The 69,694-nt window shown below is 40.5% G+C and overlaps 7 protein-coding genes across 13 annotated transcripts in view; 3 read left to right on the top strand and 4 right to left on the bottom strand.

The window, feature by feature from the left end:
• The window catches only part of LOC123507897 (galactoside alpha-(1,2)-fucosyltransferase 1-like), a 6,851-nt gene extending 1,347 nt beyond the window's left edge, over window positions 1–5,504 (top strand). The window contains exons 2-7 of one of the 2 annotated variants that reach the window (XM_045261187.1): window positions 136–286; window positions 458–957; window positions 1,046–1,149; window positions 1,296–1,780; window positions 3,576–3,661; window positions 4,301–5,504. In XM_045261187.1, coding sequence (XP_045117122.1) covers window positions 621–957; window positions 1,046–1,149; window positions 1,296–1,780; window positions 3,576–3,661; window positions 4,301–4,755 — 1,467 coding nt within the window. In that variant the 5' untranslated portion in view covers window positions 136–286; window positions 458–620 and the 3' untranslated portion in view covers window positions 4,756–5,504. Of the gene's footprint in view, window positions 1–135; window positions 958–1,045; window positions 1,150–1,295; window positions 1,781–3,575; window positions 3,662–4,300 lie in introns of both variants that reach the window. The other variant, XM_045261185.1, reaches the window with a different exon arrangement.
• A 1,050-nt stretch (window positions 5,505–6,554) lies between these two features.
• Window positions 6,555–31,358, bottom strand: LOC123507700 (sorting nexin-25-like). Of its 2 annotated transcripts, XM_045260838.1 has the most exons (18): window positions 31,104–31,358; window positions 30,524–30,693; window positions 29,964–30,098; window positions 29,378–29,553; window positions 28,695–28,881; window positions 25,693–25,755; window positions 23,592–23,712; window positions 23,279–23,443; window positions 16,558–16,767; window positions 15,901–16,090; window positions 12,639–12,775; window positions 12,180–12,353; window positions 11,461–11,837; window positions 10,830–11,087; window positions 10,428–10,634; window positions 10,102–10,248; window positions 9,431–9,569; window positions 6,555–8,581 (listed from the first exon to the last, which is right to left on the bottom strand). In XM_045260838.1, exons 1-18 carry the CDS (start codon window positions 31,341–31,343, stop codon window positions 8,513–8,515), a joined length of 3,165 nt encoding a protein of 1,054 aa, XP_045116773.1. In that variant the 5' UTR covers window positions 31,344–31,358; the 3' UTR covers window positions 6,555–8,512. The 2 variants fall into 2 exon arrangements, with proteins under 2 accessions (XP_045116773.1, XP_045116774.1); XM_045260839.1 differs by lacking the exon at window positions 25,693–25,755.
• A 1,776-nt stretch (window positions 31,359–33,134) lies between these two features.
• On the top strand, window positions 33,135–36,936 carry LOC123507701 (ferrochelatase, mitochondrial-like). 2 transcript variants are annotated; one of them, XM_045260840.1, is made up of 9 exons: window positions 33,135–33,287; window positions 34,273–34,483; window positions 34,650–34,752; window positions 34,974–35,092; window positions 35,229–35,330; window positions 35,497–35,662; window positions 35,918–36,074; window positions 36,205–36,320; window positions 36,533–36,936. In XM_045260840.1, exons 1-9 carry the CDS (start codon window positions 33,245–33,247, stop codon window positions 36,731–36,733), a joined length of 1,218 nt encoding a protein of 405 aa, XP_045116775.1. In that variant the 5' UTR covers window positions 33,135–33,244; the 3' UTR covers window positions 36,734–36,936. The 2 variants fall into 2 exon arrangements, with proteins under 2 accessions (XP_045116775.1, XP_045116776.1); XM_045260841.1 differs by having other exon boundaries at window positions 33,139–33,287; window positions 34,276–34,483.
• Window positions 36,937–39,864: 2,928 nt separating this feature from the next.
• Window positions 39,865–42,996, bottom strand: LOC123507702 (protein SYS1 homolog). The gene is made up of 5 exons (XM_045260843.1): window positions 42,875–42,996; window positions 41,247–41,321; window positions 41,055–41,147; window positions 40,690–40,757; window positions 39,865–40,466 (listed from the first exon to the last, which is right to left on the bottom strand). The coding sequence occupies exons 2-5, from the start codon at window positions 41,313–41,315 to the stop codon at window positions 40,226–40,228; spliced, it is 471 nt and encodes a 156-aa protein (XP_045116778.1). The 5' UTR covers window positions 41,316–41,321; window positions 42,875–42,996; the 3' UTR covers window positions 39,865–40,225.
• A 2,083-nt stretch (window positions 42,997–45,079) lies between these two features.
• LOC123507746 (dynein axonemal assembly factor 5-like) lies at window positions 45,080–50,685 on the top strand. 2 transcript variants are annotated; one of them, XR_006675748.1, is made up of 10 exons: window positions 45,080–45,748; window positions 46,679–46,859; window positions 47,324–47,466; window positions 47,638–47,870; window positions 48,092–48,608; window positions 48,800–48,982; window positions 49,139–49,261; window positions 49,481–49,627; window positions 49,888–49,954; window positions 50,108–50,150. XR_006675748.1 is itself a non-coding variant. In XM_045260915.1 (10 exons), the coding sequence occupies exons 1-10, from the start codon at window positions 45,097–45,099 to the stop codon at window positions 50,239–50,241; spliced, it is 2,505 nt and encodes an 834-aa protein (XP_045116850.1). In that variant the 5' UTR covers window positions 45,087–45,096; the 3' UTR covers window positions 50,242–50,685. The 2 variants fall into 2 exon arrangements, 1 of the variants encoding a protein (XP_045116850.1); XM_045260915.1 differs by having other exon boundaries at window positions 45,087–45,748; window positions 49,763–49,954; window positions 50,108–50,685.
• Window positions 50,686–50,932: 247 nt separating this feature from the next.
• LOC123507747 lies at window positions 50,933–55,249 on the bottom strand. Of its 3 annotated transcripts, XM_045260916.1 has the most exons (7): window positions 55,194–55,249; window positions 54,591–54,788; window positions 52,283–52,478; window positions 51,936–52,049; window positions 51,722–51,797; window positions 51,373–51,469; window positions 50,933–51,132 (listed from the first exon to the last, which is right to left on the bottom strand). In XM_045260916.1, the coding sequence occupies exons 2-7, from the start codon at window positions 54,665–54,667 to the stop codon at window positions 51,033–51,035; spliced, it is 660 nt and encodes a 219-aa protein (XP_045116851.1). In that variant the 5' UTR covers window positions 54,668–54,788; window positions 55,194–55,249; the 3' UTR covers window positions 50,933–51,032. The 3 variants fall into 3 exon arrangements, with proteins under 3 accessions (XP_045116851.1, XP_045116852.1, XP_045116853.1); XM_045260917.1 differs by lacking the exons at window positions 54,591–54,788; window positions 55,194–55,249 and adding an exon at window positions 54,290–54,469; XM_045260918.1 differs by lacking the exons at window positions 54,591–54,788; window positions 55,194–55,249 and adding an exon at window positions 52,668–54,259.
• A 3,429-nt stretch (window positions 55,250–58,678) lies between these two features.
• On the bottom strand, window positions 58,679–68,861 carry LOC123507745 (S1 RNA-binding domain-containing protein 1-like). The gene is made up of 17 exons (XM_045260914.1): window positions 68,824–68,861; window positions 67,914–68,044; window positions 67,185–67,613; window positions 66,600–66,814; window positions 66,202–66,313; window positions 65,965–66,072; window positions 65,514–65,656; window positions 65,066–65,234; window positions 64,459–64,633; window positions 64,001–64,144; window positions 63,438–63,597; window positions 62,627–62,826; window positions 61,630–61,819; window positions 61,266–61,445; window positions 60,996–61,174; window positions 60,558–60,728; window positions 58,679–59,801 (listed from the first exon to the last, which is right to left on the bottom strand). The coding sequence occupies exons 1-17, from the start codon at window positions 68,837–68,839 to the stop codon at window positions 59,614–59,616; spliced, it is 2,910 nt and encodes a 969-aa protein (XP_045116849.1). The 5' UTR covers window positions 68,840–68,861; the 3' UTR covers window positions 58,679–59,613.
• Window positions 68,862–69,694: the final 833 nt, after the last annotated feature.

Raw genomic sequence — 69,694 nt, 5'->3', positions numbered from 1 at the left:
TATTATTATTATTATTATTATTATTATTATTATTTTTATTACTGTTGTTGTTGTTATTATTATTATCATTGTTATTATTATCATAATTTATTCTATTTATTTTTTCGGTTGATTCTAATAGGGTATTGCTTACAGGGAGACCAAAGACTACATAGGCGAGGCACACGACGAGCCGCGGCCGGCCAGAGCCAAGGGATGCAAGGTCACGTGGGAAGCTTGACCTCTCTAATGAATTAGATTACCATAAAGCTAGGCAAGTGGTTGCCTATCCTTCAACTATCATCTGGTAAAATTGCAGTTGTGCACTGGGGTAGAGCACGGCTTGATTGGCCTTCAGTAGGGAACATACAACATACAAACTTGAGGTCGTACAATTGAGACAGATGAAATTGATCATTTTGACCAGAAGACGACTCCCTCCAATCAATTCCCAACAACCTTTCCTGGTACTCGATAGATTCCCTGAGCTGTACTGATTATTGAAGAAGCCCTCAACACACCACTGAGGGAAGTCCCACCCAGCAACCCCTTGTATACAAAAAGGAAGCCCAACACACCAACAGAGGGAAACAGTCACCAAGGAGTCCAGCAGTAATTAGCTTCTCTGTCTTTATTGCACCATGTTAACACCCCGACACAAGAAAGCACTGGTACTAATTTTAAGTTTACTTTTTATATCGTTGGTGTTTTACGTGTATTACCAGAACAACTATAATCAACTTTTTGATCAACGAACCTATGAGACCAAGAAGACAGTAATTCAGGTACACACTACAACAGCAATATCTTTCTTGGATGAGAGAGGAAATCCAACACCAAGTGGTAATGAAAGTTCCTATCAAACAAATAAGGCCAGGTCGGCTTATCTGACATCACAGCAATCCAGGGCGCCGGTGATCAAGGAAGGATGTATCCCTTACTTAAAGGACCTGTTTGTGGTGCCAGTCCCTCAACACGGTAAGGAACACACAGCCACTTGTCTCCTGTGCCATAACCTAGACACGAGTGAAAAAATAAGTTTGATCATGCAGGATGTGTTTCGCAGAATGTGATCAGCCTCACGTCGTTATGCATGACGGAGGTCGCTTGGGAAACAATCTGTGTCAGTATGCCAGCCTCTACCTCCTGCGTCACCTGTACGGAGTCAGGGTGAGTCAAACCATATGAATACAATGCTGTCATTCTCTTTCTGGTTGATGTGTATATGAACCTAATCTTTAATAATCTCTCTCTCTCTCTCTCTCTCTCTCTCTCTCTCTCTCTCTCTCTCTCTCTTAAACATTACATTCCTGCAGGTGTCCATAACAAGGAAAATGAACGCCACTCTCAGCAAAATAGTCAAAAACATAGCCATACCAGTGCAAGACTTCGACTGCTTCACCAGAAAAACAAAACACATATCATATGAAAACTTGAACAAGAAGCTTTACGCTGCTGCTTTACAAGTCAGGACCAACACAAGCAAGACGATGATCACAGAGCCGCTAATCCAAACGTCTTACTACGTGTACAACAACCCCGCCCCCCGAGACCTGTTGTTTGCATACCGACCCTTGGTGCGGTCCCTCTTCAAGTTTCGAGACGGCGTGATGAAGGCAGCCATAAGGAACATTGATGCAGCTCTAAAGCCATTCAATGCTACGTATCATAAAAGGGACTTCTCCATTATCACTGTGCATGTCAGACGGACGGACTATACTAGCTTCATCAGCATCAGGTACAACTTGACCCAGCTTGATGAACTGTATTTCACCAGAGCCTTTCAGTTCTACAAGGAGAGGTAGGAATGATGGGATGTGTACGTATGTCAATAGTAACCGTTGATATTAATGCTTCATGTATTATAATCGTGATTTTTATATGTTTATACATATTTCTTTTGATTCATTCATATTTTGTTCTGGTTGCATAGGTAATGTTCTCACCCGCTTTCCCAACAGGTTATTCTTATCTTCCTTCTCATATTGCTTTAGCATTTCAGTTTCACCAAAAGCGCCTTGTGGAGTATTTTGTCCACGCCCGCTCTCTTGCTGGTGAAGCTGGTTATCCCTTCCTTGAGTTTATTTCTATTTTCAACTGTAGATTAATTATGCATGCTTACTCAGGTGTTTGAGCGTCGATTAATGTGTACCTGTTTAGAATTTACGACTCCACACCTGCAACAAACATGATAACCACCTAACTTACACACACACACACACACACACACACACACACACACACACACACACACACACACCGCGTAGTGTAGTGGTTAGCACGCTCGACTCACAATCGAGAGGGTCCGGGTTCGAGTCCCGGAAAGCGGCGAGGCAAATGGGCAAACCTCTTAATGTGTGGTCCCTGTTCACCTAGCAGTAAATAGGTACGGGATGTAACTCGAGGGGTTGTGGCCTCGCTTTCCCGGTGTGTGGAGTGTGTTGTGGTCTCAGTCCTACCCGAAGATCGGTCTATGAGCTCTGAGCTCGCTCCGCAATGGGAAAAACTGGCTGGGTGACCAGCAGACGACCGTGGTGAATTACACACACACACACACACACACACACACACACACACACACACACACACACCGCGTAATGTTGACATAATGCATAGTAGCACATTCGGCTCACAACCGAGAGGGCTTGAGTCCCGGCCGCGGCGAGGCAAATGGGCGAGCCTCTTAATGTGTAATCCTTGTTCACCTAGCAGCAAGTAGGTATGGGATGTAATTCGAGAGGTTGTGGCCTTACTGTTCCGGTGTATGGAGTGCTGTGGTCTCAGTCCTACCCGAATATCTGTCTATGAACTCTAGGTTCGCTTCTGGGAAAGACTGGTTGGATGAACGACCGTGGTGAATTACACACACACACACACACACACACACACACACACACACACACACACACACACACACACTTGAGTAACATTTGCATAGAATTAATAAAATGAATATTCATACAATTATAAACACATTTGAACACACACACACACACACACACACACACACACACACACACATGAAGAAAGGCTGAAGGAAATGGGACTGCCAATCTTACAAGATAGAAGAGAAAGAGGAAACCTTAATAACAATGTATAAAATAGTTAATGTCATTGAAAAGATAGACCTGGTGCTGGTGGCAGATGAAGCTGGAAGAACAAGAGGACATGTAAAGATCAGGAAGAGGCAGTGTGGGAAGGATATTGGAAAATAGTTTTCCACATAGAACGGTGGAAAAATGGAGTGCATTGAGTGGTGAAGTTGCTACAACACATAATGTGCATAGCTTTAAAGAAAAAAAAAAAAAGATAAATGGAGATATAGAGACAGGACACTATGACCCCTGCTCGAACCCTGTACAATACAACTAGGTAAACACACACACACACACACACACACAAAATTGCATAAATTGAATATGCAGCTATAGTACACATTTAACCCCCCCACACACACTTGAGTAGCATTTGCATAAAATTAATAAAATGAATATGCATGCAGCTATAAACACATTTGAACACACACACACACACACACACACACACACACACACACTGAATGAGGGACCATTCTAGAATCCTTGGACCATACTCAGGCTGAGGCGGCCGGTGTTCCTGGTGCTAAGTGACGATCCGAAGTGGTGCAAGCAAAAGTTGAAAGCCGAGGACGTACGGGTCATTGGTATGTTACTTAAATTCCTTCTCTTTCTTATCATTTTAGCCTCTTCCTCTTAACATTTAATTGGCTGATTGGTGTAGGAAATTACTAAGTTTTGTACTCTAAAGTAAGATCCACATTTTCTTACCTTATTATACCTGCTATTCTATAACATGGCTCTGTAAGTCCCAACCCACCAAGACGGTCATCTATATATTGGTGTCGGACAATGCAGGCTAGATACATCAGCATAGAAATAGATGAATTATAGAGTTGGCAACAGATCAATGATGAGTCACCGCATTAAGAAGAGACGCAGCTACCATCAACCAACAAGATAATAGGAAAGGAAATGGAGTAGATTATTTGTACCACATTGTATAGAGAACGGTTTTGTCAAGTCTGCACATTCAGTCAACTGCCTTTCGTGGAATTCAAACCGTCAGCCGGGCGCTAAGGGATACAATATCAAGGTTAAGTTAATAGGTTCCTGCTTGAAAGTCTTCCTTCCCATTCAGGACAAATGTAGGAAGTTAAAGGTACAAATGTACTTAATATATCTGATAGTTAATAATATGATTCATTGGAAAATCACTCTATCTAAGGAATAGATTGAATATAGGTAAACAACAACAGAGTATAAAGTATTTTGTTTTCTTTCAGCCAGTAGTTCCCCTTCCGTAGACCTGGTAGCAGTAAGTCTCGGTGACCACCACATCACTAGCTACGGCACCTTCAGTTTCATCAGCGCCTTGATGGGCCAGGGGCACATCACACACCCCATCAACAACAACAACAAGTACAGGCACACCATATGCGTGAACTCGTCATTTTGGCACACCATTTCCAGGACAAGTCTTACAAAGTGGACACCTCCAATGTGGTGCTTTGATACTATGGTCGCGCGCCATGTAGCTCCACTAACAACTCTTCAACTTAATTTCTATTACTTCCTCTCCCTCTCCTTTACTCTCTCCTCCTGTGGACTATCTTCACACGTTACCAACAAAGTTCCTGTCTGCTTCACTGCAATGCAACACGTTATTTCCTCCTGCTCCTTTCCTGTGTTGTCAGACTTCTCTCCCCGTCATTTGTCCTCTCCTTATCTGTCAGGATAAAAAGGAGTGCTATACCTCGCTCCATCACTAGCCATAATATTCACTCTCCATCCTTCCTTACTCCTTAACTCTCTTATATAATTAATTCATTTTAGTATCGTTCTTCCTCACTCGCCTCTCCGACATTTCATTTTTCGCTACTTTTCACACTCCCGTCTATGTTTTCTCACCACTTAATTTATAATTTATTTTCGTGGTAGGTATATATCATCTCTCTCTCTCTCTCTCTCTCTCTCTCTCTCTCTCTCATGTTGTCACTCACGCTTATTATCACTTGGTCTTTCTTTCCTACAGCCCTTCTCACTTTTAATTTCTTAACCCACTCACGCTTACTATGCTTCCCCTTTGACGCATTCATGATCATCTTCACTCACACAAAACATTGCCTGCCTCACGTTATCGACTCCCAAACACACTCGTTGCTACACTGGGAAAAGAAACGATGCCGTCTGTGTATCTACAGCGAGTAACTTCAATAGATTAGAACACTACCCGAGGGAGTGTGTAGTGTAGGAGTGCGCCATAATAGTGTTGGAGCAATATAGAATACGCGTTACTTGCAAACTTCATTACTGTCACTTTATTTAACATACTGCTGCTCAGCGCCCATTCTAAAAGTTGTGATGTTGCCTCATGACCACTGTGAATTAATATGTACCTCTGTAGATCGCGGCCAGAATCAGTGAATAAGTCTGAATCTCAGTCTCGCTTACATTTCCAGTGTCTCTCTCTCTCTCTCTCTCTCTCTCTCTCTCTCTCTCTTTATATATATATATATATATATATATATATATATATATATATATATATATATATATATATATATATATATATATATATATATATATATATATATATATATATATATATATATATATATATATATATATATATATATATATATATATATATATATATATATATATATATATATATATATATATATATATATATATCAGTGTTTTGATTTCCCTCTTTTTATAATATGCAGTTTGAAATTGATTTTGCTATTCCACGATATGGTAATAACATTGGTTAATTATATGCACATGTACATATAGCCTACATGTATATATATTTTCTTGTTATGAGTAGACTTCAGTATTACATGAGCAACATTTAACAAATCACCACATGACTGATTCACATGTACTGTACATACATAGATGGCAGAGCCACCTGATAGTGGTTTGTTAGCTTGTATATGCATATTGTACACTGGTACATTAACTTTGGCATGAATTCATACATAAATCAAGACATCACAGGCCCACAATAATAACTAATGGCACATATTGTTATTGCTAAATACTACCCCATCTAACATTCAAGATGTAAGAAATAAATAAAAAATAAACAAATAAATAAATATATAGAGAAAATCATAAATCTAAAAAACATACAAAAACTATTGCTTAAATAAGACACTTTTACTGTGGAACAACTACACTACAGTCACCTGCACCTGCAACACCTGACAAGGAATGCCACTATTGCTGGCAGCTAAATGTAATACTGAGGAATGTGTAAGAATTCAACCCGAAACAACATTGTGTCCTGTCTTCAAACACCCTCCAAGTCAGAGAGAGAGAGAGAGAGAGAGAGAGAGAGAGAGAGAGAGAGAGAGAGAGAGAGAGAGAGAGAGAGAGAGAGAGAGAGAGAGAGAGAGAGAGAGAGAGAGAGAGAGAGAGAGAGAGAGAGAGAGAGAGAGAGAGAGAGAGAGAGAGAGAGAGAGAGAGAGAGAGAGAGAGAGAGAGAGAGAGAGAGAGAGAGAGAGAGAGAGAGAGAGAGAGAGAGAGAGAGAGAGAGAGAGAGAGAGAGAGAGAGAGAGAGAGAGAGAGAGAGAGAGAGAGAGAGAGAGAGAGAGAGAGAGAGAGACTGCACATTGTTCATTACCACATTTGAATAATGCATAACAAATTACATCATTCACCAATGCAATAACATCATTTCCTGATTCAGCTGAGCCATTCCCTAACACATCCACATCATTCACAGGCAGCCAAGTCCCTCATTACCTCAATTACACCAATCTTGAAAGCCAGTGATTCTTTAACTCCTTCAATACTGGGACACCTTTCTACCATGAGTTTTGGGTATGATTAGACAATATTATTTACATTAGGGTCTATGGAGGACAGAAGATCTTTGGTACTTCAATCCCCACATAAGTTTCTGAAGCTGTATAAAATTACCTAGTAGTAAGCAGTATCATTATGAAAATGTGTCATGGTACTGAAGGGTTTAATAAAGCCACATCACTCATTAGGGGAATTAAGCCATTCATCCCAAGGACACGGAAACAAACATCAACATTCACAACATCAAATCTTACATGCATGGCTCACCGCCCACTGAAATGGTGAAAGACAGGAATAAATACCTTTCCATACCTCTGGTCATGCATTCATCATGGCAACACACTCAAGACATAAATAACTGACATCACAAAATATTACATAAATGCATCACAATATCAGGAAAATCTTTGGCATGTCTAAAGCTTCCATGTAATAGGAATGTTACTTACCAACACAATATTTCAACAAAACACAAAATAAAGCAACTTTCACAAACAATGGAAGATTCGTCATTGTCATTAGTTTTGAGAGGCAAGTTTCACCATTGTGTGTTCTTCTCAATCCTTGCAGTCTTGCCTCACTTCCTCATCCTATCTTCATTAATCTCTAAACAATCACTCTGCATTTCACTTTAACCCCTTGACTGCTATTTGGTACACCTTTCTTGAGTTGTTTATCACTGTGAGGTATTTTCACTTGTTCTACAGCTACAATGAATCTATCAATTCGGTAGAAATTGTAAAATATATTCTCTCCCCTTCTTCCTTATGCATGCTTAAAAGATTTCACGCATTACTTTTGGTCCTGTTAATTGTTATATATTGCAGTGAAAGAGTTAAAGTACAAATTAACACCTTCCTAGTCATTCTCATTCTTTCTCTGCCCATGGATGAAGCAACGCAATCTATCTTTTATCACTGACACTCCAACTTCAAATATTTGTGGGTTTTTTTTTCTTTCCATCATCACCACTGCTTGATTCTCACTACATACAATAAATATAATAGGTTTATCACTCCACTCCAGCTATAATATCATTGCATCATTTGTGAAATATTACAAACCACACCTACCTTGAACACAGCTCAACAGAACTCCACTACAGCAGGGAATGTTATAATCTGATAATCATTGTTTTCTTCCCTATTTAAATATTTGCTCTGTACTCCTGGATTCTTTCTCCATAACCTGACCTTTACAAGCTATAAGTACTAGCAGGAAGATCTTAACACTGATCCTTCATGTACAGTGACATCTGCATCACATTCATCACTTACAACACATATCACTAAGCTTTAAAATTGCATCAGCTTTCCCAGTTACTTACAAATTATGCTTGTAAAAATAATGGAAATAAATCAATATAAAACATAGCAAAAAAAAAAAAAAAAAAAAAGAGTGCTGATATAAAATAGCATATTACCTAAGGAGTGCTTGGCTGGAGAACCTTAATAATGGAGAAACTGTTCAGTGTAGTCATCGATGCCTAATTTATACTTTTTAGATATAAAATTCTTTCCTTCTCTTAAATTTAAGTAAGAAAATAACTTCAGTTGAGTGAGCAATTGTATGATCCTGATTGGGAATGTTGTATGTGTCTAAGACTGCTGTAATGGTAATAATTAGACTGAGTTGAACTTGACAGAACTTATGGTCTGAGCAGCACACCCTTGGATTTAAGTCTTCTTATCTATGTGTTCCTGAAGCTCTGGGAAGAGTTCCTTCAGTAACACCTCTAGCCCATTCTGTAGAGAGGAGAGTAATGTGTTAAGGATGACCGACAAAGAAGACACCAATAAATTGTGTTGTGAGAGAGAGAGAGAGAGAGAGAGAGAGAGAGAGAGAGAGAGAGAGAGAGAGAGAGAGAGAGAGAGTGTGTGTGTGTGTGTGTGTGTGTGTGTGTGTGTGTGTGTGTGTGTGTGTGTGAGAGAGAGAGAGAGAGAGAGAGAGAGAGAGAGAGAGAGAGAGAGAGAGAGAGAGAGAGAGAGAGTGTGTGTGTGTGTAATTCACTGTTTGATCTGCTGCAGTCTCTGACGAGACAGCCAGACGTTATCCTACGGAACGAGCTCAGAGCTCATTGTTTCCGATCTTCGGATAGGCCTGAGACCAGGCACCCACCACACACCAGGACAACAAGGTCGCAACTCCTCGATTTACATCCCGTACCTACTCACTGCTAGGTGAACAGGGCTACGTGAAGGAGACACACCCAAATATCTCCACCCGGCCGGGGAATCGAACCCCAGTCATCTGGCTTGTGAAGCCAGCGCTCTAACCACTGAGCTACCGGGCCGTGTGTGTGTGTGTGTGTGTGTGTGTGTGTGTGTGTGTGTGTGTGTGTGTGTGTGTGTGTGTGTGTGTGTGTGTGTGTGTGTGTGTGTGTGTGTGTGTCATTTTCATACATAAGATCAAGGCATACCTTTACACTTTGAACATGCAGAGTTTTATATAAATATTTGATAAAACAAGACAGTAACATTATACCGACACAATGAACACTGTATATGCATTTTGAAGAAAAATGACAGGCAAATTTGTTAACCTGGCAACAAAAACATTGTAAACACAATGCAGCAAAACAAAACAGAGCTCACATAGAAGAGGTTTTTGTTGAGTGCATGATGCTGCAGTGTTGTGAACAGCTTGGTGGCTCCCCGGCGGGCATTTTGTTGCCCTACTAATGTGCAGAGCAGCACCGGTAGGTTGTTCACAAACTGTTCACGTGCTTCATACCTGTCAGGGAAAGCACCTGGATCTAGCAGTCTTTTATGTAAGCACATTGCAATAGGTCTCACTGTGATACTCATACATTTGTTCTAATATTCCTTTCTCTGCAATTTCTATATATCACAGCTCAATTCTGCTTATGTAAGTGCAAAAGACAGGTTCCATTCCTTTAGTTAAGTGTGAAAGACAGTTTCCATTCCTTTGGGTGTTTCTTAAGAAGTATTCTGGATATACCTGAATTATTTTTCAAGTGACTGATGGCTTAGGATGCCACAACAACAGTTATATGACACCAGTTACAAAACTTATTTAGTTTGAATTCTCAAGTTCTCTAAATTCTAAGTCTTTTCACAATATTATGTAATGTCTTTTATGATCTGCTCAAATTTTTTCACTTTATAGATTAAAAACTTGTGATATATGAAGAATACACACACGGTCGGTCTACGAGCTCTGAGCTCGCTCCGTAATGGGAAAGACTGGCTGGGTGACCAGCAGACAACCGAGGTAAATTACACACACACACACACACACACACCTAGTTCTGAGTTTGTCCTCCTCAGTGCGTGGCTGCTGTGTGGCGTGCAACCCTTCATGTGATGGCCACAGGTTGTCCCTCACAGTGTGCATATAATACAGGACCATTGACTCGCTCAACAGACCCAGAACAGTTTCCCGCACGTGCCTGAGAGGTAAATACAAATAATGAATTAAATAAACAGGTATTTAAAGACAAGGAAACTGCAGCAAATCAGAAGACCTATAAAGAATCAAGGACAAATACAGACTACTGTGGAAGCGAGTGTAATATTCTTAAAACTGAAGTTCACAAGTACACAGTCACAACAGGCAGCCAGACTCTACCTGGTAATGGTCTTGCCATAGGTGATCTGCACAAAGGAGATGAGTGTCTTCCTGAGCCACTTGCTGACACCTCTCAGCTCACATAGCTCCTCCAGGAAGGAAAAGAGAGGCTCAGCCACTGAGTCCTTACCACCGTCCCCAGACGTCTCCCCCACATCCATCATGAGGCCAATGTCCTCCTCATCACTGTCACTCTTGGCATCCCCCCTATCATGGTCAGAAGGAAACATTTAGTGGCAAGTTGGTGGTGAAAATAATTTGAAATTATTCAAAATACTTTTATATAATACTCCTAAAAGCATTGATGTTCAATATGCAAAAAGTTCATGACATCCATCACACACATGCTCATACAGTCTTTGGTCACATCATGCAAGAGAAGCAACTTTTGAACTAAAATACCCTCTGAAGAATGTAGAAAAAGAAAACTTCGATTTCTTTCGCTGTATCTCCACCTGCTTCAGGTGTTCAGGTGAAGGCGACAGGTAAGCATAAATGAGCTCTGAGTTGCAGAGCTTGTCATCGCTCAAGATGGCATCAAAGTAGTTCTGCGCCACCATCCTCACACGCTCTAGGTGAGTCTTGTCCATGGCCTTGCCAAACAGGATCTTGGTGGGAACTGAGGGGAGTTCCAGGGCCTTCATGCAAGGGGATATCTGACTGTGAGAAGAGAATGCATTTAGTACAGTTTCCCATAGACATCCATGGCAAGAAGTTAAATAAGCTACAATATTCCCTTCCATTGTGTCTGGTGTTTCCTTCAATCTTAGATCCTTTGATCTGTTCAGAAGATGGTTAGTTTTTTTTTTTTTACTTTCTGGATATTATCATAGAGCAAAGTTTGCATATATTGTCATTGGCAAGATGCTAAAGATCTCAAACTCCAAGGTCTACATTGCACGATACACAAGCACAACTTTCATCTAAAAAAAAATGTTAGATTTAACATGAACAGATTCACAACATTCTTGACCAACATCTGCACTGAATTAATGCATCATGAAATGTTTAAGACAAAGAAGGGAACACACACCACAACTTGCGGTGAAGATCAATCAGCTGTGGCAGTTTCCTGACAAGGACCCAACCATTGTCTGGAGCAGAGGTGGCCACAGCAGATTCCAGGGAGACAAGGGAGGCAGTGGGGGAGGTGGAGGTGGAGGAGCCAGATGAAGGGAGGAGAGACCCAGGGGAGAGTTCCTGACTTATAGAGATGGAAGAGATGGAAGGGGAGGTGGTGATGGTGGTAGTGGTGGCAACGGTGGCAGTGATGGTGGTGGTGGTGGTAGTGTTGGTGGTGGCGGTGGTAGCAGCAGTAGTTGTGGCTGCTGTAGTGGTGGCCGGCTTGATTTCCTCCGAGTTAAGGTGGACAAGAAGCACAAGGTGAGGGATGTCTTTCTCCTCAACAAACTGAAGTGTGACAGTGGCTTGTGAGGAGCAATATATGAACAATGCATGGAAATTTTAGATATGAAACACTTTATAACTAAAAACTGAAACATGTCACCAAAGCATAACAATGAACATACACAAGGGAACATAAATTGTATTGTATGAGTAAAAGATGAAATACATACAACATATATAAGACTGATAAATAATACTGCTTCTTTTCATGAGCCACCATCCTCCTACCTCTTGTTGCCCTTATTTCATCCCTCTTCCTCCTCTAACATTATGACATTGCCGTTTCAATACAAAATGTAAATCTCTTAATCCCTCTCCCCTCCTTTAATCTTCCTGACCTCTCACCTGAACACTCTGCACGTGCACCTTCCAGTTCCCAATGTTGTCACTCCACAGGGCTGTTCTCTCCACGTGTGTTTCCAGCAGCTTGTGGTCACTCCGCAGCTGTGTGATCTCCCCCTCCAGATGCGTGATGACCTTAGGGTCAGCCTTTCCACTCTGCCGAAGGGCCTGAAGAGCCTATAGGGATCAAGAAACAATGTAAATATAGACGCAACTGCTTATGAAATAGGTAAAGTTCAGACATTTCAAAATCTTTAAAACATTTCAATGATGTCAAAGAGTACACATGCTATTAATTATTCATACATCAGCAACAAGATATACATGATTGTATATTAATTTCTTCTTGTTTGTTTTGATTTCATATTACAAATGTCAATGAAACACACATCATATCATCAATTTTTCATACATCAAATGCATGCATAAAGAATGTTAAACCTTATAAATACAATTACTGACAAGAAGCTTGTTGGTCAGTCTCTCCTGAAGGTGTGCCAGCTTGTTCCTAGCGTAGGTGGAATGGTCTGACAGCTGTAACTGCACTTGTTCCACTGTCTCTGTGGGTCCTCCCTCACCCGTGCCAGGTCCTGTCTCATCTGTGAGAGGAAGAGGGATCATTTAGAAAATTAGCTGAGAATATACAAGTATATGTATGCCTAGTATACATATATGTGTTTTATCAAGGTCTACCAGAGTGGTCAGTGCCTTGTGGCAGCCAGAGTGTCTTTATGTAAGATAATTTCTTATATTTAATGCATACTTATGTAAGTTAATCAGTAACATGTACATTTTCACCTATAATGCTATACAAAAACACACACACACACACACACACACACAAACTAGTGTAATATGCAAGATGTGTGAAAGATTAATAAAGAAACAATGGATCGAGTTCCTTGAAAACAAAATATTATCAAATAGCCAATTTGGTTTTAGAAAAGGTTGGTCGTGTGTAACAAATTTATTGAGTTTCTATTCTAGAATAGTTGAAAGAGTACAAGATAGAGAGGGATGGGTTGACTGTATTTATTTGGATTTAAAAAAAGGCATTTGATAAAGTGCCACATGCAAGATTACTGTGGAAGTTAGAGGAGAAGGGTGACTTAAAGGGGAGCACATTGAGATGGATGGAAAATTATTTGAGGGGGAGAAAAATAAGAACGGTAGTTAAAGATATGAAGTCCAAGTGGAGAGCGGTAGAAAGTGGAGTGCCACAGTGGTCAGTATTGGGGCCAATACTTTTTCTCATATATATAAATGACATGCCAGAGGGAGTGAACAGCTACATAAATCTGTTTGCGGACGATGCGAAACTGTGCAGAGTTATAAAGCAAAACGAGGATTGTGAAATACTACAGGAAGACTTAATTAAGATCTGGAAATAGAGTAAAAAGTGGGAAATGGAATTCAATGTGGACAAAAGCCATGTCATGGAAATGGGAAAGAGTGAAAGACGACCAGTGGGAATCTATAAGATGGGAGATGGAGTAGAACTAGAAAAAGTAAAAAAGGAAAAGGACTTGGGAGTGACAATGGAGGAAAATAATCAACCGGTAAGCCATATAGATAGCATCTTCAGAGAGACATATAATTTGCTAAAGAATATTGGATTAGCATTTCACTACATGGAAAAAGAAATGATGAAGAAATTGATAAGTACTATAATAAGACCCAGATTGGAATATGCAGGAGTTGTGTGGGAGAGACTACAAATAATGGCTACAAGAATGGTTCCAGAATTTGAAGGGATGACATATGAGGAGAGACTAAAAGCTATGGATCTACCAACCCTGGAACAGAGAAGGGAGAGAGGGGATCTGACACAAGTTTATAAATTGATCAACAGAGTGGATCAAGTGGATAATGAGAAACTGATCTTGAGAGAAGAATATGACATTCGAAGCACAAGATCGCATATTAAAAAACTAAGGAAGGAAAGATGTCTGAGAGATGTTAAAAAATATAGTTTCCCGCAAAGATGTGTTGAGACTTGGAACAGTTTGAGTGAAGAAGTGGTGTCAGCAACGAGTGTGCATAGTTTTAAAGAAAAATTGGATAAATGTAGATATGGAGATGGGACCACACGAGCGTAAAGTCCAGACCCTGTAAAACTACAACTAGGTAAATACACACACACACACACACACACACACACACACACACACACACACACACACACACACACACACACACACACACACACACACACACACACACACACACTGGACTGGACACAGACTGGAAAAGAGCTAACATTGTCCCAATCTATAAATCAGGTAACAAGAGAGACCCATTGAACTATAGACCAGTGTCACTTACAAGTGTGGTAGCTAAGATGTGTGAGAGGGTGGTGAAGAATAGATGGACAGACTTCTTGGAGAAAAATGACATACTTTGTGAGTGTCAATTTGGTTTTAGAAAAGGGCGTTCATGCGACAAACCTGATATGTTACTATTCGAGGGTGATAGATGTAATACAGGAAAAGAGAGATGGTTGGGCTGATGGAATATATCTGGATTTAAAAAAGGCCTTTGATAAGGTACCACACCGGAGACTGATCTGGAAACTTGAAATGGTAGGAGGAGTGCATGGCAGTTTACTAAAATGGATGGAAGACTTTTGGTAGGAAGAGAAATGAGAACAATAATTAAGGACAGACCATCAGAATGGGGCTTGGTGGAGAGTGGAGTTCCACAGGGATCAGTGTTGGCACCAGTAATGTTCGCGGTCTACATAAATGACATGGTGGATGGGGTGTCCAGTTATGTGAGCCTATTTGCAGACGATGCAAAATTGTTAAGAAAAGTGAGATGTGACAAAGATTGCGAACTACTCCAGGAAGACTTGGACAGAATATGGAAATGGAGCTGTACATGGCAAATGGAGTTCAACACGACAAAATGCAAGAAAATAGAGTTTGGCAAGAGTGAAAGAAGAATCAGGAGTATGTACAAGATAGGAAATGAAGACATAAAACCAGTCATGAAGAAAAAGACCTTGGGGTGACAATTACCAATGACCTATCGCCAGAGAGACATATAAACAAAATAATTGGAGAAGTATTGAACTTATTGAGGAACATAAGAGTGGCGTTCGTATATTTAGATGAAGAAATGATGAAGAAAATAATTACTGCAATGATAAGACCGAGGCTTGAATATGCAACAATACAGTGGGCTCGAACTTAAAGAAACACATAAGGAAACTAGAGAAAGTACAGAGGGCTGCAACAAAAATGGTGCCTGACTTAAGAGATTTGACTTATGAAGACAGACTGAAAAGAATGCAACTTCCGACCCTGGAAAACAGAAGAAAGGGAGACCTGATAGCAATATACAGAGTGATGATTGGCATGGAAAAATGGATAGGGAAGATCTGTGTATGTGGAATGAAAGAATGTCGAGAGGGCATGGGAAAAAACTAAAATGGCCACTTATAGGAGAGATGTGAAAAATATAGCTTCCCTCATAGAAGGGTGGAAGCATGGAATAGTTTAGACGTGGAAGTGGTCAACGCAAGGAATATTCATGATTTTAAGAAAAAGCTGGACATTAATAGATATGGAGACGGGACAACACGAGCATAGCTCTTTTCCCGTATGTTACAATTAGGTAAATACAATTAGGTAAATACACACACACACACACACACACACACACACACACACACACACACACACACACACACACACACACACACACACACACACACACTTACCAGCACACTCTGTCATGAAGTCCACCCCTTGAAGTGCTGCTTGGTGAATCATGGCATGGTAGGTGGAAGAAACAAGAAATCCAGTGTAATGCCTTTCCTCTAGTGTCCTCTCCACCTCCTCCCCTATTTCATAAAGCACCTCTGGGCCCCTGTTGCCCAGAAGGAAGGCCTCTACACCCCGTAGTGTTGGCTGTAACACCAATAAACAAAGAAAGGTATCACTGAGATGAAAAATTAAGTAATGGCTTCTCTACTTAACTGTACACACTAGAGAAAGAACAGCCACATCATACACTATACAGCTGGATTGGAAGAATGCTGCCCCTGCACTTCAAGTTTATTGTAGACGACAATATAAAATGGCAATGTGAAAAGAGTAGGAATCCATGTCCACTATGAAATATGAAAAGTTTCTTGTCTGGACTAGCTTCCTTTGAGAGCAGATCTCAGCATGTTGGTAAGATACAAAGAGACTTGCACTTAATATTCAAGAAAGGCAATATCAAGAACTTGAATTTTTTTAAGACATTTTAAATCAGCAGATGAATCTTACTGAATGAGGATGGGAAGACTGATTAGAAGTAATATCAAATGATATCAAGAATTCTACTGTTTTATGATACACAAAAAACAACAAAACCATGACAGATGAATCACCTTGTCCACCTTGACAGGAGGTGTCTGAGGGCTGAGGTAGGTGTAGTAGATTTCTGTAGCCAGCTGATGGTGGAGCCTTTTGTCTGCTTGTCTCAGTTCCTGCACTGCTGACCAGAAGCAGATGAGAGCGCCCTGACCAATCTCATCCAAGTAAATGGAGAAATACCGTCGAGCAAATGCCGACTCCATGAGTGCTTGGAACATCAGGATCTGCCATGACATCACATGACAATCATATTCTTCCATACCACTGCTTGGTTTATAATCTAACCCATCTTATTACACAATCATTAGCACAATTAGGGAGGCAGTGGCGTAGTGGATAAGGTGGTGAGCGTGGGATTGGGCAGACGTCCACGGGTAGGTTTGAATCCCACCACGTACAGCCTTAAACACTTTGCCATTTGTCGAGTGGTTTAAAGTTACCTACATGTCACCATGATACCCAGGTTCTAGGTGGTTACACCCATGATGAGCTTCGGGGGTGATATGGGCCCTAATATGGGTAACACTATAAATAAAATTGCCTGCGCCACTAATGGGCGGAAGCTGAACAGCGCTTCCCATACACTCTTCAAGTGTGCCTACAGGCACTATAGGCCTTAACCCTTATGTTCCGGCGATCATATATGAACGTCCGTAGCGACAGCGATCGTTCCTGTAATCAAGAATTTTCGCGCCTCATGTTTGAGCTCCACGCACGGTTTCTCGAGTCAGATGGTGAGTGGAAGTATCTGGCTTCTTTTTCCACCCGTAGTGTTGCCACTAGCTCTGTATATTTAGGGATAATTAAGCTATTCTCCAATTCTGAGGGCGACACTAGGCAACCTCAGTGACCCTGATAAGCACCCTGATAAGAGCGAAGGGATGTCTCAGTTCATAACTCACTATGGAACAAGACAAATAATTTTTATTTAGCAGTGCTTCTGAGCCTGACTACAGTGACAGTGATTATGAGGAAGAAACTGAAAAAAGCGAAGACAGCAGTAGTGAAGACTCGGAAAATGATTCAGAGGATCCACCTGTTTTCTCAGAACAGAGAGAAGACAGAGATAGTGGTGATGGAGAACAGACTCCAAACATCGTATTGAGAACCCAGAGTGGCTCACGTAGATGCAGGCGTGCTTCTTGTGTTCTGGGAAGACGATCAAGGGTGTGTGTGTGTGTTTCACTGTTTGATCTGCTGCAGTCTCTGACGAGACAGCCAGACGTTACCCTATGGAACGAGCTCAGAGCTCATTATTTCCGATCTTCGGATAGGCCTGAGACCAGGCACACACCACACACCGGGACAACAAGGTCACAACTCCTCGATTTACATCCCGTACCTACTCACTGCTAAGTGAACAGGGGCTACATGTGAAAGTGGAGACTCCCAAATATCTCCACCCGGCCGGGGAATCGAACCCCGGTCCTCTGGCTTGTGAAGCCAGCTCTAACCACTGAGCTACCAGACTGTGTGTGTGTGTGTGTGTGTGTGTGTGTGTGTGTGTGTGTGTGTGTGTGTGTGTGTGTGTGTGTGTGTGTGTGTGTGTATTTACCTAATTGTAGTTTTATAGGGCCTGGGCTTTATGCTCGTGTGGCCCCATCTCCATATCTACACTTATCCAATTTTTCTTTAAAACTATGTACACTCTTTGCTGACACCACTTCCTCACTCAAACTGTTCCAAGTCTCAACACATCTTTATGGAAACTAAATTTTTAACATCTCTCAGACATCTTCCTTCCTCAGTTTCTTACTATGCGATCTTGTGCTTCTAATGTCATATTCTTCTCTCAGGATCAGTTTCTCATTATCCACTTCATCCATTCCGTTAATCAATTTATAAACTTGTATCAGATCCCTCTCTCTTCTCTGTTCCAAGGTTGGTAGATCCATAGCCTTTAGTCTCTCCTCATATGTCATCCCTTTAAATTCTGGAACCATTCTTGTAGCCATTTTTTGTAGTCTCTCCAATTTTCTTATGTGTTTCTTTTTATGGAGTCCACACAACTCCTGCATATTCCAATCTAGGTCTTATTTTAGTACTTATCAATTTCTTCATCATTTCTTTGTCCATATAGTGAAATGCTAATCCAATATTCCTTAGCAAATTATATGTCTCTCTGAAAATTCTATCAATATGGCTTACCGGTTGATTGTTTTCTTCCATTGTCACTCCCAAGTCCTTTTCCTTTTTTACTTTTTCTAGTTCTACTCCATCTCCCATCTTATAGATTCCCACTGGTCGTCTTTCACTTTTCCCATTTCCATGACATGGCTTTTGTCCACATTGAATTCCATCTCCCATTTTTGCTCCATTTCCAGATCTTGTTTAAGTCTTCCTGTAGTATTTCACAATCCTCTTTTGTTTAATGACTCTGCACAGTTTCGCATCGTCCGCAAACAGATTTATGTAGCTGTTCACTCCTCTGGCATGTCATTTATATATACGAGAAAAGTATTGGTGCCAATACTGACCCTGTGGCACTCCGCTGTCTACTGTTCTCCACTTGGACTTCATATCTTTAACTATCGTCCTTATTTCTCTCCCCTCAAGTAATTCTTCATCCATCTCAATGTGCTTCCTTTTAAGCCACCCTTCTCCTCTAACTTCCATAGTAATCTTTCATGTGGCACTTTATCAAAGCCTTTTTAAATCTAAATAAATACAGTCAACCCATCCTCTCTCTCTTGTACTTTATCAACTATTCTAGAGTAGAAACTCAATAAATTTGTTACACATGACCGACCTTTTCTAAAACCAAATTGGCTATTTGATAATATTTGTTGTCTTCAAGAAACTCAATCCATTGCTTCTTTATTACTTTTTCACACATCTTGCATATTACACTAGTTAGTGATACCGGTCTGTAATTTAAAGGTTCTTCCTTCCTTCCACTCTTATATATGGGAACCACCTCAGCTCTTTTCCACTCCACTGGCACTGTTCCATTTTCTATTGAGCATTTTATGATGTTGTATATAGGACTTGCTAGTTCTTCCTACATTCTTTCAGTATTCTGCCTGAGACTTCATCCGGTCCCATTGCCTTTTCCTCATCTAGTTCCGTCATCAACTTTTTTATTTCAAGCTTGGTTACTTTAATCTCTTTCATATGGACAGTCTCTCTATTACCCTGTGGTCTTTCAAATTTGGATTCCTTAGTAAAGACCTCATGAAATTTACTATTTAACAGTTCTGCCATACTTTTGGGTCTTCCACCATTCCGTTTCTCCTTTTAACCTTTCTATTGTTTCTTTTTGTCTTATTTTTCCATTTATGAATCTGTAGAACAATTTTGGTTGTTCCTTACATTTTTCGACAATGTCCTTTTCATAGTTCTTTCTTCTTCCTTTCTCACCTTAGCATATTCATTTCTTGCTGTTTTGAAGTTTTCCTTATTTTCTGGATTTCTGTTTCTTCTCCACCTTTTCCATGCTCCATCTCGTTTCTCCTTTGCCCTAGCACATCTTGCATTAAACCAATCTTTCTTTCCTTCTTCTTTAGGTCTATATTTGGGACATATTCCTGACCCCTGTTTTGTATATTTCCAAAAATAAGTTATATTTCTCTTGAACCGTTAATGAGTTTTCCATCTCCTCCCAGTTTACGTTTTAAAATAGTTCTTGAGATTCTCAATATCAGCCTTTCTGTAATTTAATCGGTCTCCTTTGTATGATTCATCTCTATCTTCCTTTCCTTCTTCTATATCCATTTCTAATATTACATGGTCACTCTTTCCCAATGGGCACTTATATCTTATATCATCGTTAATTGGTATATCCCTTGTAAAAACTAGGTCCAATCTCGCCGGCTCATCGTTTCCTCTGAATCTTGTGTTTTCCTTTACTCTTTGGACCATCAAATTATCTATCATTAGGTTCAGGAATCTATCTCCCTGGCATCTTCCCCCATACCACTTTCATAATTTTCCCAGTCCACCTCCTTACAGTTGAAATCTCCTACCAATATCACTTTTCTCCTTTCTTTAATGATTCTTGTAAGACTCCTTATTGTGTCATCTATCATGTCTCTATATTCTTGGTTAGTCCATGAGTTTGTTTTTGGTGGCACATATGTTCCAATGATTGTTAACTCCTTTTTATTAATATGCATCTTAACATACAGTATTTCTGATTTTCCTTCCCCAAACTCCACTTGATTTACCACTATCTCCTTCCTTAACATCATCATGACTCCTCCTCCTTTACCCACTCTGTCTCTCCTCCATATATTATACCTTTTATCTATGTCTATTTTATTGCCTCATTTAACTTTGTTTCCACCAGGCATACAATATCTGGTTCTTCTTTCTTTATGTAATCTCTTAATTCTAATTTACTAGATAAAATCCCATCTATGTTTGTATACATCATTTTAATCTCTTGTTCTTATCATTTTAGTTAAACTTGCTCCATTTTTTCTCTTCCTTCTCTTTTATATACCATTTCCTTATCCTGTCTCCTATAATTCTCCAAAAAAATGCCTTCTTCTCCTCCTCTGACCTTTCATTATTTTTTTTTCTTGCTTCTGCCACCAGTTCATTGTGTCTCTTCCTTTCCTCCTCGTTTCTATTTTTCTTTATATATATATATATATATATATATATATATAATATATATATATATATATATATATATATATATTTGCAACCTTCTGTTTCTCTGAGTTTTGTTTTTCTATATAGTACTTCTTCTGCTGCTGCTTGTGATTTTAGTAATATCTTAATTGGTCTCACTGTTCCTTCTTGATATGGTCCCATTCTATGGATTTCTTCTACTTCCTCTTCTAAGTTCTGTCTATCCTCGTCATTCAGATGTTTTAGTAGGTCTTTTACTGATTTCATTTCGTCCTTTTCCCTTCTTGGTCTATATTTAAAATGTTTTTCTTTCAGTCTAAAAATAATTACAATCTTTTTTTTCTGCAATTTCTCTTAGTAAATTTTCTTTTTTCTTGAGGACTCCTATCATTTTGTTTGTCATATTTTCATCTCTTTCTTTTAACTGTTCTTGAAATACTTCCTGAAATGATTCCTTGTCTTTCTTATCTTGGATTCTCCATGCTTGTACTTCTTTTTTAATCACATCTTGTACTCTTTCTTCTTCTTTGTTAACTAGATCTTTTAGCTTCTCTTTTTCTTTCTCGGCTTTACCGAGTCCTTCTTCCATCAATTTCTTGTAGTTCGCTATTTGGACTTTTAATTCTTCATTTTCGGTTCTTAGCCTAGTTTCGTTTTCTTCCACTCTTTTTATCCTTTCTTTCAATTTCTGGAGCTCTTTATCCTGTTCTTCATTCTCTTTCATTCCCATACTCTCCTTTATCAATTTATCTAATTTACGTTCGTTAGTCAAGACTCTATCAAATAGTGAAGTTTGCGCCGCATCAAAGCCTTCGAATTCTCTTTCTCCCTCACCAACATTGTCATCATCAGCTTTCATTCTTTCCCGTGTCACATACCTGCATTTAGATAGAATCTCTTTCTCACTCATGATTTTGTAACACTGTATTCATGAAAAAAAAAACGAGTCCACAATAATCGCCCAGGCCACTGCAAACCCAAACAAAGGTAGTGAAGATCAGCTGATTCTCGGGAGCGACGGTATTGCGTCCTTCCTCGACCACGTCTTGTGTGTGTGTGTTTCACTGTTTGATCTGCTGCAGTCTCTGACGAGACAGCCAGACGTTACCCTATGGAACGAGCTCAGAGCTCATTATTTCTGATCTTGGGATAGGCCTGAGACCAGGCACACACCACACACTGGGACAACAAGGTCACAAGGTGTGTGTGTGTGTGTGTGTGTGTTCACTGTTTGATCTGCTGCAGTCTCTGACGAGACAGCCAGACATTACCCTACGGAACGAGCTCAGAGCTCATTATTTCCGATCTTCGGATAGGCCTGAGACCAGGACCGGAACAACAAGGTCACAACTCCTCGATTTACATCCCGTACCTACTCACTGCTAGAGAGAGAGAGAAAGATGATACCTACATGTTATTTGCTTGAAACTTGATATGAAAAGGGTGAACCCTGGTCTCTCTCATTGAAGTGTACAATTTCTCTTCCAAGATGAGAGAGAGAGATTTCTTGTGTGTGTGTGTGTGTGTGTGTGTGTGTGTGTGTGTGTGTGTGTGTGTGTGTGTGTGTGTGTGAGAGAGAGAGAGAGAGAGAGAGAGTGAGAGAGAGAGAGAGAGAGAGAGAGAGAGAGAGAGAGAGAGAGAGAGAGAGAGAGAGAGAGAGAGAGAGAGAGAGAGAGAGAGAGAGAGAGAGAGAGAGAGAGAGAGAGAGAGAGAGAGAGAGAGAGAGAGAGAGAGAGAGAGAGAGAGAGAGTGTGTGTGTGTTTGTGCGGTGTCATCGCTCACTGAGCTGTTTCTGCTTGACGGATCACACAGCAGGAGGAGGAGGAATCCTTGATAAGGCAATAACTAAACTTTCAGAGGTCACATCAAGCTAGAAAGTACATCATTGTATTCAGAATAACAAAGAGAAAATAAATATTAGTATTCAAACAGTCTTCTGACAATTTCTAGGTTTACCATTTTTACCCGTCATGGGATATTGGAAAATAGTTTAATCACCAGAACATAAGGGTTAACGTAAAAAGAAAAAAAATTCAGTTTTCAATATCAATGGAGACTGCAACTAGGAAAACAACAAAACTTTTCCTATGAAGCATTGGGAGTCCAATACCTGAGTGTACCAACTATTCAGAAATAGTGAGCACTGGCCAGGCTAACCTTTCTTCCCGGGAGATTCTGAAGGGAAAAGTTTGCATCATTCTTGTCCGATGAGCCTGACACGCCCACCTCACCTCCCTTCCCACTCTTGAGGACTGCTATCCGTCTCTCACATTGGGCCTTGGCATACGTCAGCTGGTTGATGTAGCGCTTCAGGTTGCGGGCCTGTACGAACCAGTAAGTGGAGAGAGAGAGAGAGAGAGAGAGAAGTTGGAGCAACAGTGTACATGATGAATCTTCATACACAAGAAAACAAGTGTGTACATCAAGGACAGGGTAAGGAAGTAAGAATGATGTTCAGCCAAGCACACACCTGTAGGAGGTCTCCCTTGCCTGGCCCTTGGGGGGTGCTGTCCTTACTCACATCCACACCTTTGGCCTTCTTAAGGTTATTGATGGCGGTTGCTTGCATGATTTCATTGATGATGTTCCGTCTGTTTGGAAGACAGGAGATTAGGTTAACCAGGCTACAAAGAAAAGTCTCTATAGAACCAACCTAAGGTTAAAAAATTATGGCGATTAAATTGTAAATTCTTAAATTTAATTGCATTGCACTATACTATAGTATACTGTACTTACAGAAGTGTGTGGTTGAAAATTTCACACATTCTAAAATTAGTATACAAAAGCAATAATGCTGAACAAGAATTAGCTAAAATATGGACATATACATTCTTAAGCAGTGACAACCACCTACTTTGTTAGAGGTAAATAAACTGTCAAGGCCAACCATGCACAACACTTCATCAGCAAACTTTTGCCTGTCTTACAACAATATTCCTAAACACTTTTTTATTTTTCTTATGATTTCCTACTGCATAAGAATAAGACCATGCTATTGAAATCAGTGACCTCACTACAGAATATCTCTTGCTGTTTTTTTTTTTTTTAACAATAATTACACACAGCTACTTTTTAATTTTCCTTTTTATTAGATCCATATTACTGAAAAATCCAAAACAATGAGCATATAGTCGATTGCATAATTTCTGGAGATTTGATAAGCAAGTACAAAAGAAGGCAAAGATACAATACCACTCCAATTCCCACTGAACAAGTACAAGGTTCCCTCCCTCAGATTGTAACTTTAGCAATTGTACAATTACCCTCTTGATAAAAAAATGACACTATCAGCACTCATCTCATAGCAAGACAGAGTAATGAACCTTAACAAGCTGGGTATGAAGAGGCAAAACCAATGATGACACCTACTAGACTTACGCATCACATATTGGAAATAGTAACACAGCCATTTCCTTCTTCACTTAGTTGGTAATAAGGGATACAGTGCAGCAAATTAACTTGGGCAGAATAAAAACAAATGTAAGACAATTGAAAGATAGAACTAGCTTGTTGGGCTGTGTATTTCATGAAATCTTGGAATGAAATGTTAAATAAAGTAAGCATTTCATGATCTATGATGTGACTCACACAGATTCTATCTGTAAACACAATGAATGGTTTGGGTTAAAAACATATTAAAAATATCTACTGTTGAGCAATGTATAACTGTGTGCATATTAAGAACACTAGCAAGGCACCAACACACCATGAGCTGTAACACACTCAGGAACAAACCAGCCCACCACACCATGTCAAACAAGAAAGTGTTCCGGCACACCAGTAATCTAACACACCACACAAACATTAGCCAAAAGAATCAGTTACAATCACAGCAAAATATAAACAAATATGTACAACAGTCAGTGGGCAATGTGAGTCTGAACTAAATTTTGTCAAGTCTTACAGCTATCAGTATTTCAAAACTGCACTTACTGATCCCTTAACATTATGTAGAAGAACTTCTCTTTTGCTACATATGACAACATTCACATACTTATATCAGAAGAAATTATATACATGAAATTTTAAAATGTGCACAAATAAAAAAAATCTATCCATATCAGCTTAAAGAGTATCAATAAAATTCTATACATCTTAATTTAAACATTATCAATAAAACATTCATATATTCTGTAAATTTATGAGAGTGTCCCAAGTGGATGCCAGAGTTGGAAAAATAAAGTAGAGCAAGATGAAGGAACATGTGTCACTCATTTGAATCATATACACAAAACATAAAACAAAATTTAATCAAGTAATATTTATTGAAAAGCTAGGTATTATTGAATATATTAGTGTTTGGCCAAACTGAACTCAGAATGCAAAGAGAGAGAGAGAGAGAGAGAGAGAGAGAGAGAGAGAGAGAGAGAGAGAGAGAGAGAGAGAGAGAGAGAGAGAGAGAGAGAGAGAGAGAGAGAGAGAGAGAGAGAGAGAGAGAGAGAGAGAGAGAGAGAGAGAGAGAGAGAGAGAGAGAGAGAGAGAGAGAGAGAGAGAGCACACCAGCTGAAGCAAGCATTACAGTGGCATACTAGCAAAGCTTCACACTAAGAAGGAAGAAGGAGTGGCCTCACCTTATCCTCAGCAAGTCTTCTGTGCTTTCAGAGGCTAAAACCAACTCTAAGAAGTTGTCAAAGCTGATAAATGAAAACAAATGATTGAGCACATCACAAAGGTCACAAAGCAGAGAATAATGGTCTACTCCCAAAAGTGACTAGTTCTTCCACAAAATATTCTCATATAATGAACGGGAGAAAAAAAAAAAAAAAAAAAAAAAAAAAAAAGCATACAGTTGCACCTGTCCCTTTGATGGGAGATCTGGAATGATTACTTACGTTGAATCAGGAAGTCTTAAGAACATAAAAACAAGAGAACATAATGGAAGCAGCAAGAAGCCCTGCATGTGACAACCCCTGAGTGATACATACACACCTATGTCCACCTACCATTCCTTTACATACATTTCCCTAAACTTCTCTTAAAGCTCTCTAATGACTTTGTAGTAACATTCTCATTACTAAGTCTATTTCATTCATTCATCATCTTATCACATGAACCAATTTTTTTTTTTTTTTTTTTTTTATCTTTTGAGATATGACTATTATCAAGCTTCAATCTGTTACTTCTTGTCCTATCTTTAAAATCTTGTCTACAATGTCTACATTATCATCATATATCTTACTTATTGAATGGCACTTAGTATCTTTTAAGACTCCCATGAACTCATGAGAATATATGGCTTTCAACAAAACCAATACTGCTGTCATAAACATGTAGGGTACTCTACCTATTTGTACATCATGTTTGGAATTAAGGTATATTCCAACATAATGATGATAACAGTGAAGGGTACTAACTATCAATTCAAAGAGTGAGTTAATTAGCTGGTATCCAGGTTCAAGTAGGATCTGAAACCTTATCTGAATGCTTATATGTGTGCAATGAGTGGTTAAGTGAGTTAGACAAGCACAGCAACCAATCACTCCACTGATCAGCCTACTCTCCATCATCATACATACAACTCCAGCTACGTATCTTAATAGCCTCAGGCCTGTGTTCTGTCAGAGGCTTAGCGGTATAGGTCTGCTACAACTATAAAGTATGTAAACACTTTATAGCCTGGGACATGATGCCACTTATGGTGGTATCAAATTCTCATAAGTGTATTCAGTAAGGAATTATGATGCACATACTAAGAGGCCTGTACTGTGTGCCATGGTTTATCTTCTTAATCCATCTTATTTCTCTGCTTTTAGTTTTTATCTCTTGTAAATGCTAGACATATGTAATCTACTCCTAGAGACAGCACTCCATACAATGCACAACACAAAGTAACAAATAAATAAGTACTTCAGAGTGTAAGCAAAACAAAACAAGAGCACATCAGTAGATGTGTTGGCAAAAAAAAAATGCACAAAAGAAGAATAATGTATACATTGTTGAAACTAATGCATAAACACAAATAAAGCAACAGTGAACAAAGTGCTTGATTCAACAACACAAGGAGCTTGTTTGAAAGTTAATAAGGAGATATTCACTTAAGAATAGCACGCTGTATGTTTGAATGTCATCTTTTTCACTTCCAATGTGTGCAGAGAAAATCAAACAATGAAGCCAAGAACAGAAGGAAAGTTTTGCCAGGAAATAAATCCATGAAGTGTGTTGGTTTATCTGCTGCTTGGATAACACCACTGGTACATCAAGCAAACTGGCACACCAATCCATTCCTAACTCTCAACATATAAGAAAAGACTAAGGACTGCATTGATGCCCTTAAAGAAAATAAGTATTCCCTCTTCTACCCCCAGGAAAATAAAGATAAATAAATAAATATATCAATAAATATATAAGGTTGAAAAAATATGCCTACATATAAATTAGAAAAGATGATCCAGTCATGAGGACTTTGAAAATTACCAAGAATTTTACAAAAACTAAGTGCATAATAAGAAACTCTTCTCAAGAATATAAAACCTGCCATTCAAAACAAAAATGTAGTACCAAGATAAAACTACACACACTTTTCACCAGCATTGACTTGGCATCAAGATAACAAGACAAAGAAGTTGAGGGTAGAATGTGAGCCAGGAGATGAGAGACATCACTGTGCAAAGCTGAGACCTTAATGCACAGGTGTTAAAAGGTGCCATGAAAACATTATAAGTGATCAAGACCCACGTTCCAGCAGACTGCATGGAGGCCCCACCTGTCTGCATAACAGGTAGTATACTTCTCAAGGTGACAGGATTTCCTACCAAGCAAATGGCCCTCAAGGTTAATGTTGTAAATCCTGCATACCTGTTCACACCTTTACTCCTTCAACACGTCAATCATCTGCAGGTTTAGGTTTTGCGTAATAATATGATGCTGTTGACTGGTTTTGTAACAGAGAATGATGTGCTGCCCAATAAATGTTTTCCATTTTTCCCAAATCAATTTAGTTACTCCAGGGATATATGACAAGGCAAGACACACAAGTGGTACACCTGCACTGCATTATTCAAGAAATATCACCATTGGGTATGCTACACTACAAACTTGACAGTGAAAATCAGCAATGTAGTTGTTCTATGATGGAATATCTTACTTAATATCAAGCTCAAATCTCGTTCACTAAATATAGTAAATAATTTATGGCAATCATTTCTCATAAGCATGCTTTGGTATTTTGTTTGTACATTATTTCTTTTTACCAGAAGATTTTTCATTTTTACATTTCTTTCATTAATGGAGAAATTCCATCTAACTCAATATTAGCATCTTGCTCTCAGTTTATAAATGTTGACAAGTTTATATCTAATATTTTGAATCACAAACTACACAATTTTCTTCCTAGAAGCTTGACTAAGACCACACTCATCATGTATGGAGGCTTAATGGACAGCAATGCTTCTCAAATCTCAATCATCACTACTTACAGAAGCCAGTTACCCACCTCAGCTTGAAGACAAAGGAAGGAGAGGACATGGAATAACTAGGCTGATTATTAATTAGGCCTAAACCAAGAACAGGAAAAAGAAGGAAAGAAATAGAGAACCACATTACCATTCTGCTGTGGCCTGACTGTTGACCTCACCTGAGGTGCTCCAGGTCATGCACGTCAGTGGAGTCGTGGATGAGGGTGATGAAGTCCTCGTAACTGGCGGCATACATGTAGGTGCGGCGGTGCAGCTCCTCAGCAGCCTGCTGCTGCCTCAGGTAAGCCACCAGTCGCTGGTTGATCCAGTCTGGGTCACACACACGGTCAATCAACGGTTCAAACACTGTGCACACAGACAGGAGAGGCAGGAGTTACAAACAAGGCACCACTGTCGCTTCAAGAGCATCAAGCAAATATCTGAATAATTCACATTTTCTAAAATTACTAGAAAATGTCACTTCTATTATCTGGTGGGTTGAATAATTTTTCTTATTACCTCTCCATAATAAGACAGGAATATCAATCACATACCAATGGATTGCTATGTTTGTATTTATATACTACTATGAATAAGGGATTAAGACAAAATAATTCAAACATAGCATAGGAAAAATCAAGACTGAACAGAGTACAACAGGTCTATTCCTGTCACTACAATCCTCTGAAGAGAGAATACAGGCATAAATACTACATTCATACTGAAATCATGTACAAAATATAGACAAAAAATACATAAAACAAAGGAAAAAAAAAATGGATGGAAAGTTAACAGCATATCAGTGACACAGACAAAGGTAACAGAGAACTCTTACAAATCCAACAACCAATAAAGAATAAACCTTTGCAAGCCAGAAGTTCCTTGAGGAGATTGCGCAGTGGAGAGCATCGAGAGTACTCTGGAGGCAGACAGCGGGCAACCAGCAGCTCAGCCACAAGGCGCAGGAAATTCCTCTCTCTTTCAGGTGAGCTGAGTTGAGGCACCAGATGGAAGATGCCCCTCTCCCCCCGGCCCTCCCTAAGAATGTGCATTGTGGGGAGTATTAAGCAATGGTACTGTATTCTCAATGTGGCTGGCAGAGCAGATGAATGACCTCTGCTCTATACAACGATCAGTCACAGAGTGCATAATGAAACTAAAAAAAGAGAAGTTTAACCCCTTTCAATACCAGGGTGCATTTCCATATTCCTTTTGCTTACTATTTGGTGATTTTATACAGCTTCAGAACCTCATGTGAGAGATTAAAACAGTGAAGACTGTGGCCACTAATCTTCTGACCTTAATAGAACCTTCCTAATGTCAATAAAATGGTCTAATCATACCCAAATATCAAGATAAAAAAAAGTGTTGTAGTATTGAATGAGTTAAGAAACAGTGGAGAACACAAGTCAGCCATGAGAGAGTGGTGAGTGTTGTAAGTTACTCACCCAGCAGCCTGAGCCATCCTGATGTGTTCCAGGTGGCGGGTGAGGCAGGTGACCAGTCCCCCGGTCAGGAAGCGCACCTGGTCCATCTTGCCGAGCCTGTCATTAATGCTCACCACACTGTACCACAACACATTCCTGGCGTCACAAGAGGGATTATCATTATTATTATTATTATTATTATTACTATTATTATTATTAGCATTATTATTACTATTATCATTACGTATTATTATTTAGTGAAAAGGGCACTGGCTAAGGGGAGAGAAGAACTTTGAAAAAAGGCCCATTGAGAGTGTCGGTTCCTAAAGAGCAATAAAAAAGGATCACCCAAACATTGAAAGATGAGCATGCTGAAACCTCCAGCCTGAAACAGTTGAAGTCATAGGATGGAGTCATTGGATGAACTAGAGTAGATTTTAAGTATTACCTTTCTATAACTTTCTGTAAGAGTAAGAACATTTTGATTTTTGTAGCTCTTATGCAAACTCCTTTACATGAAATAAACCAAAAAACAAGAAATTACAAATAGGATAAAATAAACCAACAATACCTCAACTGACCTGAGAGTCTCAATGCTGGGGGATGGGTCGCTGACAATGGTGGTGTACCATGGCGTGACGCTGTTCTGAATGAAGGTGTCGATGAGCTCATTGATGGCACAGTCAATCTTGCGGCTGATGACCACCCCGTGCCTGGCTGGTAGTGAGCTCTCCACATCACAGCGGATGCTCTGGGTGGAGGTGAGTTGTGTTCTTTATAAGTTTGCTTATTAAAATGTTTTTGTTTTCAAGTTTTTTTTCCATTCAATGCATTTTGAATTGATAATCTACAGCCTTATTTTCTAAACGTAAATCATGCATTTGTAAATCAAGGCAAAGGACAAAATCATTATAATTTAAACTTAAAAAAGAAATTGATGTTTGTACAATGTAATTCACTGGTGATAGGAAAGAGAACAGCTTTAGGACACTTATCATTTGTACCAGTATACCAACTCTAATTTCATACCACACACTCCATCTATGAAGCAACACACTAGAAACCACAACTCACCACACCCACCCAGACAGTGATGGCCACACCCCACACTCTCTGCCTCCACACAACCACTCTGCCATGACCCATGACCACACTACTCACTGAGGTGATGGAGTGCAGTGCCGAGATCTCCGCAGGGACTCTGATGGTGACCTGGTGCTTGGCAGAGAGCTTGATGTAGGCAGTGATGGTGAGTGTGGCACCCAGGACCATGGCAGAGAAGCAGCCACAGACCAAAGACAGGGGCAGCACAACCCCCATGCCACCCCCCTCACTGCCCCACCCCCAAACCATGCCCACACACCAGGCCCCTACCAGCCCCCCCACAGCAGCCACCCACATCCAGACCTGTGCACAAAGTTTTATTATTGTCATTGGTACTTTATGGGATGGAAGTCTTAGCTGACGGCACAGAAAAGTTAAATAAAAATAATCTATTTAAGGTATGGTAAGGTATGAGAAAGATAAGGCAAGGTAGGATAAGATAAGTTTTTTTTTAACTTTGTATATATAAGTCAGAGAGGTTTAGGTAAAAGTTTAAATAAAAAAAAATCTAAAATTTATGGTATGGTATGGTAACAGGAAGGCAAGGTAGGATAAGGTAAGTTTTTTTTTCTTTGTATACGTATGTAGGAAAGGTAAGGTAAAAGCTAAATGAAAAAATAATCTAAAAATTTATGGCACAGTATGGTAAACTACTAGTAAGGGATGGGAAGGTAAGACTAGGCTAGATTCTCCACCTAGAGCCTCCAGGTTAAAGAGAGTATGCAAAAATGTGGCAGTATGGTTGTGAGGTCGATCTCTCTCACTAAGAGGTTACAGGTGTGAAGCGATGCTGGCGAGTACCCTCATCTTGGCCAGCACGATTCAGTGGGGCCTCTGCCAAGTCCTGCATTTTTAAACACTTTATTCTCCCACAAACATGAATTTCAAACCCCACACAGATGACAAGTCGTGTTCTCAAGGATGATTTTTTGAGCGAGTGCTGGAGAATTCTTGTTAATCATTGGAATCAAGAAGGAATAAAAAAAAAAAAAAAGGATGAAAACTACTCACTTTCATTAGTCTCGTGAGCTGAAACACCGGGCCAGGTCTCAAAACACTCCCTCGGGAACAGACAACCAACACAAAAATATGGTAGCGGACCTGACTCCAGTAATCACACATAACACTCTAGCAACTGACTTACTCCAGGTCATGCAAGTCTAAATTCATCACCTCTGCAGTCTTAGAGTATGGAGGGCAGACCTGGCAAGTGACAAGAGTGAGCTGACCACCACGTACAGCTTACCTTAGCTTGGCTCCCCTCCTGAGGTATCTTGGCGGGGCGAGGAGCAAGTCTAAGTGTAATAGATGCCGCTGCAATGCTCGTTTTCTTTTACCTTCATTTGGACGTAAAGATAGTATTAGATGTCGTTTTCTTTCGCTTTTACAATTTCATCATTGCTAAATACGAAAGACTACCAATCTTTTGTCTTTACTTCAACTTGTGTGCATGAGAGAGAGAGAGAGAGAGAGAGAGAGAGACGTGACAACCATAGTGGAAGAAGGCTCAGCTCTCCTTTATCTCCTTTGACAGTTCTCGCAAGTGACAGCACATTACTGCTTCCAACACCGCGTAGTATAGTAGTTAGTACAGTCGGCTCACAACAGAGAGGGCCTGGATTCGAACCCCGGGTGCGACGAGGCAAATGGGCGAGCCTCTTGTGTAGCCCCTGTTCACTTAGCAAGAAGTAGATAAGGGATGTAATTCAAAGGGTTGTGGCCTCGCCTTCTCGGTGTGTGGAGTGTGCTGTGGTCTCAGTCCTATCCAAAGATCGGTCTATGAATTCTGAGTTCGCTCCGTAATGGGGAAGGTTGGCTGGGTGATCAACAGTCCTGCTTGCAATAGAGTTTTGTATCATATCGGCGACCATGGTGTGGGGCTTGAGTGACAGGGTTGAGGGGCCTGAAGTGTCTGGGTAGGGGGGACTGGAATGTCTGGAAATCCTCGATAACTTATCTAACCCTTACACTTTAGTTAGTCCTAACCTATAAGCTAGATCCATGCTTATTCCTTCCTATACTTGATAAATCAATAATTATAAAAGGAAAAATATAAAGAATCATACGATATCTTAAAGTGCTGTGAAATTTGTTTAATTATACTAGGCAGGCCAGAGCGCGACAGTCCCGCGGGTTGCCGGTGAGTTGTTGACACCAGCTGTGCCTGTGGACACAGCGAGGCGCGTCAAACTAACACCATGAGCAAAACTGGAGCCATTCGCCTTTTCCTGAGGTCTTGTTGTAAGTGTCTACCCTAGATCATCCAGCGTTAAAAATCTCTGGTAAAGGTTCAGTATAACTCAGGCATCTTGTTTTGTGAACTATTTCTTTCCAAGTTTGTTCTTTCTTGGCGTTTTAGGGTTACGAAAGAGCATTTTGTATTTTTCCAGATGTTGAGTTCCATGTCACCTTAAATGAAACGTCACGCACCACAACTTCATAAGGTCCAATGAAAGGAAGAGGAGGACTAATTCGCTCTGTAACCTGTGAACATACTCAATTACACAACATGTATGGGGACCACAAATTGTAGAGGATTTCGCTGCAGGACTTACCCCTGTTAATGGGCCAAATATTTAGAATTAGTATATAATGTATTGTGTACTTGTAAATGTATCTTTAAGTACTGATGACGAGGTCGCTGTGCGACTGATACAGGATAACCTAGATGGGCCCTGGTGGCCCTTTGTTATCCTATTATTTATGTTATGTTATGTTTACCAATTTCTACTGTTCTCTCTCTCTCTCTCTCTCTCTCTCTCTCTCTCTCTCTCTCTCTCTCTCTCTCTCTCTCTCTCATTTATTCGAGATTTTTCCTTTCCCTTGAAAGACTGATTTCATCTTCATCAGTCACATAATAAATACTGCTCTCTCTCTCTCTCTCTCTCTCTCTCTCTCTCTCTCTCTCTCTCTCTCTCTCTCTCTCTCATTTATTCAAGATTTTTCCTTCCCCTTGAAAGACTGATTTCATCTTCATCATCACTGTCACATAAATACTGTTTCTCTCTCTCTCTCTCTCTCTCTCTCTCTCTCTCTCTCTCTCTCTCTCTCTTCTCTTTCAAGATCTTTTCCTTCATCCTTGAAAGACTAGCTTCATCATCACTCACATAAGGAACACAACAGATATAGGGGCAGTGAAACAAAAAAGAAGAAAAAACACAAGTACCCCATAAACCTGTGTATTACCACTACTATAAGGCCAAGCATTGACAAACCTAATGTCCAGCAGGTGGAGTGCAGGCGGCCAGCAGGCAGTACAGCACCACACCGAGATGCTCCCAGGTAGAGGCAGCGGCGGTGGGCCAGAAGGAAGAGCTGCGACCCAAGACTGCCCTGCTGATGCTGAACATGGGTGGCCCTAGGAACCTGGATGAGGTGCATGACTTCCTCCTGGAGCTATTCAAGGACAGAGACATCATCCAGCTGCCCTTCCAGAGGTGAGAGAGAGTTTGCTTTAGGGAAAAAATGGTCTTATCACACAGAAGAGACTAATAATGGCACAGAATATGAATTATATCTTATTTTTGGTAAATGCTTTCAAAAGATGTACATATAATATTATTGTTGTAAGATGTTCACTTAAACCTCAAACTATCACCTCAGTCGCATGGGTCCCTGGATTGCCAAGAGAAGAACCCCAAGCATCCAGCAAAAGTATGATGAGATTGGAGGCGGTTCTCCCATCTTCAAGTGGACAGATTTGCAGGTAAATATGATCTATGGTGCATTATATAAAGCATCAGATGGCCATGTAACTCACTAATTTATGGTGTACTCTGTTAGCTGGTATAGTTGTTTGTAAACAGAACTTTTCCCTGTTTTGTGTGACTATCAAGTTTTTCTTGTTTTTCACATTGATCTGAAGTGAACTTTCATGTAGCATTCACACTGTTGTAGCTGAATTTCATGGAAGCTCTTCTTTTTCAGGGGAAGCTGATGTGTGAGCGCCTGGACAAACTGTGTCCTGATACAGCACCACACAAACACTATGTTGGGTTCAGATATGCACATCCCCTCACAGAAGCAACATTAGAGCAAATAGAAGAGTAAGTCTTCTTTAGATACCCTTCAGAGCTCAATCCTTTACTTTGAGTGTTACATATTTTATAATTGTTACTGACATCTATTGGTTATAATTTATGCAAACATCTTTTAATTATGACACCACATCTCATGTGGCAGGGAGGGAGCAGAAAACTGTGTGGCCTTCTCACAGTATCCTCAGTACAGCTGCAGCACAACTGGCTCCAGCATGAATGCCATTCACAAGTTCTATGCCAACAGGTAACACATTGTTATGTTGGTCTGCCTATACCTTCCCTTTGATGATACTTCAGCAAAGTGAGCTTATGCTAAGACATGACTGAGACATGGAATGAATACATAAGGGGACAATGACATTATGTTAATATTTCAGTGTTACCAGAAGGATAATGATGTTTCTCCACAGACCCACTGAGACAAAGCTCAAGTGGAGTGTCATAGACCGATGGTGCACCAACCCCTTCCTGGTGAAATGCTTTGCTGAGAATATTAAAACAGAACTGGAAAAGTTCCCTGCTGAGAAGCGAAAGGACGTCTTCATCCTTTTCTCAGCTCATTCTTTACCTCTAAGAGTGAGTCTGCTGTTGCCTTCCTGTCTTGAGTAATGTACTTCCAGAGAAATAGCCATAGTTACAAACCCTTAAGTCATGGCATCTTGTCTGTCTGTCTCTATACCAGGCCAACAATCCCACTGTGAGTGGCCCATACAAGGCACTTCTCTCAGATATGATGTAAGTGAGATCCTTCCTTGTACACACACCTGAACAGTCTAATAATAATAAGTGTAAACAGTAGATTATTTGATTAATGACTAATAATAACTGCAGCAAGTGAATCGAGGAGATCCCTATGCTGCTGAGGTTGGGGGCACTGTGCAGCTGGTGATGCAGGAATTGGGTTTCAGTAATCCCTACCGGCTGGTGTGGCAGAGTAAGGTGGGGCCACTGCCCTGGCTCTCCCCTGCCACAGATGACACAATCAAAGGTTGGTATTTCTTGCCACATGCTTGGCTTATTGAGAAGTAAGGAATAGATATTCCTTGCTTGCTGGCTGTTTTATTTGCCACAGTATGCCATTACTCAAGTTCCATTGTTTGCCATCTGTACTGTTGCAGGTCTGGTACAGCGCGGCCGCAAGAACATGATCCTGGTGCCCATTGCCTTCACCAGTGACCACATTGAGACTCTCCATGAATTGGACATTGAATATGCCCAGGATGTTGGCAATGAGGTGACCACCATCTTCTGTGTCTCTGTCTCACCAGGGCACTTTTCTCACCTAATGATGTCACCATCTTCACAAACTCTCATTTATATTAGTGAAAACCTTCTATTTCATGTTAAAGTCATGGCTTATACAGCTTATTGCTAAGAGAAGTACTGTGACTTTCCACCACAGCACTCAGTCCTGGAATAACTTGAACATTTGATTCTTTCCTTCAGGTTGGAGCTGAGCACATCCTCCGCTGTGCTGCCCCCAATGACCATCCATTGTTCATTGATGCACTGGTGGATGTGGCCAGCAAGCACCTCCTTGGCAGCCAGCGATGCTCTGAACAGTTCCTGCACAACTGTCCACTGTGTGTCAACAAGTCATGCTTTGCCTCCAAGAAGTGGTTCAGACATGCCACACAGACATTCTAGTCCCTTGGTTGTTTCTCTCTATTGTTGCATTTAATTTTATTTGTTGACAGTAATTTGTAAGTCTGCATTGCACACTGTTTTGTATATCTTGTTGTGGTGCATATGATATGAACACTACCTAAATAGTATTGTTACTATGACTTTAACATGCCTTAAGCTTTAAAATGGTGGAGGTAAAGATAATTTTATAGAGAATTCTTGAAGTGTACAGGTGTCCCTCGGTTAACGATCGACTACTTAACGATATTTCGCTCATACGATCCCTCCAAATTAATCCCTATTTTTTGGTTAACGATCGCCAAAATTCGGTTAACGATCGGATTGACCAATCGCAATCGCGATCGCAATCGCGATCGCAGCGCCTCCATCCACCCGCGGCCCGTGCAGTAAACACACCACAGTCTTTCCCGCTGTTTTGATTGTGCAACAACAACTCTATCACGCTCGCTCTAAACTTCTTTTTGTGCTTATTTGTGATCAAGTGAACTTAGTGATGGCTTCCAAGCGACCCAACGATTGTTCTCCACCGGGAGATAAGGCTAAAAAATCGAGAAAGAGCATTGGCCTTGATATTAAGTTGAACATTGTGACTCGTCATGAGGGTGGTGAAGGGGTAAACTCTATTGCTCGTGCCCTTGGTTTATCTCAATCAACTGTATCAACAGTTCTCCAGAAAAAGTACAAGTGAAGCAGCAGGCCAACCAAGTCACAAACCTGCACAAACACACAACAACTCGTAACAGGGAACCGATTATGGAAAAATTGGAACGTTTGCTGAGGCTATGGATTGAAGACCACACACACCGCCGCATGCCTCTTTCTACCCAACTCGTTACTACTAAGGCACTGAGCCTGTGGGAGGACCTGAAACCAGAATTCAACATAGGCGAGACAGTGTCCTTCAAGGCCAGTAAGGGGTGGTTTGAACGTTTCAAACATCGTGGGAGTCTACACAACCTCAAGGTTAGTGGGGAGGCAGCGAGTTCGGATCAACCGCTGCAAACGCCTTCAAGCCTTTGCTTAAAGAGCGCATCGAGGAAGGAGGTTATTCAGCCAAGCAGGTTCTAAACTTTGACGAGACAGGCCTGTATTGGAAGAAGATGTCATCGAGAACGTTTATAGCAAAGGAGGAGAAGTCGGCACCAGGATTCAAGGCATCTAAAGACAGGTTAACATTATTGGTGGGGGGGAATGCCGCTGGTGATCTTAAGCTTAAACCATGCCTTATTTACCATTCCCAAAACCCAAGAGCTCTGTCTGGCTATATTAAGGAATATTTGCCCGTAGTATGGAAGGCAAACAAAAGGGTGGATGACGACTGTTATCATGCAAAGTTACGTGACAGGATACCTCTCCAAATTCCTAAAAGAATATGCTGCCCAAAACAACATTGCTAACAGATTTCTCTTGCTGTGTGACAACGCCCCAGCCACCCAGAGAGCATGAATGACTGGGCAGATAATATTGAGGTCATGTTTATGCCCCCAAACACAACTGCCCTCATCCAGCCGATGGACCAAGGAGTCATCGCTACTTTCAAGGCCTATTACCAGCGGCGCACCATGAAACAGCTGTTGGCCTGCATTGACACCCCTGACAAGCCGACCATGAAACAATTTTGGAAGGATTATAACATTAAAAAGGGGATCGACAACATCGACGAGTCATGGAAGGAGGTGTCCAAGTCGGCAATGAATGGATGTTGGCGTAATTTGTGGCCTGAGTGCGTGGAACGTAAACAGGAAGTCCCTGTCGATGTTACAGCAGTAAGGAAAGACATCGTTCATATCTCCCATAAGGCAGGCTTCAATGAGGTGGACGAGAATGACGTACAAGAACTGCTGGACAGTCATTCTGAGCCTCTCTCCAACGACGACCTCATGGAGTTGGAGAAACAAAATACTTTGGAGGAAATGGAGGAGGACAAGGAGCCTGAAAGAACCCTCTCCGTCAAGATTTTCGAGGAGATTTTTAATCATATTAACCAGGCCATACATCTTCTCCAGGAGAATGACCCCAACCCAAACCGAAGTAATGGCGTGACTAATGCTATAGAAAATGACATGAAAGTGTATAAAGAACTATTTGAGGCAAAGAAAAGGATGGCAAAACAGACAGTCATCTCATCTTTCTTCAAACCACTCACCGCCCAAGCAACCCCATCCACATCCCAAGCAACCCCATCTACCGATCAAGCAACTCCATCCACCTCCCAAGCTACCCCATCCACCTCAAAAGCAATCCCATCTACTTCCATAGGAGTCATCTCGTCGTACTTCAAAGTTCGTCCTGCTACCTCGAAAAAAACTCCACCCACTTCCAAAACAACTCCATCCACCTCCAAAACAACTCCACCCACATCCAATCTATCCTTCACATCCACCGTAACCTTGAGTGACGATGAGGAGAGCCTGGATGACCCACCCCCACTGGAAAACGTATTCTCTCAAGAATTTGAAGGGTTTGAAGCAGCTGACCGAGTTTGGGTCGGTGTGGGCATGATGAGATTTAATCCTCCAAGGCCCTGTGTCCCTCGGGGCACAAAACAACACACTACGCATATCACATCCACTCCTCAAGGTAAGTACTACCAATTCTAAAGGTGTAAATAACAACTAACAACATAGAAAGTGTCGTTTATTTACGCATCGCGAAATACATGTATGTAGTTGATAATTTCAAATCCCTCAGTTAGCGATCGTTTCGGTTAGCGATCTGTTTTTGGGAAACGTAACCCTATCGTTAACCAAGGGATACCTGTATGTAGATAAAGTAAGATAGACATTAAATACTGTATATATAAAAATGTAGATACTTAGAACAATAAGAATCTCTCTGAATTTGCAGAAATAAAATATTTAAATTGATGCTAATGAATAAAGACAAAATATTATGTGCAGAAGCTACTTAAAGCATGAATAATATATAATACCTTAGATAATGAAATCTGGTTTTACTCTTTTTCCACAAGAAAGTGTGCACCTTCAAAAGTTTTACTCGTGATCATCTTGTGGTCTGTTCACATCTCACCGGGGCTGCCCTCCTCAGCTCTGCCTCATATCATACTTTGTGTGACTTTTACTTTTATACCAAGCCATAAACTTCACACATGGTAAAATGACCAGTGCAAGGATTCTCAAACTTCATTCATAGTTACTTACAATGCTTTTATAAATTTGAAACAGTTGTAAGAAACAGGCCACATATATTAATACATAATGCATTTACATGTAAGTGTTCAAATAAAACTATTTGAACAAGTAGCAAAGCATGTATGAACAAAATACAAAGATGAGTGATGAATGCACATATAACATTTCATATGTAAATACATATAATAGCATGAGTAGTTTACTATACAATAAAGAGCAAAGCATCTGCTTCCTTGGAAAATATGAAGTTTTAACATAAAAGACAATATAATTTCAGACTCCCATGTTCTCACTCTTAATACACAACCATACACACAGAAACGCATACACACGCACACACTCACAGATCTACTTTGGAGGAACCCAGCACAGGAATGTGTTGCATCTCGGTGCGCATGCACAGGTACTCGCCCAGCACACACATGAGGGTGACAGTGACTAGGTTGAGCAGCCATACGGAGGGCTGGGAAGGCAGGTGTCCATTGTACCACCAGCTGGCACACAGGTGGATCACATGGGCAGTGACTGTGAAGTCCAGACACTGCTTGGTTCTTTGCACCACCTTCCACAGTCCAAGAGAGCTGTGATGGTGGTGGTAGAGTAATTGTTAGATGGGTTTACAGAGTGGTAGTAGTTTTCTTATGTCTAAGACTGCCCTTAGGGTGAATTTAGAACAGACATTAATTTCCATGCTGTTGTTAAAGCTTAAGATCTTAGCCTTTGGTTTTGTTATTCAAATTCAAGTACATAAAATGTAGGAAAAAATACTACTTAAGGCTGCAGTGTTCCCAGCATGGTACACACCTGGTGAGGGCATTAAGGATGAAGGCTGCCATCACTGTTCGTCCATGAACCTCCTTCACCTGTAATTCCTAAAGAAAGAAAACACCTTCAGATACACTTCTCTAATCCTTAAAAGACATTTCTCCAAGAAGATAAAGAGCATTGCTAGGCACAATACAATGTGGAACAATATAAAAATTAAGAAATACGTAGTGATGGAATTATAAATTCATTGGAGGAATAAAATGTTCAGCCATGACAGTTATCAAAAGCATTAAAAAATTCATGTATTGTTTTACCAAAAAAATTCCATAGTTGCTACACAGACACTCTAAATTTCAGGCAACTATGATTAGTCTAACTGTACAACATGTACTTCCTCTCACCTGGTACTTGAAGAGGCTGTCTAGAGAACGGTGGTGGCCGGTGAAGAGGTCCAGAGTGGCTACCCAGACACCTAGGCCAACATAGAACACTGCCTGCAACACACAAACACACACACATGAGGTAAAGAAACACTGGCTTCAATGTGAGCGCAGAGGTGCGACAAAGTATGCTAGGAGACAAGATGTTCTCACCTGCATCGTTACAATCTGGGAGATGATGAGCGGCGGATCCCACACCTTGTAGCGGAAGCCTCCTGCCATTCCTCTCTGTCAACGGTGGAATGTATGATTAGCGGTCACTGACTTTATATAGGAAAGCAAACAACAAAGTGCCTCTCCATGGTGGGAGTAGGAGGCAATCTGTAGGCAACCTTGCAATGCCAATGTACATCTTTCTTCAAGAGGCTGACTCCCTGTATAGCCCTACAGCAAATATTCCAAACCACCCCAAAGAGATAATTGATGCCTAAAGTTCCTTGTAATTTGGCAAACAGTTGTATATTTGGACATCTTAAAAATCTAACTTCATCTTCTGTGTACTTTGGCTTCGGTGCATGGGTGCTTGGTGAAACAATAGTGTGTACAGTAAATCTATAGAACAGCAACTCCTTACATATTCTTTTCTATTACCCCCTTCCCCCCCACAAGCCTGGGGGCACGTGGGGAATCGGGGGTTTTAGGGGGGGAGCCAAAATCTAAACTAACCGGGGGGGCTGTCCCCCACGGACCCCCCTCCAACACTAACCTTACCCTAACATAAACCTAACCTAACGTAACCTAATCTAGCTGGGGGGCCGCAGCCCCAGGACCGCCCCCCCCCTGCAACACTAACCTAACCCTAACATAAACATAACCTACCATATCCTTGCTTTGGGGCAGTTTCCCTCCCCCCACACCAGTTCTCTTATAGCTTCACACAATATGCCCTACCTCTACCAATACCCCTCTTCACAATACCTTAACGAAAGGATGAAGGTCCTGGCTGGTCCTCTTCTCGATTGTACATTGACTTGCATCGCAGGAGCGATGATTTCCCAGTAATCAAATTCGCAACCTTTACACCTAATGTCACTGGTGGCCATGGCTCAACTGCGCACACAGATCTCTTTGCACCTGTCTGCCCCGCCTATGAATACATATAGCAAATTCCCATTGGCGCAGCTTGTGGTGTTAAGAGGTGGTGGCACGTCATTGGACAAAAGAATTATAGACACAATAAGAATCCTATTCAGCAGTCACTTCCTGTTACCCACAAACCCCAGATATATACAATAGACAATAGCAATGTTTACTATTTGGACTTAGACTCCGAGTGACGTCTCTAATTTCAGTGAGGCAATGTGACATAACCGTGTGTGACCCCCAAACAAGACCACAAGGTACGTGTTCTCCATTAACTACTTATCATTTAGTGTTATTATTGCACAGATTAGAGAGGAGATCCTGTTCTAAAGATTTACGGGATGCGGTCCGCTCTCGGGCTAGATTAGGTAATGTGGGGGTTGGTAGTGGAGGGTGGGCGTTGAAGGAGCAAAACCCACCGTCTGGTTAGGTAAGCAGGATCAAGGTGGCATTGCCCTCCAATTCTAGGTATATATAGAAAATTTGAGCCACCGTACTGATATTTCTACCACACATGGTTAATATTACAACATAAGGAACAGAAACACCACATACTTTTACTATGACGAAAGAAAAGGATCCCCATTACTTTTTCCTTTCCTTTCGTGACTAAACCTCTCCCCTTCTCTCTCATCCTGTGCTTCATTTACCAGCCAAGCTCTCCCTCATCTTATGCAACAGAATGGGCCTTGTTTCACCTTAATAATGATGACTGCTTAGAAGGGCAGGGCACTCCGTCACTCCACTGGCATTACTCATGTAAACAACACAACAGGATCTGGGTTTGCAACAGGACAGCTGACGTCCCGTCCTTTCCTCATTTACTTTTCCCTAACGGCATATGTTCAAGTTAAATAAAGAGACATATTGAGTTCTTAGCAGAAATTTAGACAGATGTATTGAAATGATTCTTAATTAGTCACAGAAGCTGGAGGAAATGCCTGGAAAATAAGAAAGTAAAGTAGGTAATTAATTAATTTTCTGAGCACTGTCAGCTCAACAGAGGTGTTCCCCAAGGCAGTGTGCTGGGACCGGTATTATTTAGTGTTTATACTATAGAATTGTCTTTCATTTTGAAGGAATTTGATGTGACCTTCGCTCTCTATGCTGATGATACTCAGTTTTACTTAACAGTTAACAATATTTTAGGTACAGAAAATACATTGACAAGAGTTATGGCTCTTATTAAGGGCTGGATGAATAAAAAAAACAGTTGAAATTAAATGTAGAGAAAACTGAATGTTTGTTTATTGGAAAAAAAAAAAAAGTGGCCTTAGGAGGTTTAACGAAGTGCAAAGTTTACATGTAAATGGTACAAATATTTATTTATCTGAGAGGGTTAAGGATTTTGGAGTCATAGTTGATAAGTATTTAAGCTTAAATGATCAAATAAATGAGGCTGTGAGAGTGGCAAGGTATAATAAAACATTTATATTCAGAGAATGTTATGACGTGGAGGAGATGTGCATCACTGAACCTTATGCATTGTAATGAGCGATGATGATTTATATGGTTATTGTGTTTACTTTTCATATGTTCAATTTCATTTCTTTAGCCACTTATATCTTCATTTCTTATTTGGATAAATGGATCTGATTTGTATATTTTTTATATTATGTTTTTCATATTATATCTATGTCTACAATTATTTATATGTTTCATGCAGTGATGGATGGACTTGTTATCTTTTTTGTTAAGAAGAGGATTTCTCTGTGATTATTATTATAAGGTACAATGTAGTTTTTAAGACCTTAGGTTAGATTAGGTTAAGTTCTATTTATTAGTATATATATTTTTATTTTCATTTGTATGTATTTAAGACAACTATGTATATATAATTTTGTATGAGGCCCTGTAGAGCACCATTTACTGGTGGAATAGAGCCTAGAAAACAAAACAAAACAATAAAAACAATAATCTGAGGAACATTGCTTTCATAAAGAGATATTTGGATGAATATTCTGTCAAGTCTCTAATTCAAAATCATGTAATAGCCAAGCTGGACTACTGCAACTCCTTGTATTATAACCTGCCAAATTATCAACTAAGGAAATTACAACTGACAATGAATAGGGCTGCCAGAATGATAAAATATGTTTCACTTCGCGACAGAATAACGCCTGTACTCATTGAGTTGCATTGGTTACCGATAAAGGCTCGTATTGCTTATAAAATTTGTGTGTTAACTTATCAAGTCATGACTACTGGAAAACCTGTTTATTTAAGAAAGTTATTGCATCCATTTGAGGTTAGGACAAGTGTTGTAGTAAGGCATGCAGCAGATGAGTACAGGCTAAATGAGCCAAGATGTAACTCAGATACGGGTTTCAGAGCCTTTCAAGTGTGTGCTCCAAGACTGTACAATAGGCTTCCAGTGCAGGTTAAGGCAAGCAATAGCATTGAACTTTTTAAGAAAAGACTAAAGACATATTTATTTAGGGATGCCTATGATATGTCAGATATGACTGTCACTCAACATTATACTGTGTAAGATTTTAATGTGCAATTTTTGTTTTGATTACTTAAACTACATTACATGTATAGCTAAATTTTAACGTGTGTGTGTGTGTGTGTGTGTGTGTGTGATCAGTTTTTACAATATTTTATATAGTACTCTGCTAGGTATTGTTCATATTTGTATCTTATATTTAATTACTATAGAATAGAGGCTCTGCAGACCGCCACTAGTTGGTGGAGCAGGGTCTAAATGTAATGAAAAAAAAAAAAAAAAAAGAATAAAGAATAAAGAAGTATCACGGAGTTACATGGAAACACAAAAATAAAATTGAAACAACATTGTACAATCTAGAATTAAAATAAGTGTAAAACAGACATTGAACAACTTTTATCATTAAGTGACAATAGTATTATTTTAGTGTTGACTTGAACGCCTAGCAGAAGCCAGAAAGTACCGTGTTTAATGTTTATTTACATTGACGCAACCATGGCGACGGAGGACGCTCACTCCGCGCTGGTAACAGAACTAAACACCATTTTGAGCGATTTGCAGAACACCAACAAGGCCAAGAGAAGAAAGGCACTTGAGAGACTCCATCACCTTGCATTTGAGACTGAAGCTCACGAAAACCAGGAAGCACAGGGCAAAATATTGGACTTTTCACTGAAACATCTCGTCACGTGTTTGGCGGATCAGTCTGAGGTGAACAGGACAAAATCATCGGAAATCCTCCTTACCTTTAGCCTGAAAGGAGTGGTGAAGCAAGGCCAGCTAGTGCACCTCATCCCTTCCCTCCACCACAGACTGGCCACCCTGCCACAAGTGGAGGAAAGCGAGGATGTCAGATTGATACAAGTTAACATCATTTCTAGCCTCACCACGCAGTTCCAAGGGGCGATGGTGCCTTTTATGAACGATGTTGTGGGTGTGCTGAAGGAGGTGGTGCTGGACGTAAGCCCTGAAGTGCGCAAGGCGGCCGCGGAGTGTGTGAGCTGCTTCGCCAAGGCCACCAGAGAAAAGATCCACATGCAGTCAGAGTCCCTAGCAAAGCCGCTGGTCAAGGCGCTTCACCACCAGCGCTTCAGGAACAGAGTAGCGGCCATCACTGCTCTAGGTACTGTGTCTTGCTCTGACCTGTGTTTCACTGTTGTTTTGTTTCATTTGATTTTTCTTGTGTGTGAGGCTATGACTGAGTGACAAAAAAAAAAAAGAAAAGAAAAAGGCCCTCTAAGGTGCAGTTGCTTTTGGCAATCAATTTAATTAATGAATCTAAAAATAAAGTATTTTTCTAAAGATCTTGACGTAGTTAGGTTGAAATAAAGTGAGCCAGATTCAATGATGCAGTAGACACTTTGTCTTAGAGCAGTGTTATTCACTAATTTTTGCAAGGGAGCCACTTTGGTTAAACACATTCATTGAGGGATCCGCAGTCTCACATATCTGTTGCCTATTTTCAAACAAACAAAAGCAAATCTCCAAGAGTAACGAGATACGTCCAGTCTCCCCAGAAAGCTTGAACTCAACTGATTCAGTGAGACCACCAATGCTGAGGGCTAGACGTGTCTCTCATCAGTTTCCTGTAGTAGACGCGTATGATTTCTGTATGATTAGGGTAGGGATGTTAGAATGTTATCTCTTACTGTGACTTCGTCTTCCATCTCACCTCATGAAAATATGTATCTTACTTGAAAAATTATTATTTTCTAATTCTATTTGTTTTTTATTCATTTATTTTTTTTGAGAGTCGCAAGTTGAGTCATCGCGAGCCGCACAATGAATACCACTGACTTAGAGGAAGTATACAGTCTCTGAATGCCAGTCTTGCATTATGATGGCACACACTACTCATGGAGTGTGTTTTACCAAGTGCCTCTCAGCAAGCATGAAAAGAAATGAACAAGGACAAATTGACTCATTGGTATCTCAAGTGCATGTCTCTTCCCTTACCTTGAGAGCAACAGTGACCAGTATTAACTACCAGACTCAACATTATTTATGAATAAAACTAGCATTTCACAATAGCTACCCTTCTGCTTTGTTTCAGGGGACCTGCTGTTGTATGGTGATGGCAAAGTCATTGAGGATGTGAGTGGTTCTCTCGCTCAGTGTGTCATGGACCTTCCTCAGGTGCGTCTGGTCTTGGCGGAGGTTGGTGGCAGGCTGGCTCTCCACATGCCTGACAGATACTCCTACTGGCACCGCATCCTGCCGCTGCTGCTCTTTGGGTAGGTCGTGCAAAACGGGAGACAAATAGGGATGTAGTATTAACATCTCTGGCTTGACTCATCGTATCACTTCCATTGCTCTCTGGGGAGAAGCTTCTTCACTAAGAATTAGTTGTCACAGCTGGATGTTACAGTGGAGCCCATGACATTACATGGTTGCAATAACATAAAAATGCATAATCACACTGAAATTTTAATACTAATGATATTTTCCATTCATTCTTCAGTTGCAATAGCACCCATTTGCAATAACGAACACAACATTGGAATTAATTACTTCCGTTGTTACAGACCTTATCTGTGATGTTTCACTGTGCATCTTGTATATGTTGTGTAGGAGTTCTTTCTTTCACTTTGTATTCATTTCATTAATCTTTCAATATTTGTTAAACAGATGTAATAAATTTTACCTCAGACAGTATTATGGAAGATTTTGGGGAATGATGAGCTTGTTCTTTTCACAGCCTGAAGGATGAGGACAAGGATGTGAGGTGCAAGGCCACACAACTCTGGGAACAGGTTGGTCGCAAATATGAAGAAGAGAACATGGATCAGTTGAAGCAAGAAATTGATTTTGATGTGCCCCCATCAGACTACCCACCTGGAGGTGAGCAGCCAAGAATAAATTCTGAAGTCATATTGCAATAAATGTCCTACAAAAAAACAGTATATAGTTGGGCAGTTATAGCCATCTTCCATGCTGTCACCAGCCACTCCTTGTAACACAAACCTGTGTGTCATTATCCAGTCGTTTGACTTTGTCACATCCCATTCTCAGAGGTTCGTCCAGGCATTGGGTGTCGCAGTCTGGTGCAGCGCAGCCTCTATCACATACTTCCTGGTTTGCTGACTGACCTTGATGACTGGCAGGCCAGCCCAAGACTGCATGCTGCCAAGCTCCTTGCAGTGCTCATCCTTAATGCTGACTCTGGAGTGACTCAGTATGCAGAGAAAGTGTTGACAGCACTCCACCTTGCTGCAGGTGACAAGGAGGCCAGCATTGTTAAGCAGGTGAGATATGGTGCTTCTGTGAAGACACTTACTTGATATCTTCATGTGTATCAATGTGTATCTGTGATGTTTCATTGTGCATCTTGTATGTGTTGTGTCACTTGAGTAATGTTTCAGTGTTTGTATAATAAATGGCTTGATCAAATCAGGATTACTCAAAATGTGTCTGAACAAAGAATTAGATAAGTTATTTTCCCTTTTAATGGATATTTGCTCTTCAGGTGAATGAGTGTGGGCACTTCCTAGGGTGTTTCCTACCGCCCTCTGTTTTTCTGCCACTGGTGCTACCAAGGCTGGGCGCCGGCTACCATGGGGAGCGGCCCCTCGTTGTCTTGGCAGCTCTGGTTGAGGGAAGCAGCACCGCCCTTCTCCAGCCTTGCCTTCCTGACCTCATTTCAGCACTGGGAGAGGAGGATGTGGCCTTGGTGTTTGGAGAGGCTCACCAGGAGGCTCTGCTGTGTGTCATCAGAACTTTGCTAAACAAATGTGATTTCTCTGAGAACAGCTTCAAAATGTTCTACCTATTGCTCTTCATTGCATCTTCCTCTTCTGGTGAGAATGCAACTGTAGCACAGGAGGGACTGAGAGAACTCTCCAGGAACTGTGGCCATGAAGAAGTACAGGAACTTTATCAGAAGCACACTCGAGAAGTTCTAGACAGGCTACTGGAAACAGTTGGGGGCTGGACTGAGGGCTCCCCATCTTTCTTGCTGCTGGGAGGCCTCATGAAACTAGCTGGTGAGGCTTCATGCAGGAGTCTTAAAAATAAATAGAAAAAAAATAGGAATGCTGCCGGTGATAAATTGTTTGTTATAAATGAGGAAAAAGTTAATTATACATCTCACATTTATTTGATAATTTATCTATTTCATCTGATTCTTACATTCAGAAGACAACATTAGTGCTAATCATGGTTGTACTTTCTTCAGGTCCAGCTCTTGGTCATGAGCTGGAGATCCTCACCAAGATACTGACAGCATGCACAACCAAGGGGGAAGATCCATTTGTTTGCCTCCACTGCCTGACCCAGCTGAGACACCTCCTGCTTGAGGAGAGCCAGCCCCTTGCTGCTGGTGGCCAGCTGGAAGCATGGCTGCCTGTCCTTGTCTCCAGTGAGGCACATCTCTGCTTAAATGTCTTATTTCAAGTGACTTGATGTTGTAGTGAATAATTCAGAATACTTACCAGAGTGCCTTATTAGGCAAGGACACATCCAAAGAATTTACGAAGACACACAACTCAGAAAAATGTATGGCATTTTTTGACAGAAAGTATGCGAGGGCACCTGGCGTGGCGTGCTGGGGCCACCGCAGAGACCCTCAGGACAGCAGCTGTAGCCTGCCTGGAGGCGGCATGCAGAACGGGATTGACTGCCCAGCCAATGATGGAAGGTTAGCCATTTTGAATGCCTGATGGCTATTGCATGCAGCTAATTTTATCATAGTGTCATGAAATGTAAAGAAATTATTACAGATAAACAGACTGGCAACCCAGCTTAAGACTAAGCTGAGATGATGCAGGATAGGAAGATAAGCTGGAATACATGCACAACTCTGGCCAGTTACCATTATTCTGGAGTTTTCCAAATTTACCCCAAAGTTGTTTTACAGAGGTGAAGGAGTGTACTGTGCTCCTGCCAGCACTGATAGAGGATGATGCAGAGATGACTCGGCTGTTTGCATGCAGTGTGGTGCAGTGTGTGGCCACCACATACACCTGTCTCATTGATACAAAAACTCTCCACACCTTGGCAGACAGTAAGTTCTTCCTCCAGATCACAAAAGTATCATCAAGTACAAACAGAGCACAATCAGTTTTGGTTATATAATTGCCAAGGAAAAATGGTTAGACAAGTCTAGACACACTGACATCAAATTTTGTCTGTGCTGCAGAGGTGTTGAAGCGGTTGGATGATGTAGCACGGGCAGTGAGGCTCAAGGCAGCACATGTACTGAGTGTGCTGTTCCAGAATCTGCCAGAGGGGTATGATGTCACACTGAACACTGCTTACCTTCAGGATCTGTGTAAGGATGCTTTGATCTTCCTGGATGACCCTGATGAGCAGCTCCAAGAGACAGTGTGTGGTAAGCTCCATGTGTAAACCTTCAGTACCTTATGATGATATTATTGCTTGTCCAACAAAAAGTACAGTGTGTGACTCCAGTATCTGAGTGACTCATTGCAGCATATTGACAGTTTTGATCTTCCTTCTTTTAATGAACTCCTTTTTTTTACAGAATGGCTGGAAAGAATGAAGGTTGTGTGTCCTGACATACTCATGAAATTATTAGAAAGTGAAGCACACAAATTCCGGAATGCTCACATCTGCCACACACTCATCACCACCATGAAGACTCTACACCTCACCTGAACACACCAGTTTCCACACACACTGTTCAATTTATAATGGTGTGATTACTTCAGCCTTGGTGCTTCTCTGTTATTATTACTATTATTATTATTATTATTATTATTATTATTATTATTAGCTAGGCTACAAGCCCTGACTGGTAAAGCATAATAGTACCAAGTACTAACACAAGGGAACCTGTAGGAAAAGCAGCCCAGTAAAAAATCACACAAAGGAAAAGAGAAACAAAACAAAAGTTCCTCGAGATAGACTGGTCTCCTAAAACTGTAATGGACTTCCACAACAAACAAATTTTTTACTCTAAAGCCAACGGTGAACTTTTATGTAATGGCATGATTGGCAGATCGTAATCGTAGTCTTAATGCATATCAAGTGCTCATGCACTTGAATTCCAAATTGTACAAAAGATTTTATTTAATAAAAAGTCTTATAACACCCAAAAAATTATCTGTATCCCAAGTTATGATTGGTGAAGGATTCCTTCCAGAGCAGGAATAAGAGGCATGTGCCTTGTTGACAATGTAGGTGGAGGGTAAGGCCTTGGTATTGTGTGGACTGTGTCTTGGTACAGAATGTATGAAATATAATGGGAAAGAAGCTCCTCAGCCTTCCCACAATACACTTTGTCCTATGCTTAAAACTTGTTACTGTTGTTGCAAGTCTGTGCAGTGGATTTAATGAAAGTCATTGCTCATATTAAAAATATAATAAGAACATATCTAACAAATATATTCTTTTCCAATAACTTCTATGGTCCTTATTCTACATTGCTAAACATTACACACTCACTGCTATGTTTGGGTTCGTTGTGGTGCAGCCTGGAAGCTCTGTAGCTTGAACACAGTGATGGTCCATTCCGGCAACCTTCCTTCACTGTAATTCCGATGAAATCTGCGGAGCATGTCTCAGGTAAGTAGCTAGCTATGTCACAGCGACCATCATAAATATCTGCTTTCCTCAAACACTATTTTTTTACTGTAAGAAATTTTTGTGTTCCTGTAATATTCATCTATTTTAACCAAAATCAACAAATCTTAAGTGCAAACATTTTTTATGATGCATGTTCAGTAGTATTCTTCCAAAGAAATAAATATATTTGAAAGAATTCCTTAATAAAGTGGGAAAACTCACCGAGCAAAATACTCAAGGACGACAAGAGAGTGTTTCTCCACACTGTACGGCTCCCGTGCTCCTATCAACAGGACGTCTATGTCACAGTACTTCTGGTCTGAAAGGTCCATCAGAATATTCAAGCAGAAGTTTCCACCCGACTTTGGGCAGTATGCATAACTTATGACGTGATAGAATAGTATGAGGTGGTGTCCACAAGAGAAAGATATTATTCCAATCTGGCCAAAGAATGTATTTCTAAGTTGTCCTCTCATCACAAAAGTGTGTTACTTCCCTGAACTGAGGTGAATGGTGAATGGTAACTTTTCTATTATCCTGTACAATAATATTGATGACGAGGGTTACTTACCCACTATGGACTGAAGCTTTACATCTTTTATTACAATGGTCTGTACATTCTCAGGACACAAGGTGAGGTTGTGGGTCTGGCGAAATACAAATTGCACACGCCTTAGCTACAACAATCATAGACATTAATTAGAATGCATAATCTGCCTCATATATTTCATATAAGTATGATGAAGGAACATGAGAGGTTAGAATTCTCAGTTGAAGTCTCTCACTTGGTCAAAAGTCCACTTTGTTGCGCGAAGGTTGTCAATAGCTTTCTGTGTGAGCAGGCCACGCAGCTCCCCCCACTCCCGCTGGCTCATCAGGTCACTGACGGTGCAGATGGCCTGAGGGGTCACATTACTCAGTAACCTACTTGTAGAATAAAAAGACCAACAAAACATGACTACTGGCAGCTTCATGAGTCACACAGTCTATTGAGTAATTCATATTTCAAATCTTGAAAAGTTATCAAGTTACCTTTACTGTTTTGCAAGAAATATTCTGACAGGTCAATTCTTGTTACTAACACATATCATTGAATAAATAAGTTTCACATAGGATATTCCACCATTTGTACCTGTGCTGCTCCAAGTTTGAATGTCTCTAGATTGAATGATGAGTCCCATTCTTTCTGCAATGCCGCAATTTCCATACGATTGTGCAGCCACTTGAAGGGGTTAGGGATGTACCAAACCTTGACTGAGCCTGTGCTGGGCTTTGAAACCTGCCTCTGTGAGAGTGTATTGGCAGTGTGCAGACTACGCCATCCACATCTGGAAAATTTACTTTCTATGAATAAAAAGGAAACAATGTATTATATTAAGTGCGGCACTAAAGTTAATGTGGCAGATCTTTTTTTTGCAGCTCAATTATAAGTACATATATGATTGATAGGTGCCTTGACCATCTAATAACAGTAAATGTTTGGACTCTTCAAAACATCTGCAGTAGAATCACCACACCTGGGAGTTATAGCACATTTACAGGGGTTTTCCAGCACTGTCACAAAGAATTCACAGTAGTGTCATAGCAAGTTTGCAGCATCCATAGTGCTATTGCAGTGGATTTTCCAAGGCAGCCACCTCTGTTATATGCCTTTCACACCTTCCTGCTCAGATCAAGTGACTTTTCTGCAAAGATGATCGTCCCAGGGAGTCTCTTTCTCTATGCGCATACATACACACAAAAACACACACACATACACAAATGCTACAGTACATCTATATTTATCTCTACCATGGTAAAAGTGTACAAAAGGTCCTTTCTTTGCCAAATATGGTTGATTGTCTCCTTAGATTTTTAAAGTAAATGCAAAATTTTGTCTATTTTGATATCCCCAATCCAGTAAACCAAAACAAACTTAATCTAAGCTAACATAATCCTAAAACCAATCTAATCTGACCTAACCTAAAAGCAGTCTAACTGTTTCTGGCGTGGTATGGATTTTCAAAAGCATCAGTAAGAGTCAATAACAGCTGAGTGTGTAAAAAAAATCAAACCTGAAGTACAGCGAGTATACTACCACAACAAGCAGTTTTGTTATGCCCTACTGACAAGAACCGAGAGTAAACATTAATTGTGTTGGCTTTATGGGTCCCTGGTCAGGGTGTCACAAAATACCAGGTTAGGTTAGTGTACCTAATGGGATGGGGGGGAAGGCAAAGCACCCCCTCTCTGTTGTTAGGAGGCTTCAAAATGTTAGATTAAGTTAATATACCTTAAGGTGGATCAACAGGATAGGATGTATCAAGGGGGTGAGTATTGGTTGAAACTTCAAATTTATAGCTATATTAAATATAATTCCGCTTACCACTTTAGCATTGTGATAATGTGCACACAAAGAGAGTTCACACAAATGAAAAGGTCATAAGCGTCTCCTATATACATAAATACTCCACTGATAGTCTTTGATTCATTGCATTCACAGTAGAAAGACAATGCACTTGCCAAAACTCCAGTAAGACATGCCCACAGCATGTTCACTAGGCATGAGTCTCAGCATGTTTGCAAGTCACTATAAAAACTTAGCCAATGTGGGGAATGAAGCTTTGGGTAGCTTCCATTAACACTGCTGTGCAACAGAATGTAGAGTTGAGGGAAAAGAGCAGCTCATCAATTCGATAAACATACATTAAGGAGCAAGAAATAAAAACAGTGTCATAAACAGTCTCCTAAACTACCACACAATCTCTTCACAGTCAACAGTCCAGGCCTTTCCAAACTAGGCAACCTAATCTTTGCAATGGACAACACAACCTTGGAGCCAGTGTAACACAAACATAATTCAGTCAGTTCTAAATGTCAGCTTTGCTACACTAGCAAAACAATCTACGTGACAAGAAGCACATAATGAAGTTTGTAAGGATTTATAACACCTGGAATACACTCTTAGAGAAATTATTGCCCTCTGTAACCAATTACCACCTTTAAAGCTAAGCACGGTATATGTATAGGACTAGGACAGGTGGCTGACAGGTCATAGAGGAGACTCAGAAGATCACTACAAGATGCCACAGCCTTCTTAATTCCCCACTATCCATTCATAGGTAACCAGGTAATAATTGGCTAACTGGAGGATGTTTACCAAGAGGAGAAGCCTTGTTAATAGTACATTAACTATTCTTATAATGATTTTCTGGTAAGTTATCCGGCACTGTCCTCAAGAAACCGTCCCGCGCGCTCGCCTCGATTCCTGGCTCCCACTTCGCAGCTCCTCCACCCAGCTGATTTGACGTCACATATATGAAGCCACGCTCAGTTATCCTCCACACACACACACACACACACACACACACACACACACACTAATAATGGAATGAAGTAAAATACACCTTAACGGAGTAATACTATACACACAGTGATATGTAACAATTCTGCAATACCACCTTGTCCTTGTCTGCCTTTGCAGAGGGCCTGCGGCCCACCTGGTGCAGGAGGCAATCTGTCTCAAGCCCCCGAACATCTTGTTGCGGTGTGCAGTCTCACTCTCAGTGACTGTTGTGTGAGTGGTTGTGTCCCGCTGCCAAGTTGCCAAGCCCAACACGACGTCGCCTTTCTCAGACTGTTGTGTAACAGCCTATTGCCTAAGAAGAGACCAATGACCATCAAACTTCCCAAAACACAACTCCCACACACCCAGATACACACAAGCCACTTAAAACACTCCAAAATAATCCAAAACACACTCGAAACGCGGGACAACACCTTAAAATACCAACTAAGACACCTAAAACTCACTATAGAAACACCCAATATACACCCAAACCATTCCCACCACACCAAACACACACACAAAAAAAGATACCCCTTGCACACCCAAATCACTTATCCCAAAACACACTCAAAACGTCACGAAACACCTCGAATTGCCTCCGAACACTCTCAAAACATATCCAAATAATCACACAACACACTCAAAATACGTAAAATATACCTAAAACCATCTAATACGCACTAAAAACACCCAAATGCACCGAATCCACACTCACATAATACTCAAAACACCGCACAGCACTACCAAACATACTTCAAATACCCCATATACACTCCCAATTTCCCAAAACAGAATACATTATATAAAAAACGGCAAGATTACAAGGGACACTTAGCTAAACATTAAGACTTGGCTGCTGATCTTCTTTCTCTTCCTTTTTTCCTTTCTACTTCGTCCTCGTGTTTTACTTTTCCTTTCGTCTTCCTTCTACTGCTTCCATCTGCACACCTGAGTCTAGAAACACACGAAAACACGTAGAAATGGCTAGATATTAGGCAAAACACTCACGAACTGAGGGGGTTGCAAGAGAGACGCCAGCCAGAAGCTATGATGAGTCACCACCTTGGCTGTAACGTCATCAGGGTGAGCGAGAACAGCGGTGACTAGGCTAGATTACGTAAATTATTTTAGAAATGACTTAAAGAAAAAACGAAGCCACGGCTGAATGCTTGATATTTTATTACTTTATAAATATCTTAACTAGATTCTAAAGCATTAAAACATCTCCAGCCTAACTAGTTTTATAAAAATGTACAAATTAAGTATGTTGAAAGTAAAAAAAAATCACTTATAAAACTACTAAAACGTCCACACATTTCAACTTTACACCTCCAAAAGATATTAGGCAATATAAACTCTTTTCTCGGGCATCTAACAGTTAGCTAGAGCCAGAAGTGAATGAATGAAAGAATATTATTTAAAACAAAAACATTAAAAACGAAACTCATTTAAATTCTTGTCAAGTCCAGCAATTTTCACTTGAAGAATATTTCAAAACTCTTAACAGTGGGAGTTATCTTTTAAGACAATCTACAACAAGCCACACCATCACACACAAACTAAAACAATGAAAAAAAAGTATATATATATATATATATATATATATATATATATATATATATATATATATATATATATATATATATATATATATATATATATATATATATATATATATATATATATAATTGATGTTTTATAGGACTAAACAACATTACAAAGTTCACCTATTTGACTCAATGCGTTGATTTCACACTTAAATGAACATAGGAGATTCTTATATACCATAGAGGCCCAGTTATAGCTTGAAATAAAAAAAAAAAAACTATATGCTAAGATGGAAATTTTGACCGCTGAGAAAGCTCAAATTTACCTCATAAAACAGCAGTAAACGCCATACATTTACCAAACTGAGGCACAGAAAACACTTCAAAGACAACAATGTAAAAAAAAAAAATAAATAAAAAAAAAAAAAAAAATAAATAAATAAAAGGACATACCATAAAAGTGTAATATCATCGTTAGGAAATATATGGGAAAAGTATTGAACCCGGCAGGCTGGGGCTGGCTACCAGGACCAGGGGTAATGGGCCTGTGGGGGTGGCAACATCAATGGAGCAGCTGGGCATGCTATATTGCCTTTATTCAACTCTTCCCTACATCAAAATTAAGTCATATCATATGTTTAACTACTGGGTATGAAAAACTAGACTTGTGGCTCTATCTAAAGACATGTGTGGCTTACTGTGGACTCTTGGAGCATTGTGGTAAAAATGGTAATACTGACAACGGCTTGCATTGCTGGTTTACCCTCATCTTGTCGGGAATATGACAACACCTCATTTCACTTGTGTGTATGTATATGTGTGTCTTGGTGTATTTAAGTTGTTTCTGGGTATGCTTGAGTGTATATACGAGTGTTGTGGGTATATATGTATATATGAGTGTGTTTTTGACTATGTATGGGTGTGTTAGTGGGTCTGGCTGCATGGCAAGACTGAACAGCAGCAACATCAAACACACAACCACCAGCACCATCACTCCACCAGTCATCACCACCACCACCACTGAAGATATGTGATCTTGATCCTGTGGTGGCAGTGTCTGACTGGCTGTACCTACTGTGGTAGAAATGTCTATGATAACTATCTGCTACCTAAATGGGAAAAGAAAAAAGTGAGGTATCTGAAAGGCAGACGGGAGGCGGTGGCATAGTGGATAAGGTGGCGAGCGTGGGATCGGGCAGACGTCCACGCGTAGGTTCGAATCCCACCTCGTACAGCCTTAAAACACTTTGCCATTTGTCGAGTGGTTTAAAGTTACCTACATATCACCATGATACCCAGGTTCTAGGTGGTTACACTCAAGATGAGCTTGGGCAGTGATATGGGCCCTAATATGGGTACCACTATAAATAAAATTGCCTGCACCACTAATGGGCGGAAGCTGAACAGCGTTTCCAATACACTCTTCAAGTGTGCCTACAGGCGCTATAGGCCTTACTGAAAAAAAAAAAAAAAAAAAAAAATTTCTCTCATGCCTATCTATCTTATCTATCAATTATCTATCCATGAATTTGTCTATTTTCAACTATTGTACAAATTTCATATATCGATTTATAGGTTATTATGACATCTTTCGTTTTGATATCGTATCTAGCCATGGTTATTTGGCAAAGCAGTAAATATTAAATTCTTTCTAGTTTCAAAGCGAGTGTTGGCATTTCCCATGGGAAAAGAAAAAGCGAGGTATCTGAAAGGCAGACTATGATATTTCTCTCATGCCTATCTATCTTATCTATCAATTATCTATCCATGAATTTGTCTATTTTCAACTATCTATCTACCTACCTATACATCTATCTATCTGTCAGTCTATCAAATTCCCTGCTTACCTGTCTATCTTCACACAGACATGCAAATATTCACAAACTGGCATGGGTGAGTGGTGGCAAGAGTGTTGGCTGCCAGGTGTGGGGTGTTTGGGAGGGGATGGCATTACTGGGTTGAGAGTAAGTATTGACCAGCATTATTCTCAATCTTTCATGGCTTTCTCCAGTACACTCTTGATTCCCTGCCTCCTTCTGTATTTCCTTTAGATTTTCATTGAAGTAAGCCACTCATCTTTTCACATTAGGAAAATATAATAATAATAAGCTTCAGAATTAGCTGCTCTCTCTCTCTTATGACCAGTTCACTGATATATTTGAATAAAATATTTTTTATTTTTCCTTGTTTTACTAGATGCGTTGCTCCATCCTGCAGAACACAGAACCCTGTTCTCCTCTCTTCATCTATGTGCCTAACACATGACAATATTTATGAATAATTTAAAAGATAAGAGACCATTTAAGGTTGTAATACTTGAATTGTCATCTTCCTTCATCTCCAAAACACATACAGCCCATGCATGCCCTACCTCCACAGGGCTACCCTTCCCAACCCACCATTTTGGGATCAAGGTTATGACTGTGCTGTGGCATATACCACTGGTCTTCTCATCTCATGAAACCCTGAAACCCTTTTTTTCATCCTTCAATTCATGTTGCTCAGTATCAAAGAATTTAATAAAGTCGTCCTACCACTACCTGTCATTGTGTGACAAGGTACACTATACCAATGCTAAGGGAAAGTGGAAAGACACCCATCTTTATTACTGGACTTCATTCTAATAATATTCAATGCTTTTGAAAGAAGGAAATGTATCTTTTAATATTTTATTTATCAAAACTAATTTTAGATGACATGTTGTAGTCCCTTCCTTACAACATTTTACATTAATAATGAAAAATCACAAATCATTAAATAATATTTTTGTTTTCAAGACAAAGTAAATTGTTCAATAATCAAACATGCCCAAATGCAATACAATATTATTTTGGATGGTCTTCACAAAAGAAATTCACTGCACTTTGCACAAATAGTATCAATTACACACTCCTTGCATGATTGCCTAAGATGTTGCATCACAGCACACGCTGCCTTATTTAATAAAAGTCTGTGTTTCATCACTGCTGCTGGTACTAGTCTGATCACCAAGTCATGAGTTCTAAACCTTTGCTTGAGGATTAAGATGCAGATTTGTGTGTGGACTGGGTGACAATTTCATGTGATGGTACAAAATTACAAAGGTAATTTCTTATCACCAGAAAAGTTATATGGAATGGTAATATGAAGTGTAACATGAAAAAAAATTCTTCCATCACATAGTGGAAGTACTTGTCTGAATGGGTCCATTCAGACAATCACTCATAGTCTACCCTATATATAAAAGTTCTGTGGGACAAAGTCTCCTTTCCCAACAACTTATCCTTGACATTTAAAGAATATGTACAAGGGCCTCCAGCATCTTGGTAGTTATTAGTGTGTGGCCAGTTAGGAACTCTGGACAAACACACAACAGGTCCATACATACTATATCATATGTAATAAACAAGTTGCTTCTACTGAATTCAAGTACAAACTCAATAGTGTTGTTCATTCACATCAATGCAATACTGGAACCCATTCATCAAGGCGGAAAAGTATTCTAAGGAACATTCTTCTGCACAGGAACGCAATGCACTCTTGTTGCATCAAGAACATTTTAGCTTTGTGCTCATTGCAACTAAATACATTCCCCCCACCACAGAGTTTTCAACTCAACACTCTATGTAGCATTAACCCAATCCGTCCACGAGCTTTGTCAAGATTAACAACAGTCACTTCCACTACATTACCGAGCTCCAGCTGTATCCCACCCATCCTGGAGGAATGTACCAGCCCGTCCTGACCAAGACCAACATCTACAAAGGCTCCAAAGTGAACCACATTTCTGACAGAACCTGTAGGAAGACAATGTGGCTTGGCTATTTTGCAGTGATGCAGGAATGGAAACTTACAGCATTCAATAATACCGTTCCTGAACTTGATTAATTTCTCAAAGTTGTTCAAAACATTAAGTGTTTGGTAACTGAAACTATTTTCTCTATAGAGATCAATGTAAAGTATATTAGTTAATTCCCAGATACCCATCCACCGTCTCAGCAGCTAATGACAGATATTCCCATTGCCAAGACTGTCACTCACATCTCCAGATCAGAAATGATTTATCCAGATGGGATGTATTGAATGACTCTAGTGACAAAACTCATCAGGAGATACTGTTTAGAAAGTACAGATATTCTCTTTGTCACCAACCTAGTGAGGGAAGCCTTACAGAGTGATATAAAGGAGTGATAAACAGGAGAGGTGGTCATAACACATCTTTTAGTGTTTAGAATTCAGTAACTTTGTTTGAAAATGAAATTATGGCATGGCAACGAAAGGAATTGCTATCTCAAAATTTTGTTTGGAAACCAATTTGTTGAAAAATGGAGGCATTTGGTACCCAAGATTCCATTGTACATTTAAACTCATTATTAGCATATTTGTATAATAAACATGAAATAAATACATTCAAACATATGTAAATAAGTAATTTCAGTACGAATGATCAACTTTTTGGTAAAATTAAATCACAAAATTGAACAGTGAAAACTACTACTAATATGTAATGAGATAATCAAAGAGAGGGATAAAAACAATCAGACACAACCCACCTGTGAGCTTGGTGCCCAGAGATATGTCGTCTATGGAAGTGACACCCTGGCGGAAGAGTGGCTTTTCAAACTGTGCTCGGATGTCGTAGTCCAGCGGCTGAGCCAGACCCTCAATGATGAGCTGCATGGTGGGCAGACTCACCTCACACTGCCTGGCTACATCCTCCACACCTGAAACACAACATCCTTAAACTACAGAAGCAAAACAATGAAATATTGGAATGCATTATTGGTGTGAATTGTACATACCATAAAGGTAATCTAATGCTAATAACAAATGCTGTCTGAAAATACTCCAATTTTGGATGATCCTTCTTTTATCTTATTCAAGGGACTGGCACCTCAGAAGGCCCATTATTTTTATTCTTTTGTTGCTCTAGGTCAGTGTTCCTCTTATATTTAAAAAGAAAAAAGGATTACCATGGTGTTTAAACTCACTGGCTGTCTGCATGAAGTGTTGCAGAGTGCGGATGAAGTGTTCACTGCCAATGTCATGCTGGTGCACACCGACCATGCCTGTGAACTTTGATGCTGCATCGTAGGACTCCGGGTGGATCATTGTGCGGTCCAGTGGGTTTATTGGTTCCTTTGCAGCTCGTTTCTTTCCTTGGGGAGTTCTGGAAGTCAAACATATTACAGTTAAGTAAATGGGTCTATAGAACTTAGATACTGATATTATATAGTAGGTAATATCTGTGAAATGTTTACCTGTTGACTTCATTGGCAAGTGTTTCAGGCATAATTCTGATGAAGCCTACACACTGCTCAAAGGTGCGAGGCCCTACCCCTTTCACAGACTTCAGCTGCTCCCTGTTTATGAAAGGCCCCTTGGTCTTCCTGTACTCCACTATATTTGCTGCACGTGACTTGTTCAAGCCAGACAGTTTCCTGCAAAGTGGTAGACATATTCGTGAACAGTGAGTAAAACTCTGCGTAAACACACTACTTGCTTCCATACTTCACACTGCCTGTTAAAGTTACCAATCAAAACACTCATCATTCAGTCGTCCAACTTCTACATTGCACTAAACAGAACATGGAGTAACACTTGAAAATTAAGCTTGAAACTCACCTTAGTACAAATTCTGAAGCACAGTTGATATCAACGCCGACAAAGGAGACACACTCCGTCATGACAGAGTCGAGTGAAGCGTGGAGGATGCGCTCAGGAATGTCGTGCTGGTACATGCCAACACCCATGTGCATGGGATGTACCTTGATGTACTCCAGCAGTGGGTCTTGGAGCCGCCGCGCCAGCGACACTGATGACCAACACCAATGAAAGAAACGATGAATGGTGCTACTTCAAGCTGCACTCTTTGGAGAGGATATCAAAACAATACACTAATCTGCATCCCATTGTGTCTTTGTTGCTACGCCTCAATGAAAAATGGATTGCTTTTCACTGGACTACATATACTGCAGTTTTCACAAGTCCATATCATCCAGCAGGTTCAAGCTTGCCCTGCCTACCTTACCATGACAGATAAGACTCCCTCTCATTGTCTGATCACACCACATGACAAACACTTCCATCACAGTGAGGCTTCACATCTGATTATACTGTATTTCTTCCACTACTTACAAAACTCTCAACTGTTTCTTTCCTAACATGTCTCCTCACAAATACAAGATGAAACCATTACTTAAAATTTCTCTATCTTTTTTGTGACATGTAATCAGGACACTGCATGGCAAACAAGTGGTATAAATTTTTAAACTCCTTCCTTGCTTGTAGGCATCTCAAATCAGTCTCCATCTAATACTAATTTTCACCATTATCTACTTATATAGCAAAATATATTAAAATGAACATAAGCACTGTTAATATCCACTGCCTTGATGATAGGATCCAAACACAATGTAATAAAAAGGGATCAACAATACACATGGTCCCTCAAGTCAGCATGCCCTTCTGCAAACCATGATCACTAAAAAAAGGCAATGAATAATAGAAAGACTGCAAATGAGCACAAACACCGGCACTCAGAATCATTAATAGAAGTCTAGGGAGCACACACACACACCCCACAAGGCTGAAACATGAGGGCTAGTTACCTACAACTCACAGGCACTAATGTGGTTAGGATCGAGATCCGGGAATTCCATCTTGGCCTCGGCAGACACAGAGTACTGTGAAGCACCAGTCTCATTGATGATAGTGTACTGCACGTTGTATGGCTCAAAGCACTTCTGGGCAATGAGGCGGCTCAGGTAAGTCTCTGTCTCCCGGCACCCACAGCCATTACCCACAGCAAACAGCTCACACCTGAAGAAAGATTACTAATATTGTCTATCCCTCACTGAAGCATTCAGATGCACTGCAAAGGATCTGTAGAGACCTTCGTTAAGTCATCTCTCAGTGCTCTCACCCAACCCACCACAAAAAGCTCACACCCCAAGGGAATTATTTACAGAGTCTAACAACCAAAGCAATGATGGATAAAAAAGATTCACAGAAACATTTGGAAGTACATTACTGAAGCACTCTCTTAAATTTCAGAAGTATTTAAAAATTATGTAAAGGATCAATACAAACATCCAAAACTTTAATATTGTAAAGAGGAAATAAGAAGGTAAGCCTAAACATTCATACTAATGCTATTACTACAAAAGTTCCGCAAAACACACAAGGAAATGAAACTATAGGCAGACTAAGAGCAAGAAAACTGATCATCAAAACCTTACACTAACTGTCCCACTACACTCCTTATACTAAACACAAACTTGCATCAAACAACATGAAGCAAGATAGACAACAGGCTTGAATCTGTCCCTGAAACACAACAATCCTTATCCTCCATACACACACACACACACTACAAGACATCCCTCGCTGGGTTCAATAGAGTGTATGCATGCGCCAACCTGACTCTTTACCCAAACTTGTGGACGATCTCTCTGAGGGTGCGGGCATTGTGGTCTTTGGTCCAGTCCTCCACCTGCATCTGCTGGTTACCGCGGAAGGGATATATAGTAGTGGTGAGCAGCTTGTCACCATTTGGATTGGTCACTCCTATCTTACAGCCATTGGAAAAACCTGCGGACAAATTGTAAGGGTCAGTAATGGTGGTTTTGCTTGCTTGTGCTGAGAGAGAGAGAGAGAGAGAGAGAGAGAGAGAGAGAGAGAGAGAGAGAGAGAGAGAGAGAGAGAGAGAGAGAGAGAGAGAGAGAGAGAGAGAGAGAGAGAGAGAGAGAGAGAGAGAGAGAGAGAGAGAGAGAGAGAGAGAGAGAGAGAGAGCTTCTATTCTGAAACACTTCCTCTCTTAATACAACTCTTTTGTAAGGCCACAGAGATGGTAAGCTAGATTTTCAAGTGTGTTTCTCCAGTTAGTAATGTAGAACTCCTGTAAATCTGCCACTAGAACCATAAAAACACCCTCTGAACATAGAGAAGGTGAGGCACAGAAGTGTTTCAGAGGGGTTACCACAATATTACACACCCGGATCAATAGCAAGCACTGTCTTCCCTCGCACTGGTGGGGTGAGCAGCAGCTTCCTCAGGTTTGCAGCGAACACCTCTACAGACGCTATCTCAGCCTTTTCTGTCAACTCACTGCGGATTTGTCGCTGCATGAAGGGCCTCACTGACGGGCGGAGAAAATGCAAAAGTCTTACACATTGGACAAAAAGGAGTTTCATCTATCTGAAAGGTGGATAAGACTAAGAGTGTTTTATAGAGACTCAAATGTGGTGTTTTTTTTTTTTTAGAAGAGAAAGAATAATACAAGAGACATGAGTGGAACAAATATGCTGGCCCCACTGACAGAGATTCACCTCTACAAAAAAAAAAAAAAAAAAAAAAAAAAAAAAAAGGCAGTTCATGTGTTGATCTTGTGTATGAAATGGTTATTGAAGACCTGAGTAGATCAAACAATGGCAGTAAAGGAGAGTAACACACCCAGTCTCTCCCAGCTATCTTCGGTGCTCATCATGACAAGCTGGGTGCGGTAATGCTGAGAGTGACCCAGCCATTTCTGCTGACAGAAGTTGAAGAAATAGCGATATGTGTTCTCTGGAATGACGATCTTGACACTCAACACTCCCTGGTGATCTCCGCGGTTCATGGCCAGGATCTGCAAAGGTTACAACCCAATACACACCTTGTCACACTCAGTAACAATGCACACACACTCTTATAACCTACAATGTATCCCAATAACTATACTCAAAGTGATATTCACAAGATCACCAGGATACAATTATGATAAAATCTCAAATTTACCATAATTTTATCTGATTAAAAGTGAAAAGTAGATTAAAGAAGACCAGTTAGAAGACATAACAAGGATGAACATCAGAGAGGAGAATGCCTGCTGCAAACTTACAATTCACTCTAGTTTAATCTAACAAGAAGTCAAAAGTATATCAGAGGAGACAGTGAGTGGAGGAACCCATGTCAGCAAAGCAGCAGAGATTAATGAGCTCTCTAATCCCATTAAGAAAAAAATGAAGATACTAAGCTGAATGATAATAAGAGCCTGGGGCCACAAGGGAGCTTCACTCACTGCATGGGGCTTGGTGTGCCATGCCATGCACTTAAAATCAAAGTAATGTTCATATTTGGCACAGAGATCATCACTGGGTCCTGGTCCTCTGCTGGCCACCTTGCCCTGGTCCCTCTTCTGCTGCTTCCGTGCCTTGCTGCACTCCAACAGTGGCTCACAATTCTTCATCCTTCAGGTAGCAATTGGGAATATAAGGATAATAGTTATAAATACATTATATATGAAACTTAACATCTTTAAGATTTTCCAATTGTTTATCTTGTATGTATTACCCTAATTATATGACATAATAGCATTAAAGGCTTGAAATGGCTGCATTTCTTTTGTGCCCTACATGAATGTAAACTCAATCCTCAAGGTCTGCCATTATGTCTCCAAGCTGACTCTCTCTCTCTCTCTCTCTCTCTTTTTAAGTGTTCTCAGTGCAGCCCATCACCACAACACTCACAGGCGGCGCACACAGTCCAACACTTTGGCGTCCTTGCTGATGATGTCAGCAATGATGTGCTGCAGCCCCTGCTCCACCTCTTCCACACTGCGCAGGCCCTCACGGTTAGGATCAATCAGGGGGTACAGCTCCTGCTGGTCAATCTGAGGGACAGACCAATCCAATATGATGCAGACTGGCTCTTGATCCTGTGTCCAGCTGACAGTGTGAAAGGTTTGGCAACATTAAAGAGGCCATTTTCAATAGTGAAACATAAGAAGGATGTCATTATCTTCACAGATCACTGAATCCATCAGCCACCAAGACATGATAAAAAAATTCCATAGTTAGACTGAAAAATTACATAAACATACCTAAATATACCCAGTAGCTTATTCAAAATAATATGTACATTCAACTATAACTAACACTTTGTTCAACAAATGCTTCAGTGAAAAGTTAGGACACTTACAAACTTGTTCTGTGTGCCCTGCAGCACCTCCAATGCAGCCGGCCCCAATCCCAGCTCACGTGCTCGCTCAGCATAAGTCCGCTTCCCACTGCCCTTGTATGCAGCAGTCTGTGTGGCCAAGATAAACATGTGTCAGAAATAATACAACCAAGAACTCCCTCTAGAACACAAATCCCTAGCATTATACATTAAGAGACAGCAACATCAGAGTGCAGGAGGAACAGGATGAAAGCTCACCAGGTGCTCCACTTCATGCATGGTTGTGGCTCGCAGCAGTGACACTTTGCGGTCGTCCGGCAGCTTCTTATTGTCTGTCTTCAGGATCTTCACCACCCGCTCTTGAACATGCCTAGGAAACACAGAAACATACATCTACTTCTTCATGAATATTACTTATTTCAATATGAATAATAAAAAAAAAAAAAAAGCTGGAAAATAAGCATATGATCAATCACTGACACAAAATGAAGAGATGCATCAACATGATCTAAATAACTGACTACTGATTTCCTAACATATTAAAAAAATTCTGAAAGACATAGTAGACAATTCCCACCTAAGTGAGGGTATTATAAATAAAGTGCCATCAGTGACAAAATAAACAGGCACACCAATGGGGTTAAAATAACACTTACTTTAACTGAGAGTAAGTGTTCTGGATTTCCCGCAGCTTCTCTACGTCCATGTTGCCAGTCTTGTCCTTCCTGTAGCGGGCGATGAAAGGCAAAGTGTTCTCCTGGTCAAACATGGTTACCACATTCTTGGCTACCCACTCATCCACCTTCTGCCTCTCCGCTATCACCTTGGCCGGGTCCCACTCAAACACTATCTGGATGTCATCATCTGGAATCTAAAGGTGAATGTAACATCAGACTAATTGACTGAGAGTAAATGTAATATGCTTGACTCTTTCTATCTACACTGACATCTACGAGTATGTCTGGTGGTTATCTCTTGTCCCATTCTAAAGGGGAAGGGCTGGGATGGGGTTCAACAAAATGAGAATTTCAAAAGATAAGGAATGAAAAAATAGACAAATACCCTCTAAAGATCATAGTCTTAATAATGGGTTGTTCATTGTTCACACACCATCAATACTTGTCTCTGGCAATGATGAATGCAGTGAAGTGTTTTAGGTGATTAACGATGAGTCTTGAAATCTCTTAAACTACAAACAAATGGCTGAGGGTCCAGCCAGCAGCCCAATACTCGCCACTCACCCTCTTCCGGTACTTGAGAGTGCCAGCACCGCCCACCTCCCCTCGGCTGGTCTTCTGTGCCTTGACCTGCCGCACCACTTGCACCTCCGGTTCCTTGCGCTTCACCCCCCGTGCCTGGCTCTGCTGTTGCTGCTGCTGCTGCTGTTGTTGCTGCTGCTGTTGAAACTGCTTTTGTTGCATCTGCAGCATCTGTCTTTGTTGGGCTCGCTTTTGCTGCAGCTCCTTTTGTTGCTGCTGCCGCTGCTGTTGTCGTAGGAGCCTCTGCTGTGCTGCCTCCTGCTGCTGCTCCAGTTGCTGCTGATGGTACTGCTGTACTGGTCGCCGCTGCCGCTGCGATCGCTTAGGTGGTGGCGTCTGCTGCTGCTGCTGCTGCTGCTGTTCCTGCTCTTGGTGCAGACTGTTGGTTGCAATGTGTTCCACCTCATCCTGCTGCAGAGTGAAAATGTTTTGTATTACAACCTGCATTGATATCCCACTGTTCTTCTTTTCCCTGCACCACACAACCACACTACAATGCCTCCCAATGCTAAGCGGCACCCGCTCTGTAGATCATGGACAGAAAAAAAAAAAAAAAAAAAAAAGACACGTTTCAACTATGTAGTATGCTAAGGTTATTCCCGAGTATCTAAATCTCTGTCACTTCAAACTCTGACACATGCCACTGGACAGATTTGCTTGGGCACTGCACCTCGACACCCGGCACTCTGACTGCCACCACAGCACACCTACCTGTATGATCTGAGGGTGATTGCTGCTGCTGCCATCGCCGTCATAAAGAACCTCCACCTCCAGCGCTACACCAGAGTTCATTGGCCTGACATTCTGCACCTCCTCCAGGATCTCGATGGAGCTGTCCAGGGCTGCAGAGGAAAGGCGTGTTGAATTACTATCAGTCAGAGGAAGGTGGATTGTGAAGAGCTTTGTGTATGTGTGTGTGTGTGTAGTAAGTACATGTATTAGGTAACTTTAATGCAGAAATCAATATTTTGTTGTTTTTGATAGCATAAAACACAAGAACTTTTCAAAAACACTATGAGCTTATCTAATTCCCAGCACTCTGGTTAGGTTAGGTTCCATTAGGCTGGTGTCACGAGTGGTGCAGGAGTTTGGAGGGTGGGGGGGAGGAAAGCCTGCATGTTAAGATTAAGTTCGATTAAGGTTAATCCAGACGTTCCTAATTCCATAACTAAGAGTCTAACATCCTTGAACTACCCATCAGTGTTAGAGTCAGGTCATTTCAGCTGGCCCCACTCCTGACACCGCCTCGCCACCATCCACAATGCCACTCTGGGAAATAAAACACTCGGAAATAATTGACTAGTTCATCATTATTTATTTCCCTCGACATAACCCCGGTGTGGTCTTGGAGATCCTGACACTATATACCTGATTCCTACACGTGCTATCACCACCAGAAAAGCAACACAAAAACTTATGATCGCCCTGCAATCCCTCCAAACTTCTCCAGACCACATCGAGGCATTCCTATTTCACATCATATTTATTCATCCATGCCTTGAATTTCATCAATTGCTAAGCTAAATACACCAGAAGGAACCGCAAGTCATGCATACACATCAGCACAGGCAATGTGGCTTGTTATCGGTGAAGAAATAAGGTCGATCTGAGGACAACCTACCCTCCTGTGTTGACATTTTGGCGTGGAGGGAACAGAGTGTAGAGATCATTTACGTATGCTCATGATATTAACTTCTTTAACTGTTATTTTTTTATAAGAAACAAACTTGCTTTTTAAAATATAAATAAAAATGGTACTTTCTTATAGCAAAATGTTTTGGATTTAATTTGATTCCTATTATTTATTTTTCTATTAGCAAAACGTAGAATGGCTAAATGTTTATATTAACGTGGAAATCTAGAGTAGATATTCATAGTGTTGAATTTGTTTTCATCTATTGTATAATTTAGAGTAGAAATATCTTTGGGTAATATATTTTTTGTTATGTGTGATGTATATAAAGAACGACTTCTAATGGCGCTTGTTTTCAAATTACTCGTTCGTTCTTCACGGCGTAATGGACAGATAAATAAATATGCAAAATAGATAAATATACAAATAAATAAATGAACGAACAAATAGATAAATTTAGAATAAAAAAAAAAAAAAAAAACACGCCATTGAGCTTTAAGTCCGCGCTCAATTGAAATGTTCCTGTTACGATGGCATTGGTATTGCGTCCATTTTGATTGCAGTGGGGTGGGTGCAAATATTATTGGAAAGGTGATATTCCTCTCCCCACATACACACATTTTTCGTCACCTGCAAGGCTAAGATTTGCGTCCACTGAGATAGGAAAGCGTGTTTATTCATTTATTTCTATATATTTATTTCATTATTCATCTATCTATTCTTCCCACGACAGAGTAGCGAAGGGATGAGGTGCGTGGTGTGAGGAAGGTCTCAGCCTCATTTATAGATCCTCTGAATGCCTCACGGGAAGGTGTCAAGGTTAGCAATCAGGAAACCAGCACGTGATGCGCAGGATTCT

This window comes from Portunus trituberculatus, chromosome 23, assembly GCF_017591435.1.
Source record: "Portunus trituberculatus isolate SZX2019 chromosome 23, ASM1759143v1, whole genome shotgun sequence".
In the NCBI taxonomy this organism is placed as follows: Eukaryota; Metazoa; Arthropoda; class Malacostraca; order Decapoda; family Portunidae; genus Portunus; species Portunus trituberculatus.
Note: the sequence above shows the minus strand (reverse complement) of the source record. Positions and strands in the feature narration are given on the sequence as shown.

Coding starts and splice junctions, on each gene's coding strand:
- LOC123507700 (XM_045260838.1), bottom strand. CDS start 31,343: ATGTGGGTGGCTGCTGTGGGGGGGCTGGTAGGGGCCTGGTGTGTGGGC. Junction 29,554..29,963: donor AGGATGGCTCAGGCTGCTGG/GTGAGTAACTTA, acceptor GCACATTCTTAG/GGAGGGCCGGGGGGAGAGGG. Junction 23,713..25,692: donor GAAGACTTGCTGAGGATAAG/GTGAGGCCACTC, acceptor TCTTCCAAACAG/ACGGAACATCATCAATGAAA.
- LOC123507701 (XM_045260840.1), top strand. CDS start 33,245: ATGAGCAAAACTGGAGCCATTCGCCTTTTCCTGAGGTCTTGTT. Junction 33,288..34,272: donor CCTTTTCCTGAGGTCTTGTT/GTAAGTGTCTAC, acceptor CCTAATGTCCAG/CAGGTGGAGTGCAGGCGGCC. Junction 34,484..34,649: donor ATCCAGCTGCCCTTCCAGAG/GTGAGAGAGAGT, acceptor CTATCACCTCAG/TCGCATGGGTCCCTGGATTG.
- LOC123507702 (XM_045260843.1), bottom strand. CDS start 41,315: ATGGCAGGAGGCTTCCGCTACAAGGTGTGGGATCCGCCGCTCATCATC. Junction 40,758..41,054: donor ACAGCCTCTTCAAGTACCAG/GTGAGAGGAAGT, acceptor TTCTTTCTTTAG/GAATTACAGGTGAAGGAGGT. Junction 40,467..40,689: donor ATCCTTAATGCCCTCACCAG/GTGTGTACCATG, acceptor CCACCATCACAG/CTCTCTTGGACTGTGGAAGG.
- LOC123507746 (XM_045260915.1), top strand. CDS start 45,097: ATGTTTATTTACATTGACGCAACCATGGCGACGGAGGACGCTCACTCC. Junction 47,871..48,091: donor AGGCCAGCATTGTTAAGCAG/GTGAGATATGGT, acceptor TTTGCTCTTCAG/GTGAATGAGTGTGGGCACTT. Junction 48,983..49,138: donor GCTGCCTGTCCTTGTCTCCA/GTGAGGCACATC, acceptor ATTTTTTGACAG/AAAGTATGCGAGGGCACCTG.
- LOC123507747 (XM_045260916.1), bottom strand. CDS start 54,667: ATGTTCGGGGGCTTGAGACAGATTGCCTCCTGCACCAGGTGGGCCGCA. Junction 52,479..54,590: donor CAAAGGCAGACAAGGACAAG/GTGGTATTGCAG, acceptor TAAATTTTCCAG/ATGTGGATGGCGTAGTCTGC. Junction 52,050..52,282: donor TCAAACTTGGAGCAGCACAG/GTACAAATGGTG, acceptor GTGACCCCTCAG/GCCATCTGCACCGTCAGTGA.
- LOC123507745 (XM_045260914.1), bottom strand. Junction 66,815..67,184: donor CTCTCAAGTACCGGAAGAGG/GTGAGTGGCGAG, acceptor ATTCACCTTTAG/ATTCCAGATGATGACATCCA. Junction 65,235..65,513: donor TTGGACTGTGTGCGCCGCCT/GTGAGTGTTGTG, acceptor TGCTACCTGAAG/GATGAAGAATTGTGAGCCAC.